This window comes from Cricetulus griseus, chromosome 4 (genome assembly GCF_003668045.3).
Source record: "Cricetulus griseus strain 17A/GY chromosome 4, alternate assembly CriGri-PICRH-1.0, whole genome shotgun sequence".
NCBI classification, from domain to species: Eukaryota; Metazoa; Chordata; class Mammalia; order Rodentia; family Cricetidae; genus Cricetulus; species Cricetulus griseus.
Genome location: NC_048597.1, coordinates 88,750,831 through 88,822,919, shown reverse-complemented (window position 1 = coordinate 88,822,919; position 72,089 = coordinate 88,750,831). Strand labels below are relative to the sequence as shown.

Here is a 72,089-nt window from a genome sequence, read left to right as displayed (position 1 = left end):
AAAATGAGGTACAGACCTAAATGGACAGTTCCCAATAGAGGAATCTAAAATGGCTGAAAGACACATGAGAAAGTGTTCAACATCCTTAGCCATCAGGGAAATGCAAATCAAAACAACTCTGAGATACCATCTTACTCCTGTCAGAATGGCCAAAATCAAAAACACCAATGACAGTTTATGCTGGAGAGGATGTGGAGAAAGAGGAACACTCCTCCACTGCTGGTGGGAGTGCCAACTTGTACAGCCACTGTGGAAATCAGTATGGCGACTCCTCAAGAAAATGGGAATCAGTCTACCACAAGATCCAGAAATTCTACTCTTAGGCATATACCCAAAAGAAGCACATTCATATAACAAGGGCATCTGTTCAACGATGTTCATAGCAGCACTATTTGTAATAACCAGAAACTGGAAGCAGCCTAGATGCCCCTCAACTGAAGAATGGATAGAGAAAATGTGGTACATTTACACAATGGAGTACTACTCAGCAGAAAAAAACAATGGAATCTTGAAATTTGCAGGAAATGGATGGAACTCGAAGAAACCATTCTGAGCGAGGTAACTCAATCACAAAAAGACAAACATGATATGTACTCACTCATATGTGGACCTGCTTTATGATACATAGTAGTGACCGTGCTTTATCAGAGCTGTTTTTAATGATGTTGCTCAGAATGGTTTCCTTCCAGATGATGATTGAGAAGCTAATTTAAAAAAATGGTGCCAGGTACCACAAGAGTAACAGAACTGTGCTGTTTTTCTGGGATTTTGTTTTTTACTTTTTTTTTTTAATGGAGAGTGCTAGATGTCTCTACAATTTTGTTTAAATGACTGCAGAACCTGGAAAAGCTGTTGCTGCTATTGATGCATAACGTACTGCCAATATAATCTGAATTTTTGGAAACTTTAGCTGTGCTGTCAACTTTGGAAAAAAGTATCCCAGTTTACCTCGTTCAGTTGGCATTGTACAAAAATTAACAGCCATATTGTTCTAGAAATGTTGAACTTAATTTTTTTCCATTTGTACAGAGGTAAATCACTGTATTAAATATGTAAGGTCTTAAAAAAAAAGACGGGATTTTGAGAGCCCATCCCATATGAAGGGATGATCTCTTGACCTGGACACATGGGGAAGGAACTAGGCCTGGCCCAGGATGATGTGGTAGACTTTGGGGAGCCCCTTTTGAGGGCCTTATCCTGCCTGTGGAGTGCAGGGGGGATGGCTAGGGGCAGGTGGGATGTTGGGGGGGTGGGGAGGGAGAGGGAGAAGGGATTGACATCTGAAGTAAGCTTGTTCCTAATTTGAACTAATAAAATAAAAAAAATTTTAAAAAAGGAATATATAATGCTTTTGCAGAGGAATTGGGTCCAATACGCAGAACCCAGGTGAGGCAGCTCAAAATACCTTGTAACTCGAGCTACCAAGGATCTGATACCCTCTTCTGAACCCTGAATGCACTATTCTCATGATGTGGGATTATGCTCTTGTTCACTGTAAAGATTTATCACTCGTATTGGTTTAATAAAATGCTGATTGGGCCGTAGGCAGGCAAGAAGTATAGGTGGGGCTACCAAACTAGGAGAATCCTGGGAAGAGGAAAGTCAGAGGAGAAGTCACCATCCAGATGCAGAGGAAGCAAGATGAGAATGCCATACTGAGAAAAGGTACCAAGTCATGTGACTAAACATATCTATTTGAAGTAAGAAGTCAGTAAACTTTAATTTACTGACTTTAATTTAATGGGTTAATTTAAGTTGTAAGAGTTTATTTAAGTTGTAAGTTAATTTATTTTAAGTTAATTTATTTATTTTAAGTTAATTTATTTAAGTTGTAAGTTAATTTATTTTAAGTTAAGTTTATTTAAGTTGTAAGTTAATTTAAGTTGTAAGAGTTTTTCAGTAATAAGCCTGAGCAATAGGCCAAACAGTTTATAATTGATATAAGCCTCTATGTGTTTACTTGAGACTAAATGGCTGTAGGACCAGGAGGGACAGAAACTTCCATCTGCATACTCATGTGACATTCACTCACACAGACACACACAACCCGCTGGCCTCCACTTGTACCATGAATATGATACACATAAACTCACGCAGGCGTGTACATACACTCAAATAAAAACAAAACTTCTATAAAATTTGTTTTAAAATGTGGTGGTTTGAATAGGAATGTCCCCCATAGACTCATGTGTTTGAATGTTTGGCCCATGGGCAGTGGCACTGTTAAGAGGTGTGGCCTTGAAGTTGGAGGAAGTGTGTCCCTGGGGGTGGGCTTTAAGGTCTCATATGCTTAAGCTATGCACGGTGTGGCTCACAGTCTCCTTCTGCTGCCTGTGGATCAAGATGTAGAGCCCTCAGCTCCTTCTCCAGCACCTTGTCTGCCTGTGCCCTGCTTCCTGTATTGATGATAATGGACTAATCCTCTAAACCTGGAAGCCAGAACCAGTTAAATGTTTTCCTTTACAAAACTTGCCACGGTCATGGCGTCTCTTCGCAGCAATAGAAAGAAACCCAATCTAAGACCAAGAAATCAAAAGGTGTCTTGTAATCAACATTGTGAAAAGAGGCTTGACGACAGCCCTGCCCTATGACCTGTGACACCTGTGACCTATGGCAGTAGCCAGTTCAGCAAGACATCCACAGAGGTGCAATAGATGGCACTCACATCAGTGGTAACTAATAAATTTTAAATACCAGATAAATAGAACTGGGAAATGACTCAGTGGGTAACTTACTTACCATGCAAGCATAAGGACCCGAGTTTGGATCCCTAGCTCACAGATAAAAAGCCTCTATGGTGGTGTACATCTGTAACCCAAGGGCTGAAGCAGAGATAAGAAACAAGGGATTCCTAGGGCTTGCTGGCAAGTTAGTCTAGCAAGTAGGTTAAGTCCCAGTTCATTGTCATCCCCTGTCTCAAAAAATCAGGTGACAATGTATTTTGGACAAAGAACTCTGAAGATTCCAGTTGGATCTGACCTGAAAGTATCCTCCTTGTGGACTTGCTTTCATAATATCAGAAGATGCTATGTAAGATGCCAAAGGGAGAGAGCAATAAATAGTCCCACCCAACCAAGATGCCTCTGAACCACAACAAGATCAGCCCCTGCAAGACACCCCTAAAGGTGCAATAGTGGCAGTGACCAACAGCTGACCTGTTGACATGGGTTGGCTGGAGGAAAGTGAAGGAGGGAAGTCAGGCAATTGTATTTTGAGTAAATTTTAAAATGTCAGATGGTGAATAACTGAGGAATACATCTGACGTTGACCTCTGGCCTACACATGCATAGGCACAAATGTGCACATGTGTGCCCGGCATGTGCAGGTACCTGCGCACGCATATACACACACAGAAGTGAATGAACATACATGAACACCACATGCACACAAAAATAATGAATAAATGAATGAAACTGGACAGACAGCTCAGCACTTAAGAGTGCTTGCTGCTTTTCCAGAGGACCTGAGTTTTATTCTCATATTGGGTTGTACACACTACCTGAACCTGTACCTCCAGAGGATCCAGAGCTCTTTTCTGGCCTTCTCGTGTGCACACACTCGTGGACACACACACACACATGCATGTGTGCACATGTGCATAAATATTCAGCCATACATTCATATATAAGTGAATGTGTTTCCTGAGATTTTAATGAATTTATATTATCATTCTTTGCTTATATGATCCTCCTTATTGCCCCTCCCACAGGTCACCTTGCTCCTCTCAAGTAGTGCCCCATGTGTGTAGAATTTTGGGTGCAATAATAAATTATTTATTAGAAAGAGAAAATGTTTTCCAAAAGCTACAAAATATTAAAATCTTGGAAGTACCATAAATATAAGAAAATATGACTACTGTAGTATTTTACATTTGCTTTGTGTGTGTGTGTGTGTGTGTGTGTGTGTGTGTGTGTGTGTGTGTGCATTCATGCTAATGTGCACCATAGCAAACATTTGAAGGTCAGAGGACAATTTGCCGAAGTCAGTTTTCTCCTACCATGCAGGTTCTAGGGACTAAGCTCAGTCTTAAAAACAAGCGCCTTTACCCACTGAGCCTTCTCACTGGCCCCATAATGTGTGTGTGTGTGTGTGTGTGTGTGTGTGTGTGTGTGTGTGTGTGTGTGTGTGCTTAGTCAATGCCTGATATCTCTATAGTACTTTTTTATTCTTTTCCCATTTTATAATTTTTATTGTCTTTCTTATGACAAAAATTATGCATGATCTGCTTTTACATGTGAAATGGTTTTTATGAGCAAACTCCAAATTCTGACTTTTGCTGTCTGGAGTTAATACCAGAGTCTACAAGTTGGAAGACTCAGTCTCACCAGACTGGCTGACTTTCAGGCCCCAGATGCAATGTGAGGTGGGATTTCTAGATACCAATACTTCTTCTGGGCCAACTGCACACTGGAAATTTGTACATCTGCTCCTCAGGTTTGCTAAGTTACCAGATGACTCAAATCACTTTAATTCTGTGGTTCATTAAGAAGTACAACTCAGAAACAGCCAAAACAAAGACATGCACCCAGCAAGGGAGTGAGGGAGGAATCTGTGATACACTATATTTCCATCTGTCCATCTGTCTGTCTGTATATCTACCTACCTATCATCATCTTGTTGGAAATCCCTCCCCTGCCAGCACTTCCATGAGAGTGCAACCTGGGAGGTCAACTCTTCTTGTTGAAGTTATTTTACATATTATTTAAAGTTCATACTGCATGATATGTTTTGATCTAACCCACCTCCATTCCCTCTGCTCCAGTTCCTCCCAACACTTTTGTTTCCCATACTTATATGACCTCTTTATTTTTTTGACCCACTGACTCACTGTAAGTGCATGATTGTGGGACTGTCTGCTAGAGTATTGGTGGCTTCTCAGGGTCTGCATCTATGAAGAAAATGTATTCTCTTCCCCCAGCAGCTATCTATTGCCAATAGTACCTCAGATAGGGATGGGGCTTCATAAGTTCCTCTTCATCCGTGCTGGAATTTTGTATGACCTGATCTTACACAAGTCTTATACATTTAGTCAGGGCTGTCAAACAGTTTCAGGCAGATATGTACTGCCTCTGGTTCTTACCTTTTTCCATCCCCTTTTCCACTATGGTCCCTAAACTTTTCAAATAGATGGTGTGATAGAAATCTCATTTGGGACTGAACATTTCACAATCTCCTTTTCTCTACATGATGGCCAGTTGTGGATCTCTTTAGTAACTGTCACCTACTACAAAAAAGGAGCTGATATGATGGAGGTTTGGGAAGTACACTAACTTGTAGATATAAAAATAAGAGCTTAAGAGGCAGCTTGTTACTGTGCTCATTTAACGGAGTAATAGTATTAGGTTTTCCCATGGGCTCTTTAATCTGGCTAGCCAGGGGCTTGGGGCTCAGTGAACAGTATCAAGCATGGGTTCCAGCTTGTGGAATGGGCTTTAAATCCAACCAGAAAGTGATTGGCTACTCCCATAGTATTCATTCCACTATAATTCCATTAACAATGGCTAAGTTAAATAAAACAAATTGGTAACAAATGCTTGTGTGGATGTGGGGAAAAGGGAACACTTTTTCACTGCTGGTGGGAGAACAAACTGATATGGCCTCTATGTGATCAATTTGGAAGTTACTCAAAAGGCTCAAAGTAGACCTACCCTATGATCCAGATATTCCACTCCTGGCATATTCTCAGAGGACTCTATAACCTACTACATAGATACCTGCTTAGACATGTTTACTGATGAGGGCCACAATAGCCAGGAGGTCAACACAACTTAGCTATCCATCAACTGGTGAACAGATACTGAAAATGTAGTTCATATACACAATTGAATATTACTCATCTGTAAAGAAAAATGATATGCATAAGTATACGATTGGATCTGAAAGTAATAATTCTGCATGAAGCAACCCAGACCCAGAAAGACCACATCATGTGTTCTCTTTCATGTGCAAATGTGGTCCTGAGATATGTGTGCTTACACTGGCATACCACAGAAGGTAGGAAACTGGTAAGTGGCCTTGGTGTGGCTCTAAGGGAAAAGCAACAAAAACCAGGTGGTATGAAGGAGGAGAAGATAACAATGGGACAGGAGGGGATAGATGGGCTGGAGGGCGTGAGAGCAGGGTGCAGGAGCATGCATGGGAAAGGATAACTAGCACTAACAACCCCTTTACTTCCCTTCCCCCTTTTTATTAAAAGTAGATTATTTTTCACACAATAGAATCCGAATACTGTTTCCCCTCCCTCTACTTTTCTCAGTTCCTCTTCACCTCCTCTTCCATCTGGATTCACTCCCTTTCTATCTCTCATTAGAAAAGAACAGGCTTATGAGAGATTAAAAAGAACATAACAAAATAAAACGCAGTAAGATAAAACAAAATCTGTCGTATTAAAGTTGGACAAGCCAAGCCAACAGGAAAATGAGAGAGCCCCAAGAGAAGGCACAAGCATCAGAGGCCCACTCATTCACACATGCATGAGTTCTGTGAAAGTATGAGATGGAACACAGGAGTATATACACAGAGGACCTGATGAGGACCCTTCCAGGCCCTGTGCATGCTGCTTCAGTCCCTGTGAGTTCATATGAGCTTTGCTCATTTGATTTCTAGGGCCTTGTTTTCCTAGCATCTTCCATCCCTCCCCCAACTCCTTCTGCATCCTATTCCATGGAGTTTCCTGAGCTCTGAGGGGAGAGATTTGAGGGAGACATCTCATTTAGAGCTATGTGTTCCAAGGTCTTTCTCTCTCTGTGTAGTGTCTGGCTGTGAGTCTTTGTATCTTTTACTCATCTGCCTCTCTGAAGCCTCTCTGATGATGACTGAATAAGACACTGATCTATGAGTATAGAAGAATATTATTAAAGTCATTTTATTGTTACTTTCTTCTTTTCTTTGGACCAGTATATTTGGTTTTACCCTCAACCCAATGGCTATCTAGCCTCTGGTTCTTGGTCACTCAAGCAGTGTCAGGGATGGGTTCCGTCTCATAGAGTAGGTCTTAAATCAAACCAGACATCTGTTGGTTACTCTCACAAGGTTTGTGTGACCATTGCCCTTGTATATTTTACAAGCAAGACAGTGTGTGGATCAAATATTTTGTGGTTGGGTTGGTGTTTATGCTTCTATTTTGGTAGCCTGCAGGATGTCTTTCCATGTCAAACACATGGCATGGTGGTGGAGGTTCTATGTAGATACCAATCTGACGTCTTCGTGTTCAGTTGTGTGGGTGTTATCTTCAGCAATGGGACTTTGCTGTCCATTTGTGGAGAGCAACCCATTGTCTTGGTAACAGCCTAGGTTCTTTGGGGGCTGGGAAGGTCCCATGAGATTCTTTTTGGCCAACAACTCAATTAGATGAAATCTAGTTCCATTACTGGAAGCTTCATTTGGTGACAAGAGGTAGCCAGAAGAGGTTGCATCTTCATATTTTGTGACTTCATTAGGATCTTCTTCACATATTGTAGGAAGTTTGCACTGTACTAGGTTTCCATTCTGCTTCCCAAATGTCCTTTAATTCTAGCTGTCTCTCCTGACATTCCCTCCTTCAATCCCACCCCCTCCCGTTCCTACCCACTCCTCCTGTTCTCATCTCCCCACCTCTACCCTGCTACAGTCCACCCATAAAATATATTCTATTTCTCACTCTCGAAGAGATCCATGTGTCCACCTTAGCACCTTCCCCTATGCCTAACCTCTCTAGGTAGGTCTATGGATTGTAGATTGGTTATCATTTATTTAATGGCTAATATCCATTTATAAGAAAATACATACCATATTTATCTTTCTAGTTATGGGTTATCTCACAAGATGATTTTTTTCTAGTTCTATCCATTTGCCTGCAAATTTCATGTCATATTTACTTATTTATTCTTTCCTCATACAATATGCAGTGTACCTATTGCAGCCTCCCCTTCCTCTATTCATACCAGTCACCCCCACCTCCCCTCTCCCTTCTCCCCTTGATCCACTGCTCCTCTATTTCCCTTCAGAAAAGAGCAGGCCTCCCAGTGATATCAACTGAACTTGTCATATCAAGAAACAATAAGACTAGGCATATACCCTCATATCAAGGCTGGATGAGGCAACCCAGCAGGAGGAAAAAGTTTCCACCAACAGGCAAAAGAATCAGAGATGCCTCCACTCCCATTTTAGGAGTCCAAACAAACAAACAAACAAACAAACAAACAAACAAAAACCCAAGCTAAAGAAGCACAGCATGTATGGAGAGAGCCTAGTGCAGACCCATGCAGACTCTGTGGTTGTCATGTCAGTCCCTGTGAGCTCTTATAAGCCCCTCCTTAGTTGATTCTATGGGGATGGGCAACCTTGTTTTGTTCCTGATTTTAGTGGAATTGCTTTGAATTTCTCTCCATTTAAGTTGATGTTGTTCATGTCCTCTCAACTTCCTGCAGTATTAGAAATGAGGGCACTGTGGGTTTCTGTGAGTCTGCTTCATTCCCTTAATGGGAACATTAAGAGTGTTCCCATTAGCCCTTTCCGTGGACTCATCGCAGACCAGGTGAGCCACCCCCTGCTTTTACCCAATTCTTGTCCTAAGCGCCATCCACCCAGATCCCTCCAGGCTCGTCCCTGCTTGAAACAGACAAGCCCAGGCAGGGTGGAGCTTCCTGAATCTGGCTTGGTTCAGGACACTCTTCCTTCCCTTTCCGTGAACTCATCGCAGACCAGGTGAGCCACCCCCTGCTCTTACCCAATTCTTGTCCTAAGCGCCATCCACCCAGATCCCTCCAGGCTCGTCCCTACTTGAAACAGACACGCCCAGGTAGGGTGGAGCTTCCTGAATCTGGCTTGGTTCAGGACACTCTTCCTTCCCTTTCCGTGAACTCATCGCAGACCAGGTGAGCCACCCCCTGCTCTTACCCAATTCTTGTCCTAAGCGCCATCCACCCAGATCCCTCCAGGCTCGTCCCTGCTTGAAACAGACAAGCCCAGGCAGGGTGGAGCTTCCTGAATCTGGCTTGGTTCAGGACACTCTTCCTTCCCTTTCCGTGAACTCATCGCAGACCAGGTGAGCCACCCCCTGCTCTTACCCAATTCTTGTCCTAAGCGCCATCCACCCAGATCCCTCCAGGCTCGTCCCTACTTGAAACAGACACGCCCAGGTAGGGTGGAGCTTCCTGAATCTGGCTTGGTTCAGGACACTCTTCCTTCCCTTTCCGTGAACTCATTGCAGACCAGGTGAGCCACCCCCTGCTTTTACCCAATTCTTGTCCTAAGCGCCATCCACCCAGATCCCTCCAGGCTCGTCCCTGCTTGAAACAGACAAGCCCAGGCAGGGTGGAGCTTCCTGAATCTGGCTTGGTTCAGGACACTCTTCCTTCCCTTTCCGTGAACTCATTGCAGACCAGGTGAGCCACCCCCTGCTTTTACCCAATTCTTGTCCTAAGCGCCATCCACCCAGATCCCTCCAGGCTCGTCCCTGCTTGAAACAGACACGCCCAGGCAGGGTGGAGCTTCCTGAATCTGGCTTGGTTCAGGACACTCTTCCTTCCCTTTCCGTGGACTCATCGCAGACCAGGTGAGCCACCCCCTGCTTTTACCCAATTCTTGTCCTAAGCGCCATCCACCCAGATCCCTCCAGGCTCGTCCCTGCTTGAAACAGACACGTCCAGGCAGGGAGGAGCTCCCCGAATCTGGGTACAGGCCACTCTTCATTCCATTCCCGGCGACCGATCCACCAAGAGGCCTAACGCCATCAGAGTGAGGAGGCTATGAGGAGAGGCAAAACCATCCAGAGCTTCGGACATTGAATTCCTGGCCCACACACACTACAGAGTAACAAGAGGAGATAGAGAGATCCTACCTGCACTCACTGGAAAAAGATATGGGAAGAAGACAGAATAAGAACCCGCTCAACAACAGAAAGACCAATATGACACCACCAGAATCTAGGGACTCCACTCCAGCAAGATCTGAAAAGCCCAACACAGTGCATGAAGAAGAGATGGACCTCAAAAATTATCTGAGCAAGATGATAGAGACCTTCAAAGAGGAAACAAGAAAATCCCTTAAAGAAATAGAAGAAAAAGTAAGCAAAAAATTACACGATATGGAGGAAAAGACAAACCAAAATATTCAAGAAATAAACAAATCTCTTAAAGAAGCTAAAGAAACCCAAGATAAAACAACCAAACAAGTGAAGGAAGCTCTTGAAACAGTTCAAAACATGAAAGCTGAATTAGACACATTAAAGAAAACACAGAATGAAGCGATGCTGGAAATGGAAAGGTTGGATAAAGGAGCAGGATCTAAAGATGTGAGTATAACTAATAGAATTCAAGAGACAGAAGAGAGAATCTCAGCTATTGAAGACTCGCTAGAGGATATACATTCATCAACCAAAGAAAACCTCAAGACCAACAAATCCCTAACACAAAATATACAGGAAATATGGGACACCGTGAAAAGACCAAACCTAAGAATAATAGGTGTAGAAGAAGGTGAAGAAACACTGCTCAAAGGTACAGAAAACATATTCAATAAAATCATAGAAGAAAACTTCCCCAACCTACAGAAAGATATGCCTATGAAAGTACAAGAAGCTTATAGGACACCAAACAGACTGGACCACAAAAAGAAGTCCCTCTGACACATAATAATCAAAACTCCAAATCTACAGAATAAAGAAAAAATATTAAGAGCTGCAAAGGAAAAAGGCCAAGTAACATATAAAGGCAAACCAATCAGAATCACACCCGACTTCTCAATGGAAACTATGAAAGCCAGAAGGTCTTGGATAGATACACTACAAGCACTAAGGGAGCATGGATGTCAACCCAGACTACTGTACCCAGCAAAACTTTCAATCACTATAGATGGAGAAAACAAGATTTTCCATGACAAAAACAGATTTAAACAATACATATCCACAAATCCAGCACTACAGAAGGTTCTGGAAGGAAAACTCCAACCCAAGGAACATAACTACATGCACAAAAACACAGGCAATAGATAATCTAATATTGCCAAACACAAAAAGAAGCAGGAGAGCAAAATCCACACACAATGACACCACCAACAATAAATCCAAACCAAACAAGAACCAACGAACAATGGACATTAATATCCCTAAATGTCAATGGCCTTAACTTACCCGTAAAAAGATATAGGCTAACAGAATGGATACGAAGACAGAATCCATCTTTCTGCTGTTTACAAGAAACACACCTCAACTTCAAAGACAGGCGATACCTCAGAGTAAAAGGATGGGAAAAGATTTTCCAATCAAATGGCCTCAAGAAACAAGCAGGTGTAGCAATCCTAATATCTAACAAAATGGACTTTAAACTAAAATCAATCAAAAGAGATGAAGAAGGGCATTTCATACTCATCACAGGAAAAGTCCATCAAGATGAAATCTCAATCCTGAACATCTATGCTCCAAATACGAAGGCACCCACATTTGTGAAAGAAACATTACTAAAGCTCAAACCACACATAAAACCACACACACTTATAGTAGGAGACTTCAACACCCCCCTTACACCACTAGACAGGACCACCAGACAAAAACTTAACAAAGAAACAGAGGATCTGAAAGAAGTCATGGCCCAACTGGGGTTAACGGATATCTATAGAGCATTCCATCCAAACTCAAAAGAATATACCTTCTTCTCAGCACCACATGGCACCTTCTCCAAAATTGACCACATAGTAGGCAACAAAGCAAACCTCCACAATTACAAAAGAATTGAAATAACCCCCTGTATCTTATCAGACCACCATGCATTAAAGCTAGAATTCAGCAACAATACAAATGGCAGGAAACCTGCAAACTTTTGGAAAATGAATAACACCCAATTGCACCATTCCTGGGTTGAGGAAGAAATAAAAAAACAAATTAAAGACTTCCTAGATTCTAATGAAAATGCAGACACAACATACCCAAACTTATGGGACACTCTGAAAGCAGTCCTAAGAGGGAAGTTCATAGCACTAAGTGCCCACATGAAGAAACTAGAAAAAAGTCACATTAGAGAACTGACAGAACAACTGAAAACACTAGAGCAAAAAGAAGCAAACTCACCAAGGAGGAGTAGACGCCAGGAAATAATCAACCTGAGAGCTGAAATCAATAAAGTAGAAACTAGGAAAACATTACAAAGAATCAATGAAACAAAGAGTTGGTTCTTTGAGAAGATCAACAAGATAGACAAACCTCTAGCCAAACTAACCAAAAGGCAGAGAGAGAGCACACTAATTAACAAAATCAGAAACGAAAAGGGGGATATAACAACGGACACTGTGGAAATCCAGAGAATCTTTAGGTCATACTTTGAAAATCTGTACTCCACAAAATTCGAAAATCTAATGGAAATGGACAGTTTCCTGGATAAATATCACTTACCAAAATTAAATCAAGATCAGATAAACAATTTAAATCGACCCATAACCCCTAATGAAATAGAAGCAGTCATCAAAAGCCTCCCAACCAAAAAAAGCCCAGGACCAGATGGCTTCACTGCAGAATTCTACCAGAAATTCAAACAAGAGCTGATACCAATACTCCTCAAACTGTTCCGCACAATAGAAGCAGATGGGATATTGCCAAACTCCTTCTATGAGGCTACAATCACTTTGATACCCAAGCCACACAAAGATAAGAATAAGAAAGAGAACTACAGACCAATATCTCTCATGAACATTGATGCTAAAATACTCAATAAAATATTGGCTAATCGAATCCAAGAACATATCAGAAAAATCATCCACCACGATCAAGTGGGCTTCATCCCAGGGATGCAAGGATGGTTCAATATACGAAAAACCATCAATGTAATCCACCATATAAACAAACTGAAAAAGAAAAACCACATGATCATCTCACTAGATGCTGAAAAGGCCTTTGACAAAATCCAACATCCCTTCATGACAAAGATCTTGGAGAGAACAGGAATAACAGGAACATATCTAAACATGATAAATGCGATATACACCAAACCAATAGCCAACATCAAACTAAATGGAGAGAAACTCAAAGCATTTCCTCTAAAATCAGGAACAAGACAAGGATGTCCACTCTCTCCATATCTCTTCAATATTGTTCTTGAAGTTCTAGCTAGAGCAATAAGACAAGATCAGGATATCAAAGGGATACAAATTGGAAAGGACGAAGTCAAACTTTCACTATTTGCAGATGACATGATAGTCTACATAAGTGACCCGAAAAACTCTACCAGGAAACTCCTACAGCTGATAAACACCTTCAGCAAGGTAGCAGGATACAAAATTAACTTAAATAAATCTGTAGCCCTACTGTATACAGATGATAAACTCAATGAGAAAGAAATCATGGAAACATCACCTTTCACAATATCCACAAGCAACATTAAATATCTGGGGGTAACACTAACCAAAAAAGTGAAAGACCTGTACAATAAGAACTTTGAGACTTTAAAGAAAGAAATTAAAGAAGATACCAGAAAGTGGAAAGATCTCCCGTGCTCTTGGATAGGCAGAATTAACATAGTAAAAATGGCAATTCTACCAAAAGCAATCTACAGATTTAATGCAATCCCCATCAAAATCCCAACACAGTTTTTCACAGACATTGAAAGAACAATACTCAACTTTATATGGAAAAATAAAAAACCTAGGATAGCCAAAACAACTCTTTACAATAAAAGATCCTCTGGAGGCATCACCATCCCTGACTTCAAGGTCTACTATAGAGCCATAGTTCTGAAAACAGCTTGGTATTGGCACAAGAATAGACAGATAGACCAATGGAATCGAATTGAAGACCCAGATATTAACCCACGCACCTACGAACACCTTATTTTTGACAAAGGTGCTAAATCCATACAATGGAAAAAAGATAGCATCTTCAACAAATGGTGCTGGCACAATTGGATTCGAACATGCAGAAAATTGCAGATAGATCCATACTTGTCACCATGCACGAAACTTAAGTGCAAATGGATCAAAGATCTCTCCATAAACCCAGCCACACTGAATCTTTTAGAAGAGAAAGTGGGAACAACCCTTGAACAAATTGGCACAGGAGAACGATTCCTGAACATCACGCCAGAAGCACAGACACTGAGGTCTGCAATTAATAAATGGGACCTCTTGAAACTGAGAAGCTTCTGTAAGGCAAAGGACACAGTCAGTAAGACAAAACGACCACCCACAGAATGGGAAAAGATCTTCACCAGCCCCACATCTGACAGAGGACTGATTTCCAAAATATACAAGGAGCTCAAGAAGCTAGCCACCAAAACACCATACAATGAAATTAAAAAGTGGGGTGCAGAACTAAACAGAGATTTTTCAACAGAGGAATCTGAAATGGCTGAAAGACACTTAAGAAAGTGCTCAAAATCCTTGGCCATCAGAGAAATGCAACTCAAAACAACTCTGAGATACCACCTCACACCTGTCAGAATGGCTAAAATCAAAAATACCAATGACAACCTATGCTGGAGAGGTTGTGGAGAAGAAGGAACACTCCTCCATTGCTGGTGGGAGTGTGAACTTGTAAGACCACTTTGGAAATCAGTATGGCGGTTGCTCAGAAAAATGGGAATCAATCTACCTCAAGATCCAGCCATTCCTCTCTTGGGTATATACCCAAATACTGCTTGTCCATACAACAAGGACATATGTTCAACCATGTTCATAGCAGCATTGTTTGTAATAGCCAGAACCTGGAAACAACCTAGATGCCCCTCAACTGAAGAATGGAAAGAGAAAATGTGGTACATTTATACAATGGAGTACTACTCAGCAGAAAAAAGCAATGGAATCTTGAAATTCGCAGGCAAATGGATGGAACTAGAAGAAACCATCCTGAGTGAGGTAACCCAATCACAAAAAGACAAACATGGTATGTACTCACTCATATATGATTTTTAGACATAGAGCAAAGGTTTACCAGCCTATAATCCTCTACCCCAAGGAAACTAGAAATCATGAATGACTCTAAGGGATAAATGGACCCCAGGAATGGGAAATGGCATGAACTCCCGAGCTAATTGAGAGCATGAGGGTAGGGAAGTGGGTGCTGCCACAATAAGAGCACAAGATGAAGAGTAGAGGAGAAGAAATGGAGGAGCAGATATATTGAGTTGGGGGAAGAATAGAGGAGAGAGAGCAGGATGAGAGATACCATACCAGAGGGAGTCACTATAGGTCCGAGAAGAGATCTGGAACTAGGAAGATCTCCAGAGACCTATAAGGATGACACGATCTGACAGTCTGGGCAGTGGAGGAGAAGTTGGCCTAGAAACCCTTCCCCTAGAATGAGATTGATGAATACCCTCTATGCTATTCTAGAGTCCTCATCCAGTGGCTGATGAGAGCAGAGACAGACATCCACAGAAATACACTGAGCTGAAATCTGGAACTCAGTTGAAGAGAGGGAGGAATGAAGAACGAAGGGGTCTGTACCTGGTTGGAGAAACCCACAGAAACAGTTGGCCTGAAAAAGGGAAAGCATATCGACCCCAGATGCTCTTTGGGAGGACAATACAGTACTAATCCAGCCCCCAATCATGGATGCCAATGGGGAGGCCCCTGCACTCCTGGGAGCCTCTGGAGGTGGACTGGCGTTTTGCCCTGGTGGGTGGGAGGGACTTCGAGAGCCCATCCCACTTGAAGGGATTCGCTCTGTCTCTGAACACATGGGGAGGGGCCTAGGCCCAGCACAGGAAGATTTGGTGGACTTGGTGGAGCCCTGGTTGGGGGCCCTACCCTGCCTGGGGAGTGGCGGGTGGATGGGGTGGGGGGTAGGTTGGAGGTGGGGGAGAAGGAATGGGGGTGGGGGAGGGAGAGGGAGAGGGAAAGTACATGTGAAAATATTAATAATTTAATAAAAAAAATTCAAAAACTAAAATACACCATACACAATAAAAGCTACTCAGGAAATGATTTAGTAGTGAAACAAGCTGGAAAACCCCAGTTCTGAGTGGCACAAACTAACCAATATGGATGACCACCTTTTAGAAAAAAAAAAAAAAAAAAAAAAAGAGTGTTCCCATTAACTCCTGACATCACCTACCTGTTTGCATTTCTCCTAGACTCTTGTGGTTAAAGTCATTCTCTCCAGAAGAGTTAGGAAATTTGTAATATTATCATGAACTACTGTGACTCTTTCAGGCTAGTCACAGGGTACATTGGAAAGCCAACATCCTGTTCTTAAGAACCCTGAATTCATGGTGACTCTTGAAACACCAAAGGCTTTAGGGACTGAATTAGGTCCACTGAATATATATTTGTTTTGTTTTTTGGTTTTTGTTGTTGTTTTGTTTTTCAAGACAGGATTTCTCTGTGTAGCTTTGGAGCCTGTCCTGGCACTCACTCTGGAGACCAGGCTGGCTTGAACTCACAGAGATTTGCCTGCCTCTGCCTCATGAGCGTTGGGATTAAAGGTGTGCACCATCATCACCTGGCTCCACTGTATATATTTTTAACAACATCCACTCTGGCTCGCCCAGAGAAGAAACATCAGGAGGAAGTTTTCCTTTTGTAATAACTAATTTATCCATAACTCTGAGAAAGTGAAACTAGAGGCAGCCAGCAAACTAGAGGCAGCCAGTACAACAAAAGCAAGGAGAGTAGGTAGCAACATGCTCCTGGAGTTGTGCTCAGAGTTATGCAGCAAACTGTCCACAGGCTTTGCCAAAATGGGTCAGGTTCTCCAGAGCCTTGTCACAATGAGTGTTTGTTCATGCTATTCTCAGGCCTTGTCCCCTGAAGAAGTCACATGACTTCTGCCAAGAAAGAGCACTAGGTATGTGTCCATGGCTCTATCTGAGCATTGGGGGTGATTGCAGGGATCTTAGGGATAAAAAAGAAGATTTGTTAGCCTGGACCAGATCACAGGGTGCAGTTGCGTGGCTGGAACTGGAGGGCTGAGGAATGACAGAATAAGGTCTGGCATCAGAGGGGCTTGAATAGCCACCGGGTCTACATTCTGACCCAAATTTTGAGGGTGAGAAGGAATGATCAGGCCTCCTCAGAAAGTACAGGAGTGTGGGATTAGGATCTGGGTTTGTGTGATGATTGGGATGAGTTCAGGAGACTCAGGGATAAGATGGAAGTTATCAGGCTGGACGAGAGCACAGGATGAGTCTGTCTGTCTGGACTTGAGGGCAGATTCCCATCCATCTTTTTAAATGAAGATTTTATTTTATTAATGTGTATGTGTCTGTGTACAGGTGTCTGTGTCTACATGAGCGTATGTGCATAGGTGTGTGTGTGTGTGTGTGTGTGTGTGTGTGTGTGTGTGTGTGTGTGTGTGGTGTAGATGCCCACACAGGCCATAGAGCTGGAGTTATAGATGGTTATATGTTGCCTGGTGTAGATACTGGGATCCAAACCCTGGTCCCCGTGGTTGAGCAGCAAGCACTATCAGCCACTGAGACATCCTCTAGCCTTGGTTTCCTGTCAACCCGACCATCTCCAATGATGCCAAAATAAACCCTTTCTCCACTAAGTGGCTCACTGTCTGGCCAGCCCATCCTAATTGGTGAACTGCAGGCCAGTGAAAGGGTCTATCTCAAAGCACAAGGTGGATGGCTCCCAAGGTTTTCCTCTGGCCTCCACATGCAAATGAATATATGTACATGTTACCTATACACACAGAGATTTAAAATTCTTTGAGGTTTGTTTTATGTCCCTCTAAGGGAGAACATATTCTGTGATTGGAAGGAGAGTGTGTATATATGTGTGTGTTTATATTATTGGTTGTATGTAACATGCATGCATGCATATATATATATATATATATATATATATATATATATATATGTATATGTATGTATATGTATATGAACAAGCACACACCTGTGCACATATACACAAAATGTTTAAAATTCAGCAAAAACAAAACCAAAGCCTATGTGATTTTGCAAGTGTGTAGCTACAGCAGTTCTGGAAGGGAGTGAGATTCATCTTACTACAGGATCCTCATGTTCAGTATGAATTAGCCCATTTCAAGTCTCTATATTGGCAAGACAGGCACTTTACTCTCTGAGTCATATTCCAAGCCACACCCTTAAACTCCTTAAAGCTCATTGCTAAGTATTTTTTAAACATACAAACTCCAACTCCACTCTAGAAATCAGTAAGACTAAAATTCCCAAACTTTCACTCACATAAGTGGTTTCTCACAACCACCCGTGTCATGAAGTTCCTTTTCTCCATCTAAAATGACCTCACTATAATAAATTCATTCATAAATGTTGTCTAATATGAATAGAAAGAGACATAATTATACTCATGAATCTAGACAATGGTCATATTAGAGCATATTTGGGCAGCAGAACAATTTCAGAGTCTTACACAGGGTTCTCTATACCCTGGATTGTTTTCAGAGTCCTCTGTGGGTTTTTATTGGGGGGACTGATATTTAAATTTGATGTCTTACATATGCTAGGCAGGCACCTTGCCACTGAATGGTATCTCCAGTCCCGGAATCACATCCACGTTGGTTCAACATGGCAAGAACTTCCTTGGCTCACACCCCACAGAAGCGGACAGAAAAAAACCTGACTTTGGAGAAGACAGTACCCCTGAGCAGTGCTGAGGCAGTAAGGGATGGACAGCAACAGGACCTCCAACGGGACACCCAGAGCTAGAGTGATGTGTCATTTTAAAAGAGAGCGTCACCCCAGGTTCTCACCACTGTCTCACCAGAAGTTAGTGGATGTGAGGAATATGTGCACCATTCAAGACGAGTATTGATAAACGATCAAATATAATCCTTGGGCTCCTCCAGTCTACAAGAGTAGCTGTAACAACCAAGGAATGTCCCCAGGTAAAGGGTTGCATGGGAAAGTGGGCATATGGGAGGAATCTGTGGTGGTTAATCTTGGTTGTCAACCTGATGGGACTTAGAGTCACCATGGAAATGGGCTTTTAGGCATTTCTTTGAGGGATTATCTAGATAGGTGAATTGAGATGGGAAGACCCATGCTAGATGTATATAGTGCCACTCTATAAACTTGGATCCTAGACCAAATGAAATGGATAGTGAGCTGACATGCATCTCTTTCTGCCTTCTGACTATGGATGCAAAGCTACAGGTGCCTCAAGCTCCTCCTGCCATGATGGGCCAATGATCAGGCCTTCATCCCTCTGGTTTATCTTCTCAGGTGTTCTGCTGCAACAACAAGACAAATAACTGATACAGAAAGTGTGTGGGGATGGGATAGAGCCCTGGGAAAATCAGATATACATGGCTTGCAAACCCTCTGGCATTTCAAGAAGGAGACTGAATAATAGAACATGCCTAGCTGTTGAATGCATCCCACATAAAATGCAAAGATGTCTCACAACCACAACCTCAATGCCAACGAGAACTTGATGCTACTCCCAGGGAGACATAAAAAGATGTGTCCTCACCCTAAAAACAGAACAGACAGCAAACCAAAGTAAGGATATCCCTGAAGCCGAGTTTGTGAACCAAAGAGTTTATTGGGGTTACTCACAGTGGTATGAAAGGTTACATACATGAACAGGGATGACTCAGAGATGGCTGTGCTATCACATAAATGATGACTCATGAAATCTGTGACATGTAAGCAGCCGACAGATCAGAAAGTCTCCTCTCAAAGGCATTCCTTACTGCTCTTTATATATAACTTTATGGAGGGAGGCCCCTTGTGAATCTGGTAAGTTTCAGGGACTTCCTGAGTCTTGTGCATTTTCTTCCTGAGTCTAAATGAGACTCCCCATTGAACTTCCTGTGTCTTTTTATAAAAATATTTTATGCTTATTTTTAATCATGTACATATATATGTGTCTGTGTGTAGACATGTGCACCTAAGTGGAAGTACCCAAAAAACCCAAAAGAGGATGCCAGATCCCCTGGAGATGGAGTTACAGGTGGTTGTGAACCATTCAGTTTGGGTACAGAGAACCAGACTTCTGTCCTCTGCAAGAGCCACAAGAACTCTGAACTGATGACCCACCTCTCCATGAGCCCCTGTCTTCTGCAAGAGCAGCAAGTGCACCTAACTGCTGAATCACCTATATACCCCAAAGATCTCCCATGTCTCAATAAGCTACCCTCTAGGGTAGAATCTTTCAAGTGGAGGGGATTGTGGCACAACATATAGAAACATTGGAAGGAGAAGATAAATGATTCAATTCCATGGGGCCATGGTTCTCAATCTGTGTGTGTCATGACCCCCAAAGGGGGCTGCATGCATATTAGATATTTACATTATGATTCAGAAAAGTGACAAAATTAAGGTTATGAGGTTGCAATGAAATAGCTGTGTTTGAGGGCAGGGTCACCACAACATGAGGACATATATTAAAGAGTCACAGCATTAGGAAGGTTAAGAACCACTGCCATAGGGTATAAGGTCTCTGACACAGAAGAGTCCCAGAGCTACTGTTCAGATCTCACCACGTGGGTAAATTGCTTTCTACCAGGGACATCCAGCTTCAGGGACTGAGGAAAGATCAGACTTTACTTGCCGGACAGGGGGCTTCAGGCTTCTCACAGATCCAAAATTTCTTAAGTTCACATCTGTCCATGGTCCAGAGTCCATCTGTAACTTCTGCACAGACTTCTGCTTCCTCTTTGCCACTTTGCATTTCCCTCTGATACTTCATGAAGCTGTAAAACCCATGAGAGTAGCTGGAGAGATAGCTCAGGGGGATAAGTGCTCACTGTGCAAGTATGAGGACCTGAGTTCAAATCTCTGCTACCCAAGTAAAGCATGGCATGGGAGTGCTCATCTGTAATCCAAGTGAGATGGGAGGCAGGGGAGGAGAGCCTGTGGAAGCATGTGAGCCAGATAGCCTGGAGTACACAGAAGTGAACAGCAAGAGACCCTGCCTCAGAGGAGATGGAAGACAAGAACCAATGTCAGAGGTTCTGTTCTCTGACCAGCATGGTACACACATGCCCTCACTCACACACATGAAGTTGTGCACACAAACAAACACACACATATACCACACACCACACATTCATCACACACACAAACACACATACAAAATATTTTAAAGTGTAATAAAACGCAATGTGGACGGTGACAGAGGAAGATAGCAGACATCCATCTCTGGATTCATGCGTGTACACACAAATGCACATGCATCTTCACATACCCACGCACATACATGAACATGTCCACATACGTCACAAAACAACTCACACCCATGATAATGTGAGCCTGTCCTTCAGCTATATTCTGTGACACACATTACGGACTTATGGATGTCTCTTACACAGATACCACTAACTGGTGTGGACAGAAGTTTCTGTCCTGCCTGGTCCCCCATTAAACTGCCTTAAAAGAGGTAATCCTTCTTATGTTCTTATCTCTGCCGCACTTATTTCTTCCTGAGGTAAGACCTCAGCAAGATCTCTCTCTCTCTCTCTCTCTCTCTCTCTCTCTCTCTCTCTCTCTCTCTCTCTCTCTCCCTCCCTCCCTCCCTCCCTCCCTCCCTCTCTCTCTCTATCTCTATCTCTATCTCTCTATCTCTCTCCCTCCCTCCCTCTCTCCCTCCCTCTCCCTCTCTTCCCTCCCTCCCACCCTCCCTCTCTCTGTTTCTCTCTCTCTCTCTCTCTCTCTCTCTCTCTCTGTGTGTGTGTGTGTGTGTGTGTGTGTGTGAATGAGTGTGTGTTTGTGTGTGTGTGTGTGTGTGTGTGTATGAGTGTGTGTTTGTGTGTATGACACTTACATGAGTACATGTTTGTGCATGGGTGTATCTGTGCATGAGTGTGCGTGTCAATGTCTGGCGTCTTCATCAATTGTACTTCATTTTGAGTGATTGGTGCATATATGTCTGTGTGATTGTGTGAACACAAGCATGTACGTGTGCATATGGAGGCCGGAAGTTACATAGGGTGTCATCCTTGGATATTCACCACTTTACTTCTTTCTTTCTATCTTTACTTCTCTGTGTAGCCCTGGCTGTCCTGGAACTCTCTGTAGATCAGGCTGGCCTCATATTCACAGATCTGCCTGCCTCTGTGGTGAGCGCAGGAATTAAAGGTGTGTGACAACACATCTGGATGTTCATGGTCCCTTGGTGAGCCCGGAGGTCACTGACTGCCTGGAATGGCCAGCTAGTCAGTGAGTTCCAGGGATCATCTGTCTCTGTTCTCCAGTGCTAGGGTAACAGATGTTTGCTATGGCCTCAGGTTTTTTTGTGGGTTCTGGGAATTACACCCAGGCCCTCATGTTTACATGTCAGGCACTTTACTGAACAAGCCCCTCACCAGCCTCCACCTTATATTTTTAAAAAACGGGTCTTTCACTGAGCCTGAAGGTCACTAATGAAGCTAAACTCCATCTTGGCCTCCAAAACACTAGTCCTACGGGTACATGTCACCATATCAATTATTTTAATGTGGTGCTGGAGAGCTGAACTCACATCTTCATAATTATGTAATAAGCACTTTTCCCAGAGTCTCTTGATAACATCACCTTTACTTTTTGCCTCATGACCAACCGTCCTCATTCTCTAGTCACCCTGCTGGTGTTATATGACACCAGCTTTATATATATATATATATATATATATATATATATATATATATATATATATAAAGAAGGTTCTGGGAATGAAACTCAGGTTCTCATTCTTGCAAAGCCAACACTTTATTGGCTGAGATTTCTCCCTCCCCAGTTATTTGATGCGCTATGTTTAATGACAAATTGCAAAGTGCTCCTGCCACTCTGTGGGATTTAAAGGGCTCACCAACATGGATATGAAGAAGCCCCCCCCCCTCTACTCAATGAATATCATGGACACCTAACCCTAAGGGGGACACGGAGTGACAAGGAACCAGAGGACAGCTGGGGCCAAGTTCACAGCCTCATCCCACTCTCTGTGATGCTCCGTGCTCCCAAGGCTACCTGTCATTCATATGTGAGCCGTCTACCCACTTCCACGTGTCTTCCTCTTTCAGGTCAGAGAGACCCAGCCAGGCGGATCCTTTATCCTTAGAAATCACACTCAGGAATGACTGGAAGGGAAGGAGAGAAGTCAAGAGGGTGCCTACTTCATTCTCATGTGTTCCGCTTTGTGGCTAGCCAGCATTGACTCACACCTGAGAGTATCCCCTGATACATGCTCTTGAGTCTGAGTCCCTCACGCTCCTGCATCCTGCAGGCAAATGAAGTCTGACGTACAGTTTGTGCACAGCTGGAGTCTGCACACATGCTTCTGGAAGCGTTACCAGTATCCGTGATGAGCATGACCACAGAAACTCACCCATAAGGTTTAATGTGCTCAGGACGGTAGCACTGTGCAGCCACTTTTATCTCTCTGGCAGTGATGTCCCATGAGTACACACTTGCACAATGTACACCAGAGAAACTGACAGAAAGTGCACACGTGAATATTTTTCCACCCGGGGAACAATTTTCTGTCTCGTGGCTAGCATGCCATCTGGTTCAATGTGATAGTTTTAATTGTCAACTTGACAGAGACAGGCCTCCTAGCACACTGTCAGGTGTTACGAAGATACATTAAAGTGGGAAGACTCATTACAGGTGGTTGTGGATGGCCCACATGGGTACTAGAAACTGAACTAGGGTCCTCATAAGTGCATCTTAAGTACTCTTAAGCACTGGGCCATCCCTCCAGCCCTCATTAGCACAGCGGTAGTAAGAGAAACCAAGGTGCATGACTTAGAGTTTAGGTTTTCTGAAGCATGCAGAAGCATTCGCCTATGTTCAGACTTGGTGTGTCCACTCTGCAGGCTCTGGGAACTCTCATCCCCATCTCTTCCCTCCCTTTCCAAGTGCAGCCCACACACTCTAACCAGAAGCACTTTGCGGCCAACCATGGCCTGCACGTGCACAGTGCCGTGTCCCGGGATGAGGAGGCCCATCATTCACACAGCGCCCGGTCCCGGGATGAGGAAACCCATAGGGCTTACCTGTTCCTCATCACTGTCAATGATGACTAGTTGAGCCTCCACTTCCTGGCAGGCAGTGTAGGAATCGTTCCAGTTACGCTGGGACTTGGAGAAGAAGTAACACTTCCCATGGAAGAGTGTCCATTCCCAGGGACAAGGACGGCAAAGGCTGTCTATTGGGGGAGGTTGATTAGGAGGGACCCACACAGACGCCTGTGATCCTGCGTCTGGGGCAGCCGTCCAGTCAGGGCCCTCCCTCACTTGACACTGCATCCTGGGGGAAGTAGGAACTTAAGAGCTCAAAACAGGGCCCAGGAGACTATCTCGACTACTGTGCCCATGGTCAATGTGAACGCTGAGTGCCTACTATGCACAGAGCCCCGAGGACACTGAATATTGCTGATGTGTGCCACCTCTATAAACACTGAGTACCTACCGTGTGTGTCATCCCCTGAGACCACAAAATCATTTCCTGGCTGTTGCCCTGTGTTCCTATTAATTAATTTGTTTGCTTACTATGTGTGCATATGCATTTGTGTGTGCAAAGGTGTATAAGTACATTAAGCTGGCTGGCAGTGGGTCTGAGGGATCCAGCAGCCTCCATTTCCCCAGTGCTGGAAGTAGAAACATGCATCCCCATGCCTTCTTATTTACAAACAAAGATTCTGTGGCTCAAACTCAGATTCTGAATGGCAAGCACTTTACCCCCTGAGATGTCAGGTCCCCACAGAAGTGGAAACTGAGCCCTGGAGAGGGCCAATGCCTCAAACATAGTGTGGAGATCTGATCTCTGCTCACTTACCCACTCCATCCTTCAGCTGTATCAATTGCTTGTAGATTTTCTCATTTCCTAGGGAGTTGGGGCCTACACCAAAAGAATCCAGAAACTAAAATTGTGAAAATACTTATTGTGTGTTATGACCTGCACTGTATTCCTGCGGCAGAATATTTTTTCTTTAAAAATTTATTTCATTTTACATACTAATCCCAGTTACCCCTTCCTATTCCCCCTGCCTCCCTTCCCATCCCCCTCCACTCCTCAGAGGGGGTAAGGCTTTCTTTGGGGAGTCAACAAAATCTGGCATACCAAGTTGAGGCAAGACCAACTGCCCCCTCCCACCCCATCAAGGCTGAACAAGGTAAACCACCATAGGCAATGGGCTCCAAAAAGCCAGTTCAGGACCAGGTCCTGGTCCCACTGCCAGGGGGCCCCTAACAGATCAAGCCACATGACTGTCACCCACATTCAGAGGGCGTAGTTCAGTCCCAGCTATCAGTCCATAGTCCATGAGCTCCCACTAGCTTGGGTCAGCTGTCTCTGTGGTTTTCCCCATCATAGTCCTGACTTCCCCCCCCCACGCCCCCCCCCGCCCCCCCCCCCGCCCCCTTTGTTCATGTGATCCCTCCTCCCTCTCTTCAGCTGAACTCCAGGAGCCCAGCCCAGTGCCTGGCTGTGGGTCACTGCGTCTACTTCCATCGGTTACTGGATGTACATCCAGAATGTCTTTTTTCACATTTAAAGAGAAGAAAATGACACATAGAGATGACAGAATCACAAGAAATGGACCCAGGCCCTTCCCGCTACTCTTACCCACCCCCTCTTCTGCTGCAGTATGGGCAAGCCCCTGGAGGCAGCAGTATGGCCCACTCTTTAACATCCCCACCACCACCGCCGCTGCCGCTTCACTCCCAAATCTGGCTGCCACAGCCAAAGGGCCAGACCCCAGAGCTGCAAATCCCAGTTCCTGCCTGACCTTGAACAAGAACAGCTACCAGCAGCCCGGTCAGGAGCACAATGGAGAACAGATGCAGTACCAGGAGGCCATGGCTATGGCTCAGCCACCCTGTGGGGGAGGGAGGCGTTTCACAACAAGGTTGACTCTCACCTCTGCCCAGCAAACAGCAATTCAGGTTCCAGACTTCACCTTCCTGGAGCTCTGGAGACCTGGGTCAAGTCTCTAGGACTGAGCCTTTAGATTCCAAGAACCCAGAGAAATCTCTAATTCTCCAGGACCCAAGACTCTTCCAGAAGACTTCTGCCTCTTCTGGGTTCCTGACCCAGGCTTGTCTCCAAAGCTAGTGAACACACACACACACACACACACACACACACACACACACACACACACACACACACTTGTGTAACTGTGTGTAAAGGCCAGAAGTGAACTCTCTGAGACCCAAGCTGCTGCCCACCAAACAACCAAGGCCCTTCCCCACCTCACCTAGGAGGCCTGGCCGCTGTTTCTTGTTTGCTTCCATGGCATAACTCATCATTTTCTGCTGTCCTTCAGTGCCCTTGACTGTCGGCAATATCAGCTTTTATTTTCCACGCATCTGTTCCTCACTCTCTCAATCTGAACTCAGAAAGAGAAAAAGGGAAGTGGGTACCAGCCCCGGAAGAGGCTGGAGGGAGGTGGTGAGCATCTGACCTAGAAGGACTTTCCATGAACTTAGGGGAGGGCTGTGGAGATGTGTTAGGTGATTCCTTCAGCACTGTGATAAAATACCTGACAAAAATCAACTCTAAGAAACACGAGGGTTTTTTGTTTCTGTACTGGCAAGCAGTTGGAGTTTACAGTCCATCCAGGTGTGGAGTGAGAGTGACCGGAACTTGAGGAAACGGCTTATGTTGCAACCATAGAAAACAGAGGAGAAGAAAGCTACTGCATAGCTCACTTTCTCCTTTTTCTGCCATCCAGGACCCCAGCCCAGAGTTGCTATCCCAATTTAGAAGCTATCTTCACAGACATACCAGAGTTTGGCTTCTGTGCTGATCTTATATCCCACAGAGTTGACATTCAAGACTAGCCATCTCAGAAGGTTTGCATGAGCAGCCAAAACCATTTAATCACCCCGATGTGATGTGATCATATTGTAAGGGTGCTCTGAGCAAAGCCAATAGCTTGTCATGAAGGTGCTTCATTACACAAAGTGCACTAAAGAGGGTTAGCTAGCTATCGGCGGCCACAGTCTCCTCAAAACACTGTCCCCATGGTTTTCTGCTTCAGCTTTGTTGATGTCCCTAGTCAGTAATTTCCCATGGCTGGTAGGGTTGAATCATCACTACCTATGTTTATTCAGTACCTGCCATTATTAGTCACTTTGCATGAGTATGGGCACATGCAGGTGTGTGTGTGTGTGTGTGTATGTGTGTGTGTGTGTGTGTGTGTGTGTGTGTATGTATGTATGTGTGTAAATGCAGATGCGTGTGTACTTAGAGCACATGCAGTGTATGAGTGTGTTTGTTCAAACAGCTACATATGTGTGTGATTACAGGTATGCACATGCACATGTTTTAAAAAATAAAATCATTTTTCCCAGGCCCATCTCTGGCCTCCTCTCTGAACTCTAGCACAGTAAACCTGGAGAATTCTGTGGATCAGGCAGTGAGGACAACCACAGTGCCATAAAACTGAAGTCCGTGGTTTTCCAGAGTTTCCTGTTTCTTGAGTTTCACGGAGACTTTATTGTTCCAGCCAACAGTGGAAGCCCTGACACCATGTTAATGCCACCCATTTTTAGGTACACAACCTGCCTGAGTAAAATTTAAAAAAATGTCAGACATTTTGGTGAAACAGCTAACAAATGTGTCAATCACTTGAAGCAAAAGCTAATGCATGAACTGAATGCCTTACAGTTCTGGTACCCTGATGGCAGTGTCCTAGTATAACAGTCCTCAGAGTAACCCAAATATGAAAAGAGACATTTATGCCCTCCCCTGGCTATCAAACTATTGAAACAATGGACCCTAAGAAATTTCAGTTTTCCAAAGAAACGATATCCTGGGAGGAAGTTAAGACTGGAATCCTTTTTTTTTTCAGCTTTTTTTAATTGAATTAGAAACAGGATTGTTTTACATGACAATCCCAATTCCCTTCTCCCTCCAGTCCTCCCCTACCAACCCCCCCCCACCAACTAAAACCCTACATATCACATACATATCACATATCTTTTCTGCTCACCCTGGATGGTGAGGTCTTCCATAGGGTGTCGTCAGAGTCTTTCGTATCCTTTGGGATAGGGCCTAGGCCCACCCTCCTGTGTCTTGGCTCAGGGAGTATTCCTCTATGTGGAATGGGCTCTCAAAGTCCACACCTATGCTAGGGATAAGTACTGAACTACTACAGGAGGTCCCGTAGATTTCTGAGATTTCCTCACAGAAACCCATGTTCTTGGGGTCTGGATCAGTCCCATGCTGGTATCCTAGCTATCGGTCTAGGGAGCAAGAGTTCCCCAATGTTCAGGTCAGCTGTTTCTATGGGTTTCACCAGCCTGGTCTGGACCCTTTTGCTCTTCACTAGTCGTTCTCTGCATCTGGATTCCAGTTCAGTTTGGTGATTAGTTGTGGGTGTCTGCTTCTACTTCCACCAGCTGCTGGATGAAGGCATGTTTGTCTTTTTGTGATTGGGTTACATCGCTCAGAATGGTTTCTTCTAGTTCCATCCATTTTCCTGCAAATTTCAAGATTCCATTTTTTTCCACTGAGTAGTACTCCATTGTATAAATGTACCACATTTTCTCTATCCATTCTTCAGTTGAGGGGCATCTAGGCTGCTTCCAGTTTCTGGCTATTACAAATAGTGCTGCTATGAACATCTTTGAACATATGTCCTTGTTGTATGAGTGTGCTTCTTTTGCCTAAGAGTGGAATTGCTGGATCTTGTGGTAGACTCATTCCCATTTCCCAAATCGCCATACTGATTTCCAAAGTGGCTGTACAAGTTGGCACTCCCACCAGCAGTGGAGGAGTGTTCCCCTTTCTCCATATCCTCTCCAACATAAACTGTCATTGATGTTTTTGATTTTGGCCATTCTGACAGGAGTAAGATGGTATCTCAGAGTTGTTTTGATTTGCATTTCCCTGATGGCTAAGAATATTGAACACTTCCTTAAGTGTCTTTCAGTCATTTTAGATTCCTCTATTGAGAATTGTCTATTTAGGTCTGTACCCCACTGTTTAATTGGATTGTTTGGTGTTTTGGAGACTAGCTTCTTGAATTCTTCGTATATTTTGGAAATCAGCCCTCTGTCAGATGTGGGGTTGGTGAATATCTTTTCCCAGTCTGTGGGGTGCCGTTTTGTCTTATTGACTGTCTCCTTTGCCTTACAGAAGCTTCTCAGTTTCAGGAGGTCCCATTTATCAATTGTTGACTTCAGTGTCTGTGCTACTGGTGTAATGTTCAGGAAGTGGTCTCCTGTACCAATTAATTCAAGGGTATTTCCCACTTTGTTTTCTAATAGGGTTAATGTGGCTGGGTTTATGTTGAGGTCTTTGATGCATTTTGACTTAAGTTTTGTGCAGGGCAATAGGCTTGATTCTATCTGCAGTCTTCTACATGTCCACATCCAGTTATGCCAGCACCATTTGTTGAAGATGCTCTCTTTGTTCCAGGGTATATATTTGGATTGTTTGTCAAAAATCAGGTGTTCCTAGGTTTGTGGGTTAATATCAGGGTTTTCAACTCTATTCCCTTGGTCTACTTGTCTATTTTTGTGCCAATAGCAAGCTGTTTTCAGGACTATAGCTCTGTAATAGAGCTTGAAGTCAGGGATGGTGATGCCTCCAGAAGTTCCTTTATTGTACAGGGTTGTTTTGGCTATCCTGGGTCTTTTGTTTCTCCATATAAAGTTGAGAATTGTTCTTTCAAGTCTGTGAAGAATTGTGTTGGGATTTTGATGGGGATTGCATTGAATCTGTAGATTGCTTTTGGCAAGATTGCCATTTTTACTATGTTGATCCTACCTATCCAAGAGCATGGGAGATCTTTCCATTTTCTGGTATCTTCTTTAATTTCTTTCTTTAGAGACTCAAAATTCTTACGGTACAGATCTTTCACTTTTTTGGTTAGTGTTACTCCAAGGTATTTTATGTTGTTTGTGGCAATTGTAAAGGGTGATGTTTCTCTGATTTCTTTCTCCACCAATGTGTCATCGGTATATAGTAGGGCTACAGATTTTTTGAGTTAATCTTGTATCCTGTCACTTTGCTGAAGGTGTTTATCAGCTGTAGGAGTTCCCTGGTAGAGTTTTTGGGGTCACTTATGTAGACTATCATATCATCTGCAAATAGTGAGAGTTTGACTTCTTCCTTTCCAATTTGTATCCCCTTGATCTTCTTTTGTTGTGGTATTGCTCTAGCTAGAACTTCAAGAACAATATTGAAGAGGTATGGAGAGAGAGCCTTGTCTTGTTCCTGATTTTAGAGGAATTGGATAGAGTTTCTTTCCATTTAATTTGATGTTGGCTGTTGGCTTGGTGTATATTGCTTTTATTATGTTGAGGTATGTTCCTGTTATCCCTGATTTCTCCAAGACCTTTATCATGAAGGGATGTTGGATTTTGTCAAAGGCTTTTTTGGCATCTAGTGAGATGATCATGTGGGTTTTTTCTTCATTATGATTATATGGTGGATTACATTGATGGATTTTTTTTATGTTGAGCCATCCTTGCATCCCTGGGATGAAGCCTACTTGATTGGGATGGATGATTTCTCTGATGTGTTCTTGGATTCGATTTGCCAGTATTTTATTGAAAATTTTTGCATCAATGTTCATGAGGGATATTGGTCTGTAGTTCTCTTTCTTAGTTGTGCCTTTGTGTGGCTTGAGTATCAAGGTTATTGAAGCCTCATAAAAAGAGTTTCGCAATGACCCTTTTGCTTCTATTTTGTGGAATACTTTGAGGAGAATTGGTATTAGCTGTACCTTCAATTTCTGGTAGAATTCTGCTTTGAAGCCATCTGGCCCTGGGCTTCTTTTGGTTGGGAGACTTCTGATGACTGCTTCAATTTCATTAGAGGTTATAGGTCTATTTAAGTTGCTTATCTGCTTTTTATTTAATTCTGGTAAGTGAAATCTGTCCAGAAAAATTGTCAATTTCCTTTAGATTTTCAAATTTTGAGGAGTATAGGTTTTCAAAATATGACCTGATGATTCTCTGGATTTCCTCTGTGTCTGTTATGTCCCCCTTTTCATTCCTGATTTTATTAATTTGCATGTTCACTCCCTGCTGTTTGGTAAGTTTGGATAAAGGCTTGTCTATCTTGTTGATTTTCTCAAAGAACCAACTCTTCGTTATATTAATTCTTTGTATTGATCTCCTAGTTTCCATTTTATTGATTCCAGCCCTCAATTTGATTATTTCCTGGCATCTGCTCCTCTGGGATGTATTGGCTTCTTTGTGTTCTAAAGCTTTCAGTTGCTCTGATAATTCTCTAGTGTGATTATTCTCCTGTTTCTTCATGTGGGCACTTAGTGCTATGAACTTTCCTCTTAGCATTGCTTTCAAAGTGGCCCATAGGTTTGGGTATGTTGTGTCCGCATTCTCATTGAAATCTAGGAAATCTTTAATTTCTTTTTTATTTCTTCCTTGACCCAGGAATTGTTCAATTGAGTGTTACTTAATTTCCAAGAGTTTGTAGATTTTCTGTAATTCGTGTTGTTGTTGAATTCTAACTTTAAAGCATGGTTATCTGATAAGATACAGCGGGTTATTTCAATTTTTTTGTACCTGTTGAGGTTTGTTATGTTGCCAAATATGTGGTCGATTTTAGAGAAGGTTCCATGTAGTGCTGAGAAGAAGGTAAATTGTTTTGTATTTGGATGGAATGTTTTATAGATCTTTTAAGTCCAATTGCGCCATAACATCTATTAGTTCCTTTGTTTCTTTGTTAAATTTCTGTCTTGTGTTCCTATCCAGTGGTGAGAGTGGGGTGTTGAAGTCTCCCACTATACGTGAGTGCGGTTTTATGTGTGATTTGAGTTTTAGTAATGTTTCTTTTACAAACGTGGATGCCTTTGTATTTGGGGCATAAATGTTCAAAATCCATCATCCTGATGGATTTCACCTGTGATGAGTAGGAAGTGACCTCCTTCATCTCTTTTGATTGGTTTTTGTTTAAAGTCCAATTTGTTGGATATTAGGATTGCTACCCCTGCTTATTTCTTGGTTCCATTTGATTGGAAAATCTTTCCCCAACCTTTAATTCTTAGGTACCCTCTGTCTTTGAAGTTGAGGTGTGTTTCTTGTATGCAGCAGAAGAAAGAATTCTGTCTTTTTATCCATTCTGCTAATCTTTGTCTTTTTATAGGCGAGTTAAGACTATTAATGTTGATGGATATTAATGACCATTGATTGTTCATTCTTGTTTGTTTTTGATTTGGTGATGGTGGTGAAATTATGTGTGAGATTCTATCCCTTTTTCTTTTTGGCTGTTGGTAAAGTGGAATTATCTATTGCCTATATTTTTCTGGTTGTAGTTAACTTCCTTGGGTTGCAGTTTTCCTTCCAGAACTTTCTGTAGGGCTGGATTGGTGGATATGTATTATTTGAATCTGGTTTTGTCATGGAATATCTTGTTTTCTCCATCTATATCAATTGAAAGCTTTTCTGGGTATAGTAGTCTGGGCTGGCATCCCTGGTCTCTTAGTATAGATAGAATATCTATCCAGGACCTTCTGGCTTTCAGAGTTTCCATGGAAAAGTCAGGTGTAATTCTGATAGGTTTTCCTTTATAAGTTACTTGACCTTTTTCTTTGGCTGCTCTTAATATTTTCTCTTTATTCTGTATGTTTGGTGTTTTGATTATTATGTGGCAAGGAGACCTTTTTTTGGTTCAGTCAATTTGGTGTTCTGTAGGCTTCTTGTATTTTCATTGGCATGTCTTTCTTTGGGTTGGGAAAGTTTCCTTCTGTCATTTTGTTGAATATGTTTTCTGCGCCTTTGAGTTGGATTTCTTCAACTTATTCTATAACTATTATTCTTAGCTTTGGTCTTTTCACGGTATCCCATATTTCCTGGATGTTTTGTGTTAGGGATTTGTTGGACTTAAGATTTTCTTTGGTTGATGAATCGATTTCTGCTAGTGTGTCTTCAACTCCTGAGATTCTCTCTTCCATCTCTTGTATTCTGTTGGTTATGCTTACATCTGTAGTTCCTGATCATTTACCCAGCTTTTCTATTTCCAGCATTCCCTCTGATTGTGCTTTCTTTATTGTCTCTATTTCAGTTTTTAGGTCTTGAACGGTTTCCTTGAGAGATTTGTTGATATCTTGTATTTTTTGGTTTTTTTTTTTCTTCCATTTCTTTAAGGGATTTTTCTCATGTCCTCTGAGGTCCTCTATCATTTTCATGAAGATGTTTTTAAGGTATTCTCTTCTGGTTCATCTGCACTGTGATGTTCAGGTCTTGCTGGTATATGGTTCCTAGTCTCCAGTAGTGTCATACTGGATTTTCTGTTGTTGAATGTGCTTTTACATTGTCCTCTTCTCATCCTTTCTTCTGGTGGGTATACCAGGAGTCTCTTCCTCTCCTGGTGGGTATGGGACCAAGCTTCCCTTCTGGTAGATGCAAACAGATCCAATATTCTGATGTCAGTCCTCTTCTTGTGGATGGAGGTGGCACTTTGTTACCGGGTCCTCAGCAGTTTCCAGGTGTATTGGGTCCCTCTGTGGAGTGCGGATCGGGTGAGCAGATCCTTGGCGTCAGATGTCTCTGAGCAGGGCCGCTGAACCTGCTGCTGGGATTTATAAACTTGTCCCCAGAGCTGAAAGGGAAACCTCACCGAATTCAGTTTGGCCAGGAATTGCAGCATCTCAAGGATTGAGTATCAGATTCTGCCCTGAATTCCTGCCCTGGATGACGTGTGATAAGCTTTAAGATGAAATAAACCCCTTGCTCCCAAGTTGTTTTTGGTCACCGTGTTTTATCACAGCAGTGGAGACCACAGTGGAGCCAGCAAGGGACTCTAGTTTGTGTCAATTTGACACAACTAACCAGCATATGGACTAGAATTTGACTCTAGGGAAATAGTGAGTTTGTCTGAAGAGCTGCAGGATCTGACCTATTGGATGACTATGACTATTTTTTTCAAGGATGTTCCAGCAGGAGAAAGGATAAACCCAGAATCTTCATGACCAACACTCTTTTCATCATTAACCTTCCTGGCTGATGCTGCCCCCTGTGTGCTTCTTTTACAAACACTTTGTGAATCTTATTCAACTCATTTGTTTGCTTATTTTTAAGGCACTGAATCCAATTAGTGCTTCCTATATGCACATGAGTTCTGGTCATCCACCAGGGAATGGGCAATCTACCGTGGCCTCACCCAAGGAAAAGTGACTCTCCTCTCCACAACCATCAACTGTCAATAGCTCCTCAGCTGGTGGTAGGGCATTAAGGAGAGCTTTTTCTCTCCCAGTAGGCTTGTTAAAGGGTTTCATCTCACACATGTCTTAGGCAGGTAACCACAGTCACTGTGAGTTCAGGAGTACAGCAGGCATGTCGTGTGCAGACGTCAGCAATTCATGGCATTCCTCCCCAGCCTTCAGCTCTTATATTCTTCCCTCCCCTCTTCTGAGTGTTTCATGAGTCTTGGCAGGGGAGAGGAGGTCAGATAGACATAGGTTTCTAATACATGGAGGGCTTGGCCTTCGTTTAATTTCTTTTTCTGTTGCTGCTGTAAATATTCCGACAAAAGCATCACCCTCCCTGAGGAGTGGGTGGGAGTGGGATAGGGATTGGGGGGGGAATGGGGCAGCAGGGGAGAGAGAGAACTGGGATTAGTATGTAAAATAATATTGTTTTTACTTTAGATAAAAATTAATTAAAAAAGAATAATCTGATCTTGACAGTCCTTCATTGAGACTCTTCCTATGGAATTCTAGAATGGGTCAAGTTGACTATTAAAACTATCCTTCATGGTCCTCAGTGTAGCACAGTGCTCAAGTGGGGGAAATCATCAGAGTTTTAGCTTCATTAGGTTCATCCACTGACGTGATCATACTGGAATGTATTATTTGGAAGTTAGACCCATTTGGAGGAAGTAGGTCATTGGGGACATACATGGATTTTGGTTCTTTCCCTTCCTTCCTCTCTCCCTCCCTCCCTCCAAATCATGGTAGGTAAAAGGACATGGAAGAAGGAAATCCCTTCCTTTCCCCCCATTTTTTTCTCATTTGGCATTTACAACCCTGTTGCTGCTTCTGCTGACTCTTTTACTAAACCATCTTCTTCGGTTTTCCAAAGTAAACTAAGAACCAGTGACTTTCCAAGGATCTTCCAGGCCTTTGGTGCCAGGCACAAACTGGTGAGACACCCAGCCTCATGAACCAAGTAACTCTCGAGTTGTCGGTCACTTCGGTGTGAGATAGCCAGTGTTTGACTACCCATGCCTGCTGTGTAAGCCAATCCAAGAAATCATTCTGTTGCTTCTGGTCCTCTAGAGAGGCCCAAATAATGCATTCTCTAATCTGGCTCCTGTGAGGGCATCAGCAAACTCCCTGCCATGATGATCTGCTTTAGCAGAGCACAGAAGCAACAGGCCCAAGTCACTGAGGACTGAACATCTGAAAAGCATGATCCCAGATATATTTATCTCCTTTAGCTGATGTTTGAAGGTGTTCTGTCCTTTCTTCCTTCCAACTCTTCATCGCTTGATGACAGTGTTTGAGCAGCTGCAGATGGACCTGGGTCTGGAAACACCACCATTGTTATGGGGAAGTAGATAATCTGTTTTGGTTGAGCACAACAACCTTTTCTTCTTGGTTGGGGTTGAAACAATTTGAGACTCTGAGAACTCTTATAATTAGAATTCTCATTTCCTGCTTGTGGAGTTCTAGCAATACTGGATGGGAGGCCTTTTCTATGATGTACTATTTACAAATATTTCCTCAAGGCTTACTTCTGATCACTTAGCAGTATGTTGTGTAGAGGGTGGCAGGGTGGCTCAGCAGGTTTCTAATTAGCTTTCATGTTGCTGAGATAGACAGCTTGACCAAAGCTGCTTGGGAAGGGAGGTTTCTTTCCTCTCACAGATTAGCTCATCGTCCAGGGAAGCCAAGGGAAGAACTCAAGGCAGAGGCTGGAGCATTGAGGAGCTTTGCTTCATGGCTCATGCTAAGCTTCTTCTTCTTCTTCTTCTTCTTCTTCTTCTTCTTCTTCTTCTTCTTCTTCTTCTTCTTCTTCTTCTTCTTCTGGTTTTTCAAGACATGGCTCAGCTTGCTTTCTTAACATCCCAGACCCACCCGCCTAGGGATGGTGTTACTCACAGTGGACTGGGCTCTGCCTCATCCATCACCAGTCAAGACACTTCCTCACAGGCCAGTCTGATGTAGGCAGTTCCTTAACTGAGTTTTCTTCTTCCCAGGTGGCTCTAGTTTGTGTTAAGATGATAACAAAATCCATTAGAGTATGTAAAGATGTCTTCCTACAGGCCTGATAAGCTTATTTCCATCTCCAGGGTCTTCATGGTGGAAGGACAGAACCAACTCTTCCAAGTTGTCCTCTTGCCTACACACACACACACACACACACACACACACACACACACACACACACTAAAGAAAAAACAAGAAATTTAAAAGAAGTACAGTGTTTAGTTTGCAAGTGGTAGAGATTCACCTGTCAAGCCTCCATTATGATTTCTGGTTGTTCCATTTAAGTAGAAGACTTTTTATGGTCTTAAATGTAGACATATCTTATGTCATTTAATAGGGCCAATCTTGCTGGAAGATGCATATCCTCTTAAGAAGACTGTATATTGTGTGTTCTATGGTAAAGAGGAAATTGTGTTTCTTTCTGCCTATATGTGTATAGAGCAGACAACCCACATCAGCCCATTCCTCAGTTCCCTCCCTTCTTCAGAACTGACTTTTATCACATCACAAAATCTCTCTTTCTCTCCATTTCTCCATCATATAATGGCCTATGGAGCTGGGTGGTGCTGTGGATAGATTCAGCCAGCCTGCACTGTGTCATTTCTATTTTTTCTGTTTCTCCACTATGATGCAATGATCTCTTTAACACGATAATACCAACCTCCAACTTACATTTCTGAAAAGGACATAATTTCCCTCTTCTTGATGATGAAGTGATTCGCGCACACACACATGCATACATAAACATACATATCCACACACATGAGAACCTATTTTTAAATCTTCTAATGTCTTGATAGCCTGGTTATGAGAGCCTCATGAAGTATGTGCATATATCTGGCATGCACTCACTTCTATCCTTCAGATTCATACTTCCAGTCATACTACTAGATTGTATGGTATCTACTTTGGGTTTTATTGAAGCACCTCCATACTGATTTCCACCGTGGTTTCCCATAACATGGTCTGAGAGGAAGTGTCCCCATCTACTCGGACTTGGTAGCTGCTCTCTTTGCAAAGCTATTGAACATGGAAACGGCTTGGATAATTATTTCTTTGATGGAGTATGTGGCACCTTTTGATATCAGCTTCTCCTCTGAATGGAAAGAGCATGAATGGCAGCCTCAGCGTGGTGAAACCTGAGATACTGTCCCCACAGAAGATCCTCAGAGGCTCAGCTGAGTTGGCCCCAGGTTAGACTGCTGATGCAAATTCCTTCCTTGGAGCTGCTCACATTCTCTGCTCTTCCTCAGTGCCCAGAACTGCTCAGGATCACAGATTCTATCTGCCACCCATGCTTCTCACTTTCTTAATATACTTTTCCACAGGAAGAGGGATGGGAGGACCTGGATAATAGCAGCAGAAGAGCCGGAGGGAGTTTCTGGGCATCTGGTAGATCACGCGGCACATGGGACCATCCAGGAATTTCAGGGAGGTTTGATGTTGGCATCATGAAGTTAGAATGTACTGGTGGTAGACTATTGGAAGTGTGTATATATGTGTGTGTGCGTGTGTGTGCACCCACATGCTGACATGTATATGTGTATGTGTTGTACACCTATGTGGGTGAAGGTGTGTGTGTGTGTGTGTGTGCATGCGTGTGCATGAACAGAGGCCAGAGGACCTCAGGTGTCCTATTCTATCATTCTCCACCTTATTCGTGATACAGAGTCTCTCTCTGAATCTGGAGCTTGTGTGTCAGCCACCGAGTCCCAGTGATGCTCATGTCTCCACCTCTACAGGGCTGCAGCCATATATGGCTTTTAAAAACATGGTTATGCAAATGTGAACTCAAGTCCTCATGCTTGGGCAGCAAGTGCTCTTGCTCATGCTATTCTCCCAGTCTCTGGAAGCCTTTAAGGAAGCTAATGATATGTGGATGTAAACTTCTTTGCTCTGTCTCCTCCACTTACATAAGGATGGGCTAGCAACAACCCTGGCCCTGCAGAAATGCCATCCTCTCTGACCTAAAAACTGACTGCCTTGGTTTAATGCTGTTCTCATGAATGGTGATTTATACTCACTCTTGTGTTCAGCCAAAATGATTCCTGGCTTTACATATTTAATGCCCTATGGTGTTTACTTTTAATTGTCAACTTCATATCATCCAAAATCACTTGGAAAGAGTGCCCCCATGAGACATTGTGTAAATAAGGTTAGCATGTAGGTGGGAGATTATCTGTTCATTGAGCAGTTAGACCAGCCCACTGAGGGTGGCATGATTCCTTGCCGTTGAGTACTGAAACTTGTAGGAATGGAGAAATAAGTTATTCAAATAGTTATCATGCTTGCATTCTCTTAGCTCTTGACTGTGAGTGTGACTAAATGCTTTAGCTTTTTCCATTATGGATTTTATGCTGTGATGGAATATATCTTGGAGTTGTAGCTAAAATGAATTCTTTCTCTGGAACATTGCTTTTGTCAGGAAATTTTTATCACACCAGTAGAAATAAACTAATGAATCATTGCTATTGTCAGACATTGGGGGTTTTGATATATAATATATATATATTATATATTATATATTCTTGTCTATTTACTCATGATAGATGATATGCTGCCTGCACAGGAACCGATTCCTGGATGTTCTATGATGGCGTCCTCAGAGGGTAGCAGCTGCTATCCTCATCCAACAGGTGTGACTACTTAAAGAGATCCTCAGATTCAAGTCCATTGGCTCACTCACATCTGGGATCCATGAGCTTCTAACCACACATCTGCGGCACTTGCATGTACTGCTACCCTTTCTGCATGAGGTCTCAAGGCATCAGCAGATCTAAACAATGGAAAATTAACTGAAGACAGAAGTCTGTCTATGCAGCTGTGGGGAAGCCATTAGCCATGATGGGGTGAGACTTCCCAGTCGTGCAGCTGCTTTAAGGTCTCCCACAGTCCTGTGGATAACCCTTCATCCACTGTATGTAAGGAAGCCCAAGCAACTCACTGATTCCCAGTTAAACTTTTGTGGAGATGTCCTTTAATTTGTCATTGGTGTCCCATGAGGAGCAATGCAAGTTTTTACATACTGTAGGACATGAATTCTGGGAACACTGGGCCCCAGGTAGAGCCCCTTACCAGTGGCAGTGGGATTTCTAAACACAGAGAACCAGCCTCACAGGAGACACTGTGAACCAAGGAGAGTCAAGTACTGTGAAAGAGAAACTAAAAGGCTCCCGGGAATTTTATCCTAATGTGACAATACCTCAAGGCCTAAGTGGTTAAGAGGCTCATTACTAAATAATCTCTAGACCTTCAGAGCCTAAAACATCCAAAGACTTCCTCACTCCCCTCCTCCCTCCCATCCCCCTTCCTGTTCATATATAAGCATGTGTGCCTACATGAGTGTGTGAGCACCACATACACATGGGAGCCTGCAGACATAAGAAGAGGATGTTAAATCTTCTGGAGTCATGGGTTATTTGGGGTCAATCAATGTGAGGGCTTGCAACAGATCCTAGGCCCTCTTCAACAGGAATAAGAGCTCTTAACAACTCAACCACTTAACTCTTAACCAATGAGTCATCTCTCCAGTCCCTGGTGGCTTTCTTTTGTAACTGTTAAATCTGTTCTTGAACAATCCTCCACATGTATAAAGTGCATACTGACCCCTCTCGTTCTCAGCCTCTTCCATCTCCCTAACACCTCTGTCCACTCCCTACCCTCCCACAAGTCTCACTCATGCCCATATTTGTTTATTTGTGTGTGACCTCCTGAATTTAGTCAGGGTCATGTGTGTGATCCTGGGTCTGGTGTTCTCCATGGTACCTGGTGGGCTCAGCAGTGGGAATACAACCAGAGACAATGATTTTCCTCTATCAGAATCTATAACTGCTATTCTGAGATAATGGATAGGGCCCTGTTAGCACCTGCCCATTCCTTGACTGACAGGGCAAGTCTTGCATGGGTCTAGTGCAGGAACTGCTGTTGTGAGTTAATGACTGCAATAATTGTATAGATACTAGAGAATGACAATGTGCAGCCATTGACCCCACCCACTGTCTCTTACATACTTTCTGTACCCTCTTCTGAAATGTTCCCTGAGCCTTAGAGGGTCATGGCTATATGTATTCTTAGGGATGAGCCCACAACCATCACTTATTCCAAATATCTTGGGCAGCCACCAGCCTCTGAATTCACTGCTGTTCATTGCAAGAATACTTTCTTAATACCCTCTCTAGTTTATTCCCAGATATTGCCTAAGAGAAGATTGTAAATGACTATCAGGTTTAACTTTCTGAGAAGTTACATATCTGTTTAAAGACAACGAAAGAAACTTGGTGTATAGGTCAGGATAATCATCAACACTCCAGTTAGGAAGATAATGGAGAAACATGCTGTAGAAAAGAGGGGTTCACTCATCAGATAGCCTTACTGCTTATGCTCTCCCTGTACCTCTTTCCTCCCCTAATAAAATACATTAGTATATTTGGGCTCCCAAGATGAACCTTAGGTGGTGACAGCCCTTCCTGTTCAAGGAAGGTAAATGTTCAATACACAAGATTCCTTTCTACCAATTCTTATCTCTTATTCATTGGATCTGATTGACATACTTCTTGTTGCTATGATAAAATACCCAGACAGAAAACAATATAGGAATGGAAGGGTTTATTTTGGCTTATGGTTACAAGGAGATAAAGGTCACAGTGTTTGCAAAGGCAAAGTAACAGGCAGGGAAAGAGAAAGCATGGCACAGGAACAGGAAGCTGGCTGATCATATTGTCATCCACACACAGGACCCAGTGAAACAGCAAGCGAGGTGAGAATATAAACTCCAAAACCCATCCCTACTGATGTGCTTTCTCTAGCAAGGGTCCAGCTGCTAAAGGTTCCATAGACTCCTCAAACAGCACTACCTACTGGAAAACAGGGGTTTGACTATCAAACCTGTGGGGAACACTCTCAGTCAAACCACCACAAATGGTGATGCATCCTGAACTTTATCCAGGAAGAAACCACAACCTCAATCAAACCAAACTGTAGGCACAGGAGAGGGCAGAGAGTCGAGAGCGCCTTTGGGAACACGGTGTGTGGAAAGTGGAGCCAGGGCTATTGCTGGAAGCCCAATACCCACAGAAAAGCAGAAGGAACTGAAATGAATACACGTGAAGACTGAATAATTGATAAATATGTTTGACAAACAGTGGCCATGAGTGGACAGATTTCACCTAGAGCAAGTAGATGCAGGCTTCTTGCAGATCCAGAATTGCTCTAAGGAACATAAGTTATCAGTCCATCCATTATCTGAAAAGGCTGCGCAGTCTTCGTCACCCTTGTTATTTGGCTCCCTTGGAGACCAATATTTCCTGAAATTGAAAACCCCGAAATAACATGAGCTTCTTTCCCAGCCCTATGCTGTCAATATTTGTAACTGCTGGCACTAGGATGCTTTCACATCTATCCCATGTGCATATGGCAGCCATACCTCACCCAGAACCTGATGGCATGCCTAAGCTATTTCTGTGAGACTCCTTATTCTACAATATGGAATTCAAGAGACTTCAAATTGTGAAATGGAGGCAGTTTTATCTTTGCTCTTGCAGAATCGAGTGGCAGCCTGGACAAGAGGCAAAAAAGGGGGTGCCCTGCAGATTTGATGCAGAGCAGTGGTTTCTATATTCCTTACTGAATTTTTTCTATTCCCCTTTATTCCTCAATACTAAGTTGTTCAGCAAGGAATAATCTTTCCAGAGTCTAGGTTAGCCTCCTTCCCAAATTCCCATCCTATTGAGTCAAGACACAAAACATTGTCTAGAAAATATTCTGGGATGTGATTTTCTTTCCCCACCATCCCTGATACACGGGCTCATCACAGAGCAGCTTCTCTGTAACTTTGGAGCCCTAATGTAAACTGAGATCTGCTGACCGGCCAGCACCAGCAGGGGAAACCAGGGGCCTCCTGCTTATCTGTGAATCTCTGAAGATCTCTAAGCAGCCCTCATGCTAGAAATGGAACATTGTGACATGTCAGCGCACACAGACATTTCAGAGTAGCTTGGTTTACAACCATCCTGTTTCTTCCATGGACATCATAAAAAGGCTTGGACCTTGGTCCTTCCAACTGTTTCTTATCATGTTCACCACAGTGTGGGGCAATTCCTTTGTAGCTCCCACAATATCATGTGTCTTTAAGTGGGACAAGCTGTGGTTTGAAGGCAAGCTTACTGCTGTCTTTCAGATTCTCTAAGTACTCTGCATTAAATCATTTGTTGCCTCAGAACTGAACCTTTTGAGCAAAACAATCTCTGTTTTCATGGATCAGGTGTTTCTGCTCACAAAACCCATCTCAATTGGTCTTGTGAACAGTTCACATTTCCTATTAGGAGGGATTGGGAGGGCCATTGACTCCTCACCTGAGTTTCCAGCCACCCCTTCAGTGAATAGGAACTATTCACATTCCTGTAGCAGGAAAATCCTGCGATATCGACCACACTGCTAACTCCCCCTGCAGATCAGGTGGTGGAACTGAAAACTCACATCTGAACTCAACTCAGAATGAATCCCAATAAGCAGACATTCGGCCTAGCAGAACAAGGAGCAGGTAGGAACCACAACTGTGTCTTGGGACAAAGTTTCACCCCCAGCACACTGTATTACCTCCATTTCAGCAGTGAACCATCCACCCACAGCCATCTGCCTTCCTGTTTTAAGTCTGACAGCCCCATCCAGGTATAGTTTTTCTTCTTAGAAGTCTGCTGCAGGAAGCTCTGGAGGAGAAAGGGAGATGGGGCTCTGCTGTCATTTTCTATGTTTGTCCTCTCAGAGTCTAGACCCATAGTTCTGCTTGCGGTCAGACCCTCAGCTTTCTAGTGCAGCAGCAAACCCACACATGTGTTAAGACACCCCATACATGCTTTACACACACACATGTAGGGCCACAGATAGGATGATCAGGCCAGACCTCACAAAGTTATCTCTGAGACAGAGAATTTAGAAACTGTGTGTGTTGTGACTTGACAGATAACAATTTTGGACATCTGGCTCCTTTTTCCTCAAATGTTTGTTAAACTAAATAATGTGACGTGAAATTTGCTAGCAGCTTCCCACACTTATAAAAGTCTGGTGTTTTCTAGGTTCTGAACATTTCTCTAGGGGTTATCTCTTCAGAGTAATAAACTTCATCTCTCTCTCTCTGTCTCTCTCTGTCTCTCTCTGTCTCTGTCTCTGTCTCTCTCTCTCTCTCTCTCTCTCTCTCTCTCTCTCTCTCTGTGTGTGTGTGTGCATTGCACACATAAGTGTTAAGGTGTTTGTAGGTTAGAGGATAACTTGTAGGAGTTGGTTCTATTTCTATCATGTAGGTCTCAGAGATTCGATTCAGACCCCTGGGCTTGGTAACATGCACTTTTGCCCACTGAGTCATCTCACAGGCCCCAGATCAGGACTTTGAACTCCAATGGAAGTACTTGTTAAACTGGCCAGCCCTCAACAAGTGCCCCCTTCATATTAAGCATCCCCTAAAGTATGCAGCTAGGGTACCACTTTGTATTTATCTGAGTTCACATTCTAGGACCAGGCCCTCCCTATCTACAGCTGTGTTCTCTCCCCTTTTCATGTGTAGTCAAGAATACTTATCTGGGAAAGTCTATCTAACCAAAACCATGCCCACACAAGTGCAAAGCCCCACCTCAGCATACCTGCTCCTCATCACTCTTGATGACAACGAGTTGGGCACCTATTTCTTTGCAGGCAGTGACAGAGTCCTTCCAGGCCTGTTGGTATGTGGAGAAGAAGTAACAGTTTCCTTGGAAGAGGGTCCAGTCCCAGGGGCAGGGGCGGCACAGGTGGTCTGTTGGGGGAATGGTTCAAGTTGGACACATAAAAGCATCCATGTGTCAGCCTTTGGTCCCAGAGAGCTAGCAACTTCTCTTGAAACTGTGTACGGGGAAATATGTTCTTCTGTCTTTTGTTGTGTGTGTTGTATTCAAGTGTGTGGGCATGTGTGTGTGCATTGCTCTGTGTGTGTGATGTGGAGGTCCGAAGTGGATGTTGGAAATCTTCTTCCATTGCTCTATTTTTTTAAAGAAATAGTTATATAAACACACACACAATATATATATATATATGTATATATATGTATATATGTATATATATATTTGAAACAATAAAAATAAAAGATGGGAGGGGTTGCAAACAAGGGATGGAAATTATGTAACTGTAGCTTAGGTAAAATTTTTAATTAAAATATATATTTTTTACTTATTTTTGCACATGTAATACATAGACATTATTTTTGTATTGCTTTTTAGATTATGTAATTCAATTAGAAGGTTTCTCCTTTCTATTTCATCCCTCCAAATACTCCACTCCCCTTGGAATTTATGACATTTTAAAACTGTTATTGCATGCATATCTGTATGCAGTCAAAATCTTTTCATCAAATCCACCCATTCCCTCCTTTCAACCTCCTATCAGAACTATCCAACCACATATCCCTGTCAACTTCATGCACTGTTGTTTTAGTCTACTGAGTCCAACTGGTGCTGCCAGCCAGTGTGTCTCTCCTTCCTTCCTTCCTTCCTTCCTTCCTTCCTTCCTTCCTTCCTTCCTTCCTTCCTTCCTGTCTGTTTTTCTTCCTTTCTTTGTCTTTCTTTCCTTCTTACTGTCTTGCTTTTGTGCCTTCTTGCTTGCTTTCATTCTATATTTCTGCCTTTCTGTCTCTTTCTCTCTCTCTTTCCTGTGTTACCTTTGAAACTGGTTCTCACTGAACATGGAGCTCCCTGTTTTGGCCAGACTATCAAGTGAGCCCTGGAATCTGCCTGTCTGCCCAACACCCCTGAGTCACAGGCGTGTGTGGCTATGCACAGCTTCTATGTGGGTGTGAGGGACATCATATAACAACAGAGAATAGAAGGGACTTTAAATGTCAGAACAGAGGCAGGAGTCTTGTTTAACTGAATGTCTTCAGTGTGCATGGCCCCCGTGTGTCTAGTAAGTGTAAACTTTAATGATACTCTGTATTCCCATTCAATAGATAGAGAAACCATTTCATGCTATGGAGAATCATTTTCTAGTCATTTACCTAGTCCAGCCTTTAGTTGGTCCAGTTCCTGGTGGATGTGTTGCTTTTCCTGCTCCTGGGAGCTAGGAAGATAAGAACCTATGTCAAGAAAGTGAAGATGGAAACATTAAATGTTGGTAAATGTAAGAAAAGAGGAAGCCATTGGTTCAGGAGAGCAGTTGAAACAAAGTCCCCTTCAGGGATTAGTTCTATTAGAAGAACTGGAAGCCTGTAACCAGGCCTCTACATTGGAGAGTATTAGGAATAAAACCACATTACTAAATGACAAACAATGTAACAGTTCTTTAAAGCAAAAGAGAGGCTTTCCTTTAACACCTGATAAAGAGTTTCAATTAAGAGTAAGAGAGACAGCCTTCACCATAGAATGACAGGGCAAGAACACAACACCCTTCAGAGAAGTTCCCCAAACACTGAAAATATCTGACATTCTTTTTTAAATTTTTTTAATTTTATTACTTCAAATTAGGAACAAGCTTGCTTCAGATGTCAATCCCTTCTCCCTCTCCCTCCCCCCCCCAACATCCCACCTGCCCCTAGCCATTCCCCTCTCCACTCCCCAGGCAGGGTAAGGCCCTCAAAAGGGGCTCCCCCAAGTCTACCACATCATCCTGGGCCAGGCCAAGGCCCTTCCCCATGTGAATATCTGACATTCTTATCATTTCACGGAGTCACAGGAAGATTCACCACATAATTTGTTCAACATGGCATAGGTGACAAACAGCACAGAGCAGCCAGGTACCATACCCTGGATGCTATGACACACAGAGATGCTTTTTAACTTTCTGACCCAGAGAAGGAGAGCTGCTGGAAGTTAGATCAGAATGCTCCAGGCTATGGCATTTATAATAACCAGGAGCCCTCGACACTTGCCACGGAGCTGCTGGCAGTAATTGTGATTGACATAGAGACTCAATGGCTCAATGTACAGAGAATAAGATCCTATGGAGATCTCTTCACACATGGGACATCTCTAACATAAAACCCTCCCCAGAATCTCAGGGATCATCATGGGAGGGGGCAGGAAGCCTGTAACAGGCAGGGCCAAGGGAGGACTGCTGCAAAATTCTTCTCTGGACCCGACAGGCCTGTTGCTCACATGGATGCACAGTGCTGTGCCTGCAGCTCAACCTGCACACACTAAGCCAGAAAACATCCACAAATAGATGGAGAAGGGACAGACAAATTCCCAACCCTAGGTAAATAACTATTAGCAACTCATGGCTTCTGTGGGAAGGACAGTCAGTTCTCTTCAGCCATGGAGACTACTCATAAGCCAGAAGATGGTCTCCCACCCATGTGTATGGAAAGCAGGATGTGGATTTGGTGGATTATAAAAATGAAGGAGCACAGGAAGATGGGAGGGAAAAGTGGTGAGGACAAGGGAGGACCTGGACAGCAGGGAGGAGGTAGTGGACTTGATTGAAATATTATATTCATGTGTGAATTTCTCAAATAACAATATTTAATGGCAGAGCAGACCATGCTCTAACACGTGTTGCGTCCACAGAACATCACATCCAAGTCCCAGCAGCTTATTTGAATTTGTCTCATGTGAAGATGAGGAGTCCTGGTACCCAGGGAACTCTAACCACAGGGAAAATGGAGTCAGACCAGGCCCCTGAAACTACTTCCTTCCTGACACACAGGAGTATTGAGAAGACCCTTGACTAGTTCCCAGAAGACATGGAAAACCAGTCACATCTTCAGTGTCACATCCACACCCAAGCTGAAATGTTAGAGCAAGAAACCCAACCTTACAGTTTCCTGACCTTTGACAAGGATAGCCACGAGGAGAGCAGCCAAGAGCACAAGGGAGATGAGCTGCAGTACAGTGATGAAACGGTCACAGGCCTGACACCCTGAGGAAAGAAGGTTGAGTGGTTCAGCAGGCCGTTGTCCCTTCCACACCCTGAAGCTGAGATGGCCTAGTCCCACTGTCCCTCTCAGAGCACAGATTACAGACTCTCAGTCACCATGCTCCCACTGCCTATGTTTTCCTGTCCTTCATCTGCCACATGAACATCAGTAGTCTGTTTCCAGTCTCAGCTATTCCAGGGCCCTACAGTTCAACCCTCCAGGTTCAAACTCTCAGGCAACAATAGCAAAGATGCTCAGTCCCAGTTGCCACTTCCCCACAATCAGGAATTCAGACCCCACCTGTACTTCTCATGATTGGGGCATTTAGTACTCTTGCTTGCCCCACAAGATTGAGAATTCCTGTTTCCCAGCATGCACCTCACCTAAATGGTGCTCTACCTCCTAGACTCCATTTCCCCAGGACACAGGAGGTCAGACTTGCCCTTCATCTCTCTAAGACTCAGGAATGAAGTATTCACCCTCCTCCTGTTTAGGAACTAGCAGTGCAGCCTCCAGCCCTCACTACTTCAGTACAGAAGAGTCTAGACCATCACCTCTACCTTCACTGGTCCCAGGATTCCAGGGTTACAGAATCAGTGTTCTTAGGACTCAGGACTCTAGTACCCATCCCCCACCTCTGCAGTACGCAGGAGTCAAACCCTGGTTTTCATCTCCTTAAGACCCAGCTTTCCATCTTCACACCCTCTGTTCCCCAGAAGTGAGAATACAGGTATGCAGTCCCAGTCGTCCCAGGACCCAGGGATCCACAAACCCAGTCTCACAGCCCCCAGGACTGAGGACTGTCTTCTCCTCAGTACCTCCTAAAGTCTTGTCTACTCCTCAAACTCTTGAAGCCATGAGTAGACTGTAGTCCAAAGCTTCTTAGGAATAGCCAGTGCTCCTGGTCACAAGCTCCTTCACTGAATCGTGTATCATTTGTCAGAGTGTGGCCAGGCTCAGACCTGAGCTGCTCCTCTGGACTCTCCCCTAAACTCCCTGAATCCTGCTCAGCCTCACCCAAAGGGCACAGATGTTTCTCTCTCTCTTCTTTGGAGTCAACCATGGCCACTGCTGTCCACAAGTATGTAGATCTCAGGGTCACAGTTTTTGTTTGCCACTCCCTTTCTTCACCCCTCTAACCTATTGTCAACCAGGAAGAGAAAAAGAGAAGTGGTGGTTGTCACCAGATGAGCTACAGGAAGGAGGCTGAGGATTAAACATAGAATGAAATGGACCATTTCCAGGGCTTTCAGAGAGATGACGAACGTTAGATCACAGAGTAGAAAAGAGCAGTTCATTCTCATCATGATCAATCTCTCTAATACTTTTAACAAAAAATCCCCATCCAGCTATGGCACTCCTGTGATCTACACAAAGGTCTCTATAGCCTACTACAGAGGTATCTAACCATCCACGTTCATTGCTGCACTACTCACAATAGCCAGGAAACACAAGCAGCCAACATGCTGTTGACTAATGAACAGGTAATGGTAATGGTTTTACACGTCCTTATACATGTAGTGATTCCCATTGAATTTCAGACTTATTTTAATGTCTTTTGTGTGAGCGTAGATGCCTGTGTATAATTACATGATTAGAAAGTAGAGGCAGCAGATCCATCGAGAAAACTGGCTAGAAAGACTGGCCATCTTGGTGAGTTCGGGTTTTGATTGAGAGAGCCTACCTCAGGGAATAAAGTGCAAGCACAGTCAAGATGGTTCCCAATATCAAGCTCAGGCCTCCCCATGCACCTGAAACCCACAAACCATCACACAGACACATGCAAACCTCACACACATACACGCACATCCTCCTTGCCAACACACACTAAAATGAAAAGAAAAAATTAATCTTACAAAATAAGGCTGCTTTGTTTTGTTTCCAGAACTGTAGTGAAGATCAGCAAGTACTTATCCCAGTCTCCCAGGAACCCCAGTCTTGAATTTCCCCAGGACTCCCTGCCTGATTTTGCCAAAGTCCACATTCATGGCAATTTCTAGTGGTTGACATTGAATCGTCTCTATTTACTTTGAATCCCTGTGATGAGAATCACCTAGAATTTGGAACTGACACCACTCTGTGTTGTCACCCACAGCAGCTGGATGACCTCTCTGCATCTTTTAGGAGTTCAGTTAATGTGACACCAGGTCTTTGAATTCTATGCACAAAGACCTCAGAATGAGGCAGTATCAAGCAGAGTGGGAGTTTCTTAGAAAATAAACAGTGGTGGAGGAGATGGTTCAGGGGGTAGAGTCTTGCGGCCAAACCTAACATTGGATTGATCCTTGGGCTTCTGGGGGAAGGAGAGAAGCATCTTCCACAACTCCTCTCCTGGCCTTCACACACTCCCATGGCATTTGCACACTCACACATAGGCAGAAGTACTTATCCCACATGGTGCAGCAAAACATGGAAAAATAGAAAAGTGCTTGAGGAAAGAAAAAGGCACACCCAAGAGCGTCTTGAAGATTTTTATCTAAGTGTCTTAATACACCTAGAATTTTGGAAAATTTTGGAAGTTCGTGGCTTTTCAGGATTGTTGAGTTCATTTCAAAAAGTTTTTGTCTGATAGCTTGTGAGTGTGCCTCTTACAATTCTCATTTCCTTTCTGTTAGTGATAGGGAACTCTGTTCATCTTAAACTAACTCCTACCTAAACTGGCACAGCAGTGAGGTAGAGATGTTGACGGGACACTGCCAGATTAGCGGCCTCCTGCTACTTCCAGTGCTTCCGGTCTTCCTTGATGGGCACCTCCTCACAGATCTGAGGCTAAAATGACTCACTGAAAAACAGCCAGAGTTTTCTGTCCTTCAGACAAACAATTTTACTGATGGGGGAGGTCCTTCTGTGTGTATGTCTGTCTTATTGGTTGATAAATAAAGCACTGTTGGCCAATAGGGAAGCAAATTAGGCAGGACTAGGAGAGAAGAAGGATTCTGGGAAATGTAGGAAAGGGAGAGAGTTGCTGCCATGTGATTCCAGCAAGAGAGGATGCATAAGTCTTTGGTAAGATAAGTCCTTATAAAATTATATAGATTAGTAGTTATGGTTGATAATTAAGACTGAGCTAGCAAATAAGAAATCCTAGTCATTGCCCAGCAGCATTGTAACTAATATAAGACTCTGTGTGTTATTTGGGAGCCCTAAAGCTGCAGAAAGCTGCAGGCAGCTGGTGAAAAGAGTTATCATTGCATATAATTACATCAATACTCCTTTCTTTTCCCTCCAAACCATCCTATGTATAGTGATCATTTCAAATTCGTGGTCTCTTTTTCCTTAATTATTTTTATAAAAATATATCATATATTTGTACATACATATCCCTAAATATAACCTGTTTGGTCTGTATAATATTATTTGTCTGTATGGTTTCAAGGCTGACCATTTGGTCTTGGGTAACCAATTGGTGAGCTCCTCACTGGGGAGACTATTTATTTGCATTGAGTATTCATTAGTTGCTTGTAGTTCTTTCTTCGGGGTGGAGATCTCATGGTCTTTCCTTCATCCACTTTGGCATGTCTGTTGTTGTTGTACCTGTTCAACTCATGTTTAGGTTTCATGTTGCTGAGACTTTATGGATGTACTTCTGACATCACTTGGAGACACAACCTTATAGAAAACTCCCTGTTCCTCTGGCTCATACAATTATATATGCTCCCCCTTTCACAATTTTTCCTGAGCATTAGGTCCCGATTTTAAGCTGTAGATGAATCTACTACGGGAACTGGGCTCCACAACTCTACATTTTGATTGGTTGTGGTTTCTTTGATGGTCAGTGTGTATTGCACTGAGAACTTTGCTTGATAAGGCTAAGAACTACACTTATCTCTAGGTATAAGAACAAGTATTTAGAGTGTAGTTAGTGGTCATGATGGTTCAGTATAGGATTGGATGTAGTATTTCCTCCAAGATATATGACTTCACTAGCCCTGGGTATTTGGATAGTTTCCAAAACCAAGCATGGTTTCTCTCTTTGAGGGAGTCCAAACACAATCAGAAATCTGTTGGTTGTTGCCAAGGTATTCATGCCAATACTGCTCTTTTAGCATTATGGTGCCATGCTGCTCATTGTTGTGGTTGATTGGAAAATGCTATACATTTTTTGAATTTTTTATTGAAAGTAGATTCTTCCCTCATACTGTGTATCCTGACCACAGTTTACCTTCCCTCCAGTCCTTCCAGTCTCCCTCACCTCCCCTTTCTCCTCTTATGTTTCCACTTCAGAAAGGAGCAGGCCTCCAAGAGTGACAACCAAACAGGACAAAATAAGATACAATAAGATAAGGCAAAAGCCCTCATATAGAAGCTGGACAAGTCAAACCATTAGAAGAAAAAGAGTCCCAAAAGTGGTTTTCCTGTGTCCAATAAACATTGCTGTTCACCAACTTAACTGCAAGGAAATATTTTCCTTAGCAGTGACTTAACTCCCAAGCTTTCTCAGTGGTTAACCTTCAATTAAGTCTCTGCTACACAACCTGTCCTAGTTTTATTGCTGTTGCTGTGATAAAAAGGATCCCCCAAAAAGGATGCTTATAGAAAATAAGGGTATTCAGCTTACAGTTCCTGGATATAGCCCATCATTGTGGGGGGAGACAAGAGCACAGGAAACTGAAGTAGCTAGTCACATCCATAGTCAAGAACAGAAAGAGAATGAGCACATATGTGATTACTCAGCCATGTAGGGAATGGTGCCACTCACAGAGGACTGGGTCTGCCATCATTGGTTACTACTTCTAATCAAGACAATCCCCATGGATATACACTCAGGCTGATCTGATCAAGACATCCTTAGGACTCTCTCCTCGGGTATTTCTAGATTGTGTCAAGTTGACAATAAAAGTAGCCATTTCACAGCCTGTCAGAATTTTACCAAATAATCAAAGATATAGGGAAGGATGTTTACAGATTTGGGGTGACTACATATGGGCCATCCCAAGATTAGGAAAATTTAGTGAACTGACTGTTCTTTGTTGGAAACAAATCATTCTTTTATCAATTGTAGAAATTTCATTTGAACTGGGAAGATAGCTCAATCTGTGTCCAAGCGTAGGGGCCTGAGTTAGGATCCCTGGCATCCACATACAAAGCCAGGAATGACCATACGTGCCTGTGACCACAACATTGTAGAGGGAGGTAGAGACAGGAAAATCCTGCAAGCTGGTTGTCCAGTTAGCCTAGCACAAAGCCAGCTCAGTGAGAGACTCTGCCTCAGGTCCATAGTGCAGAAAGCAGCAGCAGAGGAGACGTGAGGTTTTCTCCTGACCCCGCATGTGTGCATGTAGTACACACTCACGTGTATGCATCACACAGACGAATAAAATATCTTAATTGTTTGAGACTTTCATACAATGTATTTTGATCCTATCCAGCTGCCACTCTTCTCCTAACTCCTCCGACTTCCCTCTACCACATAACCACGCTCCAATTCTCTGTCCTCTATATTGTTTTGAGACAAGATTTCACTATACAGCTGTGGATGTCCTAGAATTTGCTATGTAGTCCAGGCTGGCCTCTAACTGACAGACTGGCCTGACTACACTCCCAAGTGCTGGGATTAAAGTTGTGTCCCACCATCCTCTCACCTTTTTTCTATTATTTAGAATTTTTTTTCATACAACATATCCAGATTACAAGTTTCTGCTCCCTCTACTCCTCCCATTTGCTCCTCACTATCCCTCCCATATGGATCCACACCCTTTCTCTCATTAGAGAACAAACAGGATTCTAAGGGATGATAATAAAATAAAACATAAAATGTAATAAAGCAAAAAACCAAAACCTAACACACCAGAGTTGGACAACTAACTTGTGTCTGTCACCTGCATAACTCGGATAACAGCAATGCCATCACTACTACCCTATCATTACTACCCTACTTTAGATCCTTCCTACTTTGCAAATTGACCTTTGAAAATGATTCCTTGTCTCTCCCTTTCACCAAGATTGTGAATTCTAAAGAAAATTGACTGTGAGTGACAGACATTCTAACTTCTGGTGTGAGTATTACAGGAAAAGGAAATAGATAAGCTCTGGTCACAAGATTGCTTAGTCACACATGGTTGTCTAGATCTTCAGATCTCAGAACCTGTAATGGTCTTCAGATCACATCAGAGAATAGGCCAAGGATCTGATTGATAATCTTGATCCTTTCAAGTCCTGTAATTGGGGTTGGGGAGTGGTCCTAGGAGGTGATGATCTGAGTTTCCATGAAGGGTGGGGCCACATCTGTAATTCAGGCAATGTGTGTGTGTGTGGGGGGGTGACAGGAGGATGACTGGAGCTTGTTGACTGCCAATCCAGCTTTAAGTTAAATTAGAGACCCAGTCTCAAGAGAATAGGTGGAAAGTGGCAGGACATGATACCTGACATCCTCTGTTTGTCACCCTGAGCAAGCACTGGTACATGTGTGCATACATTGAACTGCACACACATAGAGTAGAATAATATTTAACTTACAGAGAAATAACAAATTTGTCTGAAGAACTATAGGGACTGACCTAGGAGATGATGATCAATTGTGTTAGTCTTAATTGTCAACTTGTCACTATCTAGAATCACCAGGGAATAGTTTCAATGAGGAAGAGTTTAGACCAGGTTGGCCTGTGTCTGTGTCTTGACTGTCTCGACTGCCTTACTTGATATGGGAAGACCCACCTAGTGACACCATACCCTAAGCAGAGGATTCTGAACTGTGAAAGAGTAGCAAATAAGCTGACTATTACCATCCATGTGTTCACTATTCTGTTCCTGATTATGGAACAGATGTGGTGAGACCAATCTCTGAAAGCTCATGCCACTGTAACTTCTCTGCTCTCATGCAATGTGACATGGAACTGTGATCCCAAAGGACCCCTTTCTGCAGGAAGTTGCTTTTGGAGGGTATTTTACCATCGCAACAGGACTCCAACCTAGGATAAGTTGTCCCAAGTATATTAAAGTAGAAGGGAAAACTAAGGTAGGGAAATGATGATAAAGACATTGAGCAGCAGGTGGGCATCCTACCCACTGTCCCCTGAAGCTCCATTTCTTCCTTTATGACTCATCTGTCCACATTAGTTCCCTTTACAAGCCTTTGTTTGAGGATTTATTTTTCAGATATACAACGTCCTCCAAAGAAGACTATATGAAGGCTGATACTCATTGCAGCCGCAGTGATAAGAGATGCTCCTTTTAAAAGTGATTAAATAATAGGGACTTTAATTTGATAAATACATTGATGCATTGGTTAATTTATTGATGAATGGGCTGTTATGAAGTGGGACCTACTTGGAGGAAGTGGGTCATTGGCACATTCATAGAAGTTATTTGTCACCACCTTTTCTCTTATTTTTGTCTCTTCCTCTTTCTCTTTTTCATCTTCCTCTGTTTCTACTCTTTATCCTCCTCTTGTCCATCCTTTAATTAAACACATGCATATACTGTGTTTTAATCAAATTCACCATTTCTTCCTCTCCAACTCTCCTCTTTCCCTCCCACCACTTTTCCCTTCCTGCTCCATTTGCTCTCTTTGCTTTTTAAAACCAATTGACTCCATTTAGTGCGTGGCTGTATGTGCACGGGGTTAGGACCATCAACAAGAACCTGGGTAGCTTCTCAGGGACCTGAAGAAAAAAGACTCTACAATCGTGGGAATTCTTTCAGCCATAGTCTTTGAGGGACCCGCCCCTCAAAGGCTCAGAGGCGGGGCTCAGAGGCTGCATTGGGCTGGGAGTATTACTGGGTCTCTTTGGTTGTGGTCAGAAGGAAGATGGCAGCATCCAGTAGCTAAAGGCAGAAGACCTTGCTTTGTTATTTGTGAGTGATTCCCCAATAAATACCTGACTTCCCTTTATTCTGGACTCTTGTGAACTCCCCAAATACATCCTCACACTCCTTCCCCCTTCAGCCATCAATTTCACACACATTCTCAGGTAGCTTTAGGACTTCATGATACACACCTCTGTCCAAGATGGGATTTTGGCTGACTCAATCCTTGCATGCAGTCACGGTTGTTTGAGTTCAGATGTGCAACAGTTCTCTCATATTGAGCAAACAATGTTTTGCTGCAGACATTCACTACCTGTGACTGTTACAATCTTTCTGCCTCTTCCTTTCTGATGATCCCTGATGATCCCTGAGCCTTTGGTGGGAGTATGATATAGTTGTCCCATTTAGATCTGAGAACAAAAGACTCTTACTCTCTAAATGTCTACCTGTTATGTTTCTCTGTATTAACACAATCTATCTATGAAAGAAGTGTCTCCAATAAGTATTGAAAGATGCACTAATCTATAAATATAAAGATAAAAGCTTAGGTGGTAGGTTAATACTGTGTCCATTTAGCAGACTCAGAGTATTAGGTTCTCCTTTAGGTCTGTGATGTATCCAGTCACAGGTTATTGGTCCCAATTATGGTCTAGATAATGGTTCCCACTTGTAGAATGGGCATGAAATAGAATCAGAAAGTGATTGGTTACTCCTATGACGTTCATGCTACTATGATGTCAATGGGCATGTCTTTTCAGGACATCCATAACTGAAGCTCTCAGAATTCACAGCTGGTGAGGTTGATGACTATTTTTCTGCCCTGGTAGCTAGCATTCATATGGCATCAAACCTATTCCCTAGACGTGAAGCTTCCAGGGAGTATAAGCTTGATTTCTCCAAGTTGTTTGTCTCATAAATGTGGTATCTTCAATAATAGGGTCTTATCTTGGTGAGGTGGCAGTTGTAACTGTAGGCATTACAGCTTGGATGGAAAGAGATCCTGGTAGCTGGGAGCCAAGGAATACCACAAAGTCACACTGCACAACAAACTTCACACAGAGATTTATTGGGAGGGAAAAAAACAGAAGCGTGGCTACCTCTGCTTGGGCAAGAAACAGCAGAGAACTGAGCAGGATAGAGGGCTTATATAGAGTTTCTTGGGAAGAGGGTGGAACGTTTCAGGGTGGAGTTTTCCAGGGTGGAGATTGGTGGGATTTCACATCCAGATATCAGGCTTTCTATTCTATAGAGTAGGGGACAGAGTCTAGCAGTTAGGGCAGGTATAGTATTCTGTAGGAGAAATTCACTGGTGTGGCTAAAGGGGCTTACAGTAACCAAGAACATTGCAAATAGCCTATGATATTTAGGAACTCTATGAGATTGCACTGGCCAACAACTCCAAGAAAGTTAGTCCATTACTGGTACTTAGCTTTTTGTTTGTTAACATGTGGGGTCTAGTAGAGCCCATTGCCCCTATTATAGAGTAACTCCTTTTAAACTTTTCTGTATGTTCATATGTATGTATTTTAGAATGTTTCTACAGTAGTGGATTTCCATTCTAAAAATAATTGCAACAGAATTTTCATGGGGATTACACTGAATTTATCCTATCAATCCAGGAGCATCTGAGGTATTTCACTCTTCTGGTATCTTCTTCAATTCCTTTCTACAGTGTTAAAGTTTTCATTGTACATGTATTTTGCTTCTTTGGTTAGATTTATTCCACGATTTTTTGAGGTGGTTGTAAATGAAGTTGACTTCTTGATTAAAATGCTATACATACTGCTCGTGTCTCGGCATTAATCACATTATCCATGTACATAACAATATTCATGATATTTTGTCACTAGTGCATTAGTGTCAGGAAGCTTGCAGGAATAATCAACCACTTTCTGGCTGGATCTGAGGCCATCTCTCTCTTTTTTAAATTCTTTAATTACTACTCATATTTACATATCCATGCCCGGATTCCCTTGTCCTCCCATCCTCCCGTGTTCCCCACCAATCCCTCCAATCCACCCCCAATTCCTCCCCAGGAATAGTGAGGCCCTCCACGGGGGAACTTCAAAGTCCATCATATCATTTGGGGGAGTGCCTAGACCCTCCTTGCTGTATCTGGGCCGCAATAGTATCCCTCCATAGGGAATGGGCTCCCAAAGTCCATTTGTGCTCTAGGGATAAAGACTGGCTGAACTGTTAGAGGTCCCATAGACTGTCTTGGCCTCCTAGCTGGTACCCATATTCAGAGGTCCAATGCTGTTTCCCCAGCTTTATGACTAGGGTCTCCATACTATCAGTAGATCAGGTCCACTGTTTCTGCGGGTTTCTACAGCCCCATTTTGGCTCCTTTGCTCATCCCTCCTGCCTCTCCACAACTGGATTCCTGTAGTATGGTTCAGTGCTTAGCTGTTGGTGCCTGTTTCTGCTTTGAACAGCTACTGGATGAAGGCTCTAGGAATGGTAACCAAGGTAGGCATCAGTCTCATTATGGGGGAAGGGCATCAATGGCATCCTCTCCACCACTGCCTGGCTTCTTAGTTGGGGTCATCCCTGTGAATCCCCTAACATTTTCCCTGTGCCAGACCTCTCTCCAACCTGTACTGTTTCCCTCTATAGTAGACAATTCACCCATGGCATTGTAAACCTGCTCAAAAACCCATGTCCCAAGAGGTCATATTCCCAAGCAGGGGAAACTACTACCATTGTTTTGCTAAGGCACCTTTTAAATATTCATGTTTATACATATGGGTCAGTGCTGTTCTCATCCTTAGACAAAAAGCCTCTTTCTGTTGTGAGCAGCAATGCCAAGACTCATAACTGGTCAATTTACTGGGAATGAGTAACTGCTAAGAGTTCAATCCTAAATGGAATATCTATATCAACTATCTCACAGCTCGGGCAATGTCATCTGAGGAAGAGGGAGAGGAGCAGATGTAAGAGAGTTTGGGGAGGGCTATGAATGCTGTCTCTGGACACAGCATGGCCATGGCACTCAGGAACTAAGGCAACTGTAGCTTCATGAATAAGTTGTCCATAGAAATGGCTTCACTTCAACTTGACTTAAATCAGAGAGTTCAAACCCACTATTGCTCTCTCAAGGTTAAACAACAGGATATTTGGCCTAAGAAGTAACTAAATGATGTCTTACTTTAACAACATGATATTTAGTGTAAGATATGACTATTGTCTATCTTGCTTTGACAACAGGATACTTGGTTTAGGGTGTGGTTACTTGATGTTTTGTGTATTGAGATGTTCTTTGTGTCTTGGTAAGGAAGTTTCTTTGCCTTCTTTCACTTTTGATTGGGTAAACGAAAACTGTGTGTAATCTACTTGGGGCTTTCCCCCTCAGTATTCACTGGAGTGCCCTCCCAAGATTCTATTCTGTATCTCTGTCTTTTCTTTCCAATCTGTAATTTTTCCACCTACCATTTCTTAATCCACACTTCTCCTCTCAGGCACAAACACTGGCAACGACAATAAGTCTTGGACAAGTTCAAGGCAGCAGGATCAGTCATTTCAACAGGTGGCAGCACTAATTGGAATCAGGAGGTTACGAGAAAGGACGAAAAGAACACATGAAAGTTGGAGGGAGGTGTTTTAGGGGTATATCCTGGGAAAGTAAAAACAGAAGTTGGAGGTGGATATGATAAAGACACATTGTATACATGTATGGAATTGTCAAAGAATTAATAAAAGCTTTCTTTTTTTCAAGGAAGAAAACAAATTCTGGATTTCCCATGAAGGAGCTGTAGAGCTAAGAGCCTGAATCCTAATGTACCGTGCTTTGGTTTTCCTTACATGCTAAGTAGACAGTGGATTAACTCTCAGTGTGGGGAAATTAAATGCATGAGCAGAGGAAATTGTCTATAAACATGGCTGAAGATGGCAGGCACTAAATAACTATCAGCAACAATGGTTCGGCAAGCAGAACTCACCGTGAATGGGCACAATGCCAAACCAAGGAAGCAAAGCGTGGGTTGGAATAGATAACATTTATGGAAGACTCGGGGAATTGCTTGGCCCCCTGCAACAAAGACTCTTATTTCAGAAGTCATTGAAAATACTAGAGATGTCAAATTTTCTCAAACCAGTTTTCTAGAATATTCAGTAAGTGCCATGCCACATGAGAAGTTCAACCTCCACTCTATCTCTCGCAGTGTAGAGCCCACTTCCCTATTCATCTTCCTGAGAGTAGATCTGGGGACTGAGCAACAGGGTGTGACAATTGAAAGCTGTTGTCCTCGGAGTCCTGAACACTAAGGGACAGCAGTGATCACTGGGTGAGGGTGAGGTGAAACGATGGGAACTCCACGGGGCCAGTTAAGATCTCATCCTGGCTCTTACTGATGCTTCTTCCCAATCAGAGCAGGGGCTGAAGACCAGCGGCATCAGACCTTCCTCTAAAGGCTCTGAGCTCCAGCCAGCATCTGGACTATATAGCTTTCCAGGTATAGCAGGGACAAGAGGCTGAGCAGTTTCTCCCATATACTTGTTTTCTGTAGGAGTTTTTATGGAGGCTGTTCCTCTAAATCCCTGGGTCTAGGGAGGTAACATTTAGGACCCTGGGCTTCTAGGTCCCGGATGGTGAAGGCTTACACCACCTGACTGATTGACCCTGGGTGGAAACTGATGGGTGGGAGGTTGCCTTTGAATTTTATGCACTTAGAAGTGTGTGTGTGTGTGTGTGTGTGTGTGTGTGTGTGTACATGCACGTGTGTGCTATGGTGCATTTGTGCAAATGCAGTTGCAAACAGGCTGAGTGTGACTGAGGAAGTCACAGGATAAGGTTGTTTGTCGGTGCTCCCCTTCCACCTTGAGACAGGATCTCATTCACTGCTGCATATGACAGGCTCATTGGCCCCACGAGCTTTGGAGGATTCTCATGTCTCTTCTTCCTCCTTCCTTCATGGGGCACTTGCATCGTAGATGTGAATTGCTGTTTCAGGATTGAGAGGGGTTCTGGGGATCTAAACCCAAGCCCCGATGCTTTCTCAGCAGATGCTGTACCTACTGAGGCTTCTTAGCATCCTATGCATCCATGAGGAGAAGCCTGGTGACAGGTCATCCCCGGGCTATGTAGAGGCAGTGACTCAGGTGAACTAGAATGTCAAATCCTTCTCTTCTAAGTGTTCTGCAGCTGCTCTCCTTTGCTGCTTGCTGTATTTATGTTGGACTTCCCTCTTCAGGGTCAGAGTTGACCCACCACAGGGCTGGCTTCTAATCTGTGGCGTGTGGTTCAGAAGGAAGATGGATCTGAAACTAGAATTTAGTCTTAAGCTAGATGTTGGGGGTTAATCATGGTCTCTAACATGGCTGATGTAGAAGACCAGAGGAAGAAGAAACAATACAGAGTGAGAGCTTTATTTAACCTGTGTTAAAGCTCTGTGCAGAATTGGGGCTTCTCCTGTTTAAATGGTATTAAACAAGATGTTATCTCAGAAGTCAGGTTCCAGGGGATTCAGTACAGATATGGCACACACTAGTTGTTTCACAATGATAATTTCTTTAAAATTAATGCACAAGGTTTTGGGTATCATTGTGGCATTTTATGAACAAACTTATATTCTTGCTTCATTTCTGTGGCTGTGATAACTACCGTGAAAAAAAGCACCGGAGGCAGGAAAGGTTTAATTCAGGTTACAGTCCACCGCTGCATAGAAGTCACTGAGGCAGAACTTGGGATGGCTGATCAAGAACAGAGAGAAATGAGTGCTCCCATGCTGCTATCCTGCTTATGCTCCAAGAGCTTTCTTCAGGGACCGGCTTGCAAGCTCAGGGACCGGCTGTGGAGTAGTGCAGCCCACCATAGGTGGGGCCCTCCCTGGTCATTTATCAATCACATTGATTCCCTGTAGACATGGTCATTGGCCAACCCACTCTAGATAATTCCTCACGGAGACTCTCTTCCCAGGCATTTGTAGTTGTGGCAAGCTGTCACTTAAAAGCTAACATCACACCATCATCTCTCTGGCCTCACTTTCCCTGGCTCCTACTCCCTCTTGTAACCTCCCCTCTCAGTTTTTTTCCTGCCATTGCCATCTTGTTCCAGGCTAGGGACTACATATGCAGGTTTTATCCTTTCTGAGTCTGGATTACCTCATTAAATATTATATTTTCTAGGTTCATTCATTTCTTACAAACTTCATCCTACCTTTTTGTTTTCTATTTATTCTTTATTATTTTTAAAACAATCTTATTTTACATACCAATCCCAGTTCCCTCTTCCTCCCTTCCTCCCACTTCCCCCCACCATCTCCTCATCCTAGCCCCCATCCACTCCTCAGAGAGGGTGAGACCTCCCATGGGAAATCATCAAAGTCTGTCACATAACTTGAGGCATGATCAAGGCTCTCCCCACTGTATCTAGGCTGAGCAAGGTATCCCTCCATAGGGAATGGGCTCCAAAAAGCCAGTTCATGCACTAGGGATAAATACTGGTTCTACTGCCAGAGGCCCCATAAACTGCCCAAGTCCTCCAACTGTCATCCACATTCAGGGGCATAGTTTGATCTGATGCAGGTTCCCCAGCTGTCACTGTCTGTGAGCTCCCACTTGCTCAGGTCAGCTGTTTCTGTGGGTTTTCCCAACATGGTATTGACCCCTTTGCTCATCCTTCCTCCCTCTCTACAACTGGATTCCAGGAGTTCAGCCCAGTGCTTAGCTGTGAATCTCTGCATCTGTTTCCAGTTACTGGATGAAGGCTCTATGATGGCAATTAAGGAGGTCATCAATCTGATTATAGGGGAAGGACAGTTAAGGTAGCCTCTCCACTATTGCTTAGATTCTTAGCTGGAGCCATTCTTGTGGATCTCTGGACATTTCCTTAGTGCTAGGTTTCTCCATAACCACATAATGGCTCCCCCTATCAAGGCATCTCTTTCCTTGCTCTCCCTCTCTGTCCTTCCCCCAACTCAACCTTCCTGATCCCTCATGTTCTCTACTCCTCTCCCTCCCTCCTCCTTGTCCCCCCATGCTACCAATTAATTCAGGAGATCTGATCCATTTCCCCTTCATGTGTGTGGTGGGGGATCCATGTATATCTCTCTTAGGGCCCTCCTTGTTTTCTAGCTTCTCTGGGGTTGTGGACTGTAGTCTGGTTAACCTTTGCTCTATGTCTAATATCCATTTATGAGTCAGTACATGCTGTGTTTGTCTTTCTGGGTCTGGGTTACCTCACTCAGGATGGTTTCTTCTAGTTCCTTCCATTTGCCTGCAAATTTCAAGATATCATTGTTTTTCACCTCTGAGTAGTACTCCATTGTATAAATGTACAACATTCTCTTTATCCATTCTTCAGTTGAGGGGCATCTAGGTTGCTTCCAGGTTCTGGTTATTACAAATAATGCTGCTATGAACATAGTTGAATAAATGTCCTTGTGGTATGAGTGTGTATCCTTTGGGTTTATGAACAAGACTGGTATTGCTGGATGTTGAGGTAGATTGATTCCCAATTTTCTGAGGAACTGACATACTGATTTCCAAAGTGGCTGTACAAGTTTGCACTCCCACCAGCAGTAGAGGAATGTTCCTCTTTCTCCACATCCTCTCCAGCATAAACTGTCATTGGTATTTTTTATTTTAGCCATTCTGACAGGAGTAAGATGGTATCTCAGAGTTGTTTTGATTTGCATTTCCCTGATGGCTAAGGATATTGAGCACTTTCTTAGATGTCTTTCAGCCATTTTAGATTCCTCTATTGAAAATTGTCTATTTAGTTCTGTACCCCATTTTTCAATTGGATTAGTTGGTGTTTTGGAGACTAGATTCTTGAGTTCTTTGTAACTTTTGGAGATCAGCCCTCTATCAGATGTGGGGTTAGTGAATATCTTTTCCCAGTCTGTGGGCTGCCATTTTGCCTTGTTTACTGTGTCCTTTGCCTTCCAGAAGCTTCTCAGTTTCAGGAGGTCCCATTTATTAATTGTCGACCACAGTGTCTGTGCTACTGGTGTTATGTTCAGGAAGTGGTCTCCTGTGCCAATGCTTTCAGGGGTAATTCCCACTTTCTCTTCTAAGAGATTCAGTGTGGCTGAATTTATGTTGAGGTCTTTGATCCATTTGGACTTAAGTTGTGCATGGTGATAGACATGGATCTACATGTTAGCATCCAGTTATGCCAGCATCTTTTGTTGAAGATGCTTTCTTTTTTCATTGTATAATTTTAGCTTCTTTTTCAAAAATCAGGTGTTCATAAGTGTGTGGATTAATATTAGGGTCTTCAATTTGATTCCATTGGTCCACCCATCTGTTTTTTATGTCAATACCATGCTGTTTTCTTACTATAGCTCTATAGTAGAGCTTGAAGTCACAGATGGTGATACTTTGGGAAATTCCTTTATTGTACAGGATTGTTTGGGCTATCCTGGGTTTTTTATTCTTCCATATGAAGTTGAGTATTATACTTTTGAGGTCTGTGAAGAGTTTTGCTGGGATTTTGAGGGTATTGCATTGAATCTGTAGATTTCTTTTGGTAAGATTACTATGTTGATACTGCCTATCCAAGAGCATGGGCAATCTTTCCATTTTTCAGATATCTTCTTTAGTTTCTTTTTTTAAAGACTTAAAGTTCTTGTCATACAGGTCTTTCATTTGTTTGGGTAGAGTTACGCTGAGCTATTTTATGTTGTTTGTGGCTATTGTAAAGGGTAATGTTCCTCTGATTTCTTTCTCAGCCCATTATTCATTTATATATAGAAGGACTACTGATTTTTTTTTAGTTAATCTTGTATTCTGCCACTTTGCTGAAGGTGTTTATCAGCTGTTTGAGTTCTTTGGTAGAATTTTTCGGGTCACTTACATATACTATCATATACTATCACATCTACAAATAGTCAAAGTTTGACTTCTTTTCCAATTTGTATCCTCTTAATCTCATTTTGTTGTCTTATTGCTCTAGCTATATCTTCAAGTGCTATATTTAAAAGATATGGAGAGAGTGGACAGCCTTGTCTTGTTCCTGATTTTAGTGGAATTACTTTGAGTTTCTCTCTATTTAGTTTGATGTTAACTATTGGCTTGCTATATGTTTCCTTTTTATATTTAGGTATGTTCCTTGAATCCCTGCTCTTTCCAAAACTTTATCATGAAGGGGTGTTGGAGTTTTTCAAAGGCTTTGTCAGCATCTAGTGAGATGATCATGTGCTTTTTTTTCAGCTTGTTTGTATGGTGGATTACACCGACAGATTTTCATATGTTGAACCATCCCTGCATCTCTGGGATGAAGCCTACTTAATCATGGTGGATGATTTTCTTAATGTATTCTCTGATTCCATTTGCCAGTGTTTTACTGAATATTTTTGCATTAATGTTCACAAGGGAGATTGAACTGTAATTCTCTTTCTTAGTTGTGTCTTTGTATGGTTTGGGTACCAAGGTAATTGTAGCCTCATAAAAAGAATTTGGCAATGTCCCATCTGTTTGTATTGTGGGGAACAATTTGAGGAGTATTGGTATTAGCTCCTCTGTGAATTTCTTGTAGAATTCTGCATTGAAACCATATAACCCTGGGTTTTTTATTTTATTTTATTTTATTTCATTTTGGTTGGGAGACTTGATAACTGTTTCTATTTCTTTAAGGTTATAGGTCTACTTAAACTATTTTTCTGTTCTTGATTTAATTTTGGTATGTGGTATCAATCCAGAAAATTTCCATTTTCTTTAAATTTTCCAATTTTTGTGGAGTACAGGTTTTTGAAGAATGACTTGATAATTGTCTGGATTTCCTCAGTGTCTGTTGTTATGTCCCCCTTTTCATTTCTGATTTTGTTAATTTGCATGTTCACTCTCTGTCTTTTGTTTAGTTTGCATAAGGGTTTGTCTATTTTGTTGATTTTATTGAAGAACTAACTCTTTGTTTCATTGATTCCTTGTATTGTTCTCTTTGTTCCTATTTTATCCATTTCAGCCCTCAATTTGATTATTTCCTGCGCTCTATTCCTCCAGGGTCAGTTTGCTTCTTTTTGTTGTAGAGATTTCAGGTAAGTGTTAAGCTACTAGTGTGGGAGTTCTCCAGTTTCTTTTCTTTTCTTTTCTTTTTTGCAGATTTTTTTATTTGAATTAGAAACAAGATTGTTTTACACGTCAATCCCAGTTCACTATCCCTCCCTTCCTCCCCTACTCCAGTTTCTTTATGCAGGCACTTAGTGAAATGAACTTTCCTCTTAGCACTGCTTTCAAAGTGTCCTATAATTTAGAGTATCTTGTGCATTCATTTTCATTGAATTCTAGGAAGCCTCTAATTTCTTTCTTTCTTTCTTCCTTGACACAGGGGAAGGAATAAAGAAATGAATCACCCATGAATTAGGGGTGATTCATTTGAGCATCATTCGGTTTCCATAAGTTTGTAGGCTTTCTGTAATTTTCATTGTTGTTCAATTCTAACTTTAAGCTATGGTTATCTGATAAAATACATGGGGTTATTTCATTTTTTTTATTTGTTGAGGTTTGTTTTGCTGCCAAGTGCCAAGTATGTGCTCAATATTATAGAAGGTTCATGAGGTGCTGAGAAGAAGGTATATCCTTTTGTGTTCGGGTGGAATATTCTATAGATGTCTGTTAAATCCAGTTGAGTCATAACTTACGCTAGTTCCTTTATTATTTCTGTTAAGTTTCTGTCTGGCAGTCCTGTCTAGTGGTGAGAGTGGGGTGTTGAAGTCTCCCACTATAATTGTGTGGGGTTTGATGTGTGATTTAAGCTTTAGGAGTGTTTCTTTTACAAATGAGGGTGCCCTTGTATTTGGGGGCATAGATGTCCAGAATTGTGGCTTCCTCTTGATGGATTTTTCCTGTAACAAATATGAAATGCCCATCTTTATCTTTTTGACTGATTTTAGTTTGAAGTCTATTTTGTTAGGTATTAGGATAGTTACACCATATTGCTTCTTAGGTCCATTTGTTTGGAAAATCTTTTCCCAATTCTTTACTCTGAGGTAATGTCTGTCTTTGAAGTTAAGGTGTATTTCTTGTATTCAGCAGAAGGGTTGATTCTGTCTTTGTATCCATTCTGTTAGCCTCTGTCTTTTTATAGTCGAATTGAGACCATTAATATTAAGAGATATTAATGGCCAGTAATTGTTTATTCCTGTTGGTTTGGCTTTTGATGGTGGTGGTGGTATTGTGGATTTACTTCCCAATTTTTGGGTTTTGCTTGTGTGGAATCATCTATTGCCTATGTTTTTGTGGATGTAGCTAACTTCCTTGGGATGGAGTTTTCCTTCCAGTACTTTCTGGATTTGTGGATATGTATTGTTTAAATCTGGTTTTGTAATGGAATATCTTGTTTTCTCCATCTACAGTGATTGAAAGCTTTCCTGGGTATAGTAGTCTGGGCTGGATCTGTGGTCTCTTAGTGTCTGTATAAGATCTATCCAGGACCTTCTGGCTTTCAAAGTCTTCATTGAGAAGTTAGGTGTAATTCTGATAGGTCTGCCTTTATATGTTACTTGGCCTTTTTCCTTTGCTACTTTATTCTGTATATTTAGTGTTTTTATTATTATGTGGCAAGGGGACTTTTTTTGGTAGAATCTATTTGGTGTTCTGTAAGCTTCTTGTAGTTCCATAGGCATGTCCTTTAGGTTGGGAAAGTTTTCTTGTGTGATTTTGTTGACTATGTTTTCTGTGCCTTTGAGCTGGGCTTCTTCACCTTCTATCCCTATTTTTCTTAGGTTTGGTCTTTTCATGGTGCCCCTGATTTCCTGGATATTTTGTGTTAAGAATGCATTGTATTGAAAATGGTACAAGGCAACCTGGGCGACCTAGAGGGGAATTGAAGGAGACGAGCTGAGGACACCAGGGCAGGGTCGAGGCTGTTGCCGTCATGCCAGGGATAGTGGAGTTGCCCACTCTGGAAGAGCTGAAAATGGAGGAGGTGAAGGTCAGCTCAGCCGTCCTTAAAGCTGCTGATCACTATGGGGCTCAGTGTGATAAGGCCAATAAGGAGTTTATGCTGTGCCACTGGGAAGAGCAGGACCCCAGGCGCTGTCTGCAGGAGGGCAAGCTGATCAACAGCTGTGCGCTGGACTTCTTCAGGCAGGTAAAGCGTCTCTGTGTAGAGCCTTTCACAGAGTACTGGACTTGCCTTGATTATTCCAACCTGCAGCTGTTTCGTCACTGCCGCAAACAACAGGCCAAATTTGACCAGTGTGTGCTGGACAAGCTGGGTTGGGTGCGGCCTGACCTTGGGGAGCTGTCCAAAGTCACCAAAGTGAAAACTGAGCGTCCTTTACCAGAGAACCCTTATCACTTAAAAGCGAGGCCGGAGCCCAGCCCTGTGATAGAAGGGGATCTGAAGCCTGCCAAGCATGGCAGCGGATTTTTTTTCTGGAACGTGTAAGGATGGGTCGATGGCCCACACGCGGCCAGATGACAGCTGATGAAAATACCCATGCTGCTCACGTGTTCTTTCCTGGATCACGGACATTAACAAAAAGTTGATTTATGTGACTTGGCAGTTATTCTATACATTTCCTGTCCATTAAAATTTTAAAGGAAAAAAAAAGAATGTGTTGGGTTTAACATTTTCTTTGATTAATGACTCTATTTCCTCTGCTGTATCATCAACACCTAGATTCTCTCTTCCGTCTCTTGTATTCTGTTGTTTACGCTTGCATCTGTAGTTTCTGATCTTTTACCCAGATTTTCTATTTTGAGCATTCCCTCCGTTTGTGTTTTCTTTATTGCCTCTATTTCAGTTTTCAAGTCTTGAACTGTTTTTCCTCTACCTGTTTGATTGTTTGTTCTTGGGTTTTCTTGCTTTCTTTAAGGGATTTGTTGATTTTTTTTCTGTTTTTTGTTTGTTTGTTTGTCTTCTCCATTTCTTTGTGGGAGTTTTTCATTTCCTCTCTAAGAGCCTCTACCATCTTAATAAAGTTATTTTTAAGGTTGTTTTCTTCTGCTTCATCTGTATTGGGATGTTCAGGACTTGCTGGTGTAGAACCCCTAGTCTCTGGTGGTGTTATGTTGCTCTTTGTGTTGTTGAATGTATTCTTACACTGTTGTCTACCCATCTCTTCCTCTAGTGAGTGAAGATCAGCCTGTGCTTCAGGGGTTCTCTCTTCCTCCAATTAGTGTAGGTAGGGCCTGTGACTTACATGGTCACTTTTCCTACAGGTTCAGGCAGTTCTGTGTCTCTGCTGGACAATGATACAGCTCTGAGGCTCTTCTAGGTGTAGGCAGGGCCAAGGCTCCAGTGGTCACAGATGCCATGGGGATGCTTGGGGCTTCATTGGGCGGGGATGTGTCTCTGGGATTTAGGACCTTCAGTGGGCAGGGGTGGGCCATGGGATGTACCCCAGGTGATTATGGCCTAGGGAGCTGGGTCCTCCACCTGGGTACCCAGACACTCATCTCTCCAAGTGCGTGTGGAGCCAAGGCCCCAATAGTTGCTGGTGCCATGGGGGATGGTATAAGGTGTCAGGAGGCTGTTCCCATGCCTCTGGGGCTTCAGCTGGGTGTGTGTAGGGGAGGGGTGCAGGATGTGTCTTTGGGAGCTAGGGCCTAAATAGTAGGGTCTTCCAGATGGGGGACCCAGATACTCATCTCTCCATTTGGGGGTGGGGCAGAGGTTGTAGATGCCCTGGGGGATGGCATGTGGTGTGGGAAGGCTGCTCCCAGGTCTCTGGGGCCTCAAAGGGTAGGAGTAGGGCATGGGACATGCCCCTGATGATTAGGGCCTAGAGAGCAAGTTGGGGACCTCCAGTTGGGGACCCAAACATTCACCTCAACTTTATCTTTCTTTACAACTGCATAAAATTCCACTATATATTCATTGTATTTTTAGTACCAGTTCTCCAGAGATAAACATTAACTAGTTTGTTTCTTGGTACAGTTGTTGATATGTCCTGGTCCCAGGATGAACAGCCAGTCTATTATGAAAAAACAGATGTGAAAGCTGAAATCGGTAAGTGACTGAAAACCAACTCCCCCAAGTGCCTGTTGATGTCTCTGTGTTGTGGTCACTTGTGGCCCTGGCCTCCAATGTAGACATCGCTGTGGTATTGTCACTTGTATCCCTGGCCTCCACTGCAGATACCACTGTGGTGTGGTCACTTTCGCCTCTGGCCTCCAATGTGCTTTACTTGTTTCAATTGTGAGATAGAAGCATGGGGTAGCATTGAGGATGACACATGTTCACAGGCATCCACACACAGGGACAATCTTCTGGATTTCTTCAGAGTTATAAAGCCTTTACTTTCCTTCTTTGGAATAGATGGGACCAAGATTCTGGTATTCTTCTTAAGGTGGGGAGTGGCTGGTGGTAGTGCAGTTTTCTATGGGTTCCCTGTCAAGGGAGAATCTTAACTCTGAAGTTATTTTCACTTTTTATAAATTGTCTTAGAAAATGTATAATATAGTGAATTTCTTTATGACTTTTTCTATAGGTATAGTATTGGATTTTTTCAAATGTTTGCCATCTTGTCGCTCTCTCTGTTTCCCTACATACTAAAGAATGTGTGCCCCCACAACAGTTTCATTTCTGTTACATATATATATTCCATGTAGAAGAACATATCATGTGATATTTTTCCTTTCTTGTGTTCTTTGTTGTTGTTTCCATTATCCTTTCTTGTCATCCTCTTCTTCCAACATTTTTTTTTTTGAGACAGGATCTCTATGTGTATCTCTAACTGTCCTAGAACTTGCTTTGTAGACCAGGCTAACCTTGAACTTCTGCCTCCTTCTGCCTCCCAAATGTTGGGACTAAATGCATCTGACACCAACACTCAGTTCCCTTCCTCCATTTTATATATAATTTCCCCTCCTACTATCAGATTTTCAGATAGAAAGGTAATATACAGGTGGGTGATAGATTGTATAGACAGATAGATTGACTAACAGACAGACAGATAGACAGATAGCACACAGATGGATGGATATATGAAGAAAACCTGTTATCTGGCTTATTTTGCTTAATATGATAATTTCCAATTCTACTCAGTACCCTGAAAATGACATACATTCATTCCTTTGCATGGTTGAGGAAAACCCCAGTGTAAATATATGCCAATTTTCTTTATCTATTCATTTAAATACAAATTAAAATTTATATTTAAATATTTCAAAATCTCTCACTAGAAATTCCCAAACATCTAGTACATAGCTTTCTAAAGCATATTTCAGTCTCTTCTGTAACATTGGTCAAGTACCTATTGCCTAGACTGATTTTTTTTTCCTTTTTGTTTTGTTTTGATTTTATTTTCAAGACAGAGTTTCTTTGTATGGCCCTGGCTGTCCTGAAACTCACTCTGTAAACTAGGCCAGCCTTGAACTCACAGAGACCCACTGCCTCTGCCTCCTGAGTGCTGGGATTAAAGGTGTATGCCACCACCACTGGACTTAAGCTGAATCTAACCTAGGTCCTAGGCATCTTGTTCAAAGTATTAGAGAATTGCATGCAAAAAGTAGTAAAAAAAATAAATTATTCAGAAGGGGAATTACAAGGAAGATACAGTGCAAAGGATCAGTGAGCTTCAGGGAGATTGCTCAAAACTCCTGGGTTACATCTCTGGGTTACCATTTATGCATCCTGGATGAGAAGGAGATAGACCCCAAGATACTGTGAGAACTCCTTCCCTGGGAGACAAAAACTGCCTCCTCATAAGGCCACAACCAAAATCCAAAGAAAAGTTCCACCAAAATTTACCCTTGGAATCCAGAGTTTGTTGGGCTTACTTACAGAGCATGGGTGAGTGGTTACTCACAACCCAGCCAGATACACTGAGAGTCTTCTTATAGCCTGGTTGGCAGTTTTTCCATAGCAGCATAGATGGAGCCCTCCTCAATTAACCTCACTCAGTCTATACACCCAAGAAAATCCTGAGCCCCCAAGGCTATGTGAAAGCCCCCAAGGCTGTGTGAAATTGGGTTATAATTTTATGGCTGGCTGGGAGGAGCTGCTGAAATCTTGGGTGAGGGTCCAATGACATGTCTTATCTCCCATGAGAGAATGCCAGTGGTCAACAACCCCCATCTTGAAAGAATCTTATAATAGGTACAACTGACTTGATGAAGATAGTGACAGTGGTTTTTTGTGTTTTGCTTGTTTTTTTTCTCATTAAACTTGTATTTTAATGGGTCTCAAAATTCTGTGACAGATTTTTGGTCAAGTTGTTTCCATTAAAAAGTACTGATTTTGAAAAATAATAACTTAAAACTGCACACACACACACACACACACACACACACACACACACACACACACACACACAGTCCACAAAGCATTCACCTTTTTCCTGAAGGTTTTCTGATGCATTGTTATTATTAACCAGTCTTTCACTATTAAACTTAAATGGTCAATTGGGACAAACAGTTCTGAGACCGTTCTTCCACCACTGATTAAGACTGGGATGGCAGTTGTTAGGGATAATATTCATTTAGCCTTCTGAGCTTTCTGGGCAGACTTGGTGACTTTGCCAGCTCCAGCAGCCTTCTTGTCCACAGCTTTGATGACACCCACAGCAACTGTCTGCCTCATGTCAGGAACAGCAAAATGACCCCGTGGAGGATAGTCAGAGAAGCTCTCAACACACATGGGCTTGCCAGGAACCATATCAATGATGGCTGCATCACCAGATTTCAAAAATTTAGGGCCATCTTCCAGCTTCTTACCAGAAGGGCAATCAGTCTTCTCCTTAAGCTCAGCAAACCTGCATGCTATGTGAGCTGTGTGACAGTCCAATACAGGAGCATAGCCAGCACTAATTTGGCCTGGATGGTTCAGGATAATCACCTGAGCAGTGAAGCCAGCAGCTTCCACTGGTGGGTCATTTTTGCTGTCACCAGCAACGTTGCCACATCTGACATCTTTGACAGACACGTTCTTTACATTGAAGCCCACATTGTCTCCAGGAAGAGCTTCACTCAAAGCTTCGTGGTGCATTTCAACAGACTTTACTTCTGTTGTGACACTGACTGGAGCAAAGGTAACCACCATTCCAGTTTTTAAAACACCAGTCTCCACTCTGCCCACAGGAACAGTCCCAATACCACCAATCTTATAGACATCCTGGAGGGGCTTGTCAGTGGAACAAGTTGGTGGCAGGATACAATCCAAAGCTTCTAGCAGTGTGGTACCACTGGCACTGCCATCTTTAAGGGTGACTTTCCATCCCTTGAACCAAGGCATATTAGCACTAGGTTCCAGCATGTTGTCACCATTCCAACCAGAAATTGGCACAAATGCTACTGTGTCAGGGTTGTAGCCAATTTTCTTAATGTAGGTGCTGACTTCCTTCACAATTTCCTCGTATCCCTTCTGGCTGTAAGGTGGCTCGGTGGAATCCATTTTGTTGACACCAACAATTAGCTGTTTCACACCCAGGGTGTAAGCCAGAAGGGCATGCTCACAGGTCTGCCCATTCTTGGAGATAACAGCCTCAAATTCACCAACACCAGCAGCAACAATCAGGACAGCACAGTCAGCCTGTGAAGTGCCAGTAATCATGTTTTTGATAAAGTCTCTGTGTCC

General features: G+C 42.9%; 3 protein-coding genes across 3 annotated transcripts in view; 1 reads left to right on the top strand and 2 right to left on the bottom strand.

Annotated features, from left to right (window-relative positions):
- Positions 1–41,167: 41,167 nt before the first annotated feature.
- On the bottom strand, positions 41,168–48,300 carry LOC100756903 (CD209 antigen-like protein C). Its single transcript, XM_027416058.2, has 6 exons — positions 48,288–48,300; positions 46,792–46,881; positions 45,023–45,100; positions 43,638–43,789; positions 42,601–42,710; positions 41,168–41,309 (listed from the first exon to the last, which is right to left on the bottom strand). Exons 1-6 carry the CDS (start codon positions 48,298–48,300, stop codon positions 41,168–41,170), a joined length of 585 nt encoding a protein of 194 aa, XP_027271859.1.
- Positions 48,301–66,440: 18,140 nt separating this feature from the next.
- Positions 66,441–66,956, top strand: LOC100770644 (NADH dehydrogenase [ubiquinone] 1 alpha subcomplex subunit 8). Its single transcript, XM_027416075.2, has one exon. The coding sequence runs from the start codon at positions 66,441–66,443 to the stop codon at positions 66,954–66,956; it is 516 nt and encodes a 171-aa protein (XP_027271876.1).
- A 4,020-nt stretch (positions 66,957–70,976) lies between these two features.
- Positions 70,977–72,089, bottom strand: part of LOC100770366 (elongation factor 1-alpha 1) — a 1,432-nt gene continuing 319 nt past the window's right edge. Inside the window, exon 1 of the mRNA XM_027415818.2 lies at positions 70,977–72,089. This exon is cut by the window's right edge and continues 319 nt beyond it. Coding sequence (XP_027271619.1) covers positions 70,992–72,089 — 1,098 coding nt within the window. The 3' untranslated portion in view covers positions 70,977–70,991.

Bases quoted from the DNA above. Each gene is read 5' to 3' on its own strand.
- LOC100770644 (XM_027416075.2), top strand. From the start codon at position 66,441: ATGCCAGGGATAGTGGAGTTGCCCACTCTGGAAGAGCTGAAAATGGAG.
- LOC100756903 (XM_027416058.2), bottom strand. The intron at 45,101-46,791 runs GTCAGGAAACTG...TTCTTGACATAG, and splicing joins CGTGGCTATCCTTGTCAAAG to GTTCTTATCTTCCTAGCTCC. The intron at 42,711-43,637 runs GTATGCTGAGGT...TTTCTCCTCCAG, and splicing joins TCAAGAGTGATGAGGAGCAG to AGCTTCCTGCAGCAGACTTC.